Below are 72089 nucleotides of genomic sequence, written 5' to 3'. Positions count from 1 at the left end.
ACACAAAACAAAAGCCCTGGGACATATATAAGTTAATAATAGAGTTTTCATTTTGAAAATAAAATAATACTAGAACAAATATTGTAGGATTAATAGTAGATAGCCGGGCGTGGTAGCCTTCACTTGTAATCCTAGTACTTGGGAGGCTGAGACAGGAGAATCACAGGTTTGCAGCCTGATTCAGCTACTTAGTGAGGCCCTCTGCAACTTAATGAGACTTTGGCTTTAATCCCCATTACCAAGAAATTAAGTCAGTAAAAAAGCAATATGGCTCTGTCAGTATGTCATTCTGATAGAGGCTGAATGTCTACTTTTGTCATCTGGGGGTTTGCACAAATCTCCCTTCAACATTTTTACATTTAAAAATAGCCTCAGAATCTGTCTTCTGAAGGTAAAATATAACCCCAGAGAAAAGATGCTGTTTCAGGTTAGTCTGTTTCTAGAACCCCCAACCTCTGAGCGACATCTCTGGCAGTGTAGGTCTACACCACAGTTCCCAAGCAGAGTGAGTCAGAATCCAAACCCCTGGGTTTTCCAGTCTACTCTAAGGAAGAGGAGACACATGAGCAGGTGAAGAGCGAGCTCAGGAGGAGACCACGGTGCCGGGCCAGTAGTGTGTGATTCATGTAATGAAATAGAATTCCTGAACGCAAAATTAAAAAAACCAGGAGATGCCATCCGAATCACATGCCTTAATGAAAAGTAGGGTATTATGAAGCAGCTTCTTAAGTTATTTGTAAACCTGTTCTTTGGCACATTTGTGCCTGGATGCGCAGTGTTAGTTCAGTGTAAAAATGTTCCTTATCAAAATTGGTTCTGCTGTGATTTCTGGAGAAATTAGTTTTAGAAGAGTGCCCACATTTTTTTTTAGCAATACAGTTTTTGTTACAATACTTATGAATAATAGTAATTGACACACGGAAGGCAGATCATGAAACAATCTCCTTCTTCAATTAGGCCCAATATCTTAAAAATACTCTATTTTCAAATAAAAAGTATCCCCAGTCCACCCTCAGGAACACGAAAATATTCCATCATGCGCATCTTATATCTTGCTGAGCTTTTACAGAAAGGTGCTCCAGTTGGAATTATGTATCAGAATCATCTATGAAACTTTTTATTAATCACAGGTGTCTGGCCACAGCAAGGTTTATTAAATCACAATGTGCAGGTATCAATGGGATGAGCAAGCCTGCGGAGTGACCTGAGTTCACAGTGTGTCTGAGTGGGAGAAATCAATCACTGCTTTGCAAAGATGGTGCAGGAAGGGGGTAGATGGTAGAGTCATGAGCGAAGGGTTGATCTTAACTCAGAATGGACAGGGTTCTTGGCTTATGTGGTGGAAAAGAATGTGCTAATCTGAGACATGCTCAGAGGCTGATTTTAGAAAGTAGGAGATACACATTCAAGGTAAAATGCAGGCCTTTTGAGGAGAGATGACTTTGGGGCTGGGGGCTCTTGTGTTATGGGGGCTTTATGAGGGGTGGGTAAGAGGACCTATGTGAGGATGAACTCGGGCTGGTAGTTTTGAGGCAGTTTCTTGGTGGTCCTGCGGGCTTGGTCATTATTAGGATCCTCAAGCTAAGCGATGTCTCCATGATTTGATCAATAGCTAAGCTGTAGAGTCCCCTAAAGTATAGGTTTCTCAAGATATCTTGTTAACAATGTGCAGAACAATTATAGATTCTTTCAATTAACTTGAGGATCTAGAAATTTCTTTCAATTAACTTGAAGATCTAGAAATTTCTCAGGAATTTTGGAGAGACAGGCCTGGGAAAGAGAACTAGTTTGGGAATAAAAGTTGGGTAGGTTAGCACCCAGTTCTTATATTAAAGTTATATTTTACTGTTCGGTACTGTCTTTCTATTTATTTCTTCTATTCCACATAAGTAGGGGCCAGTCTGAAGTACAGTAAAGGTAGGAGATGGGATACTGGCGGGATCCCCAGTTCGCGGGCACTTGTACATTTTTTTTTTTTTTGGTGGTCCTGGGATTCCTGGAAGCCCTGCTACCTCCGGGCTCCACTCCCAGACCTATTTTTTTATATTTTTGAAACAGGGTCTCTTATGATCGAACCTGCGTGATCCTCCTGTCTCCGCCTGCCAAGCACGGGGATTAAAAGCGTGCGCCCCCACGCCTGGCCACACTTGTACATTATTAACAGTGCTGGGATCGATGTGTGAGACGCCCCGGTGGTGTCTCCAGGGCCCCTCTGCTCAAGTGGTTCACAACCAGACTTTCCTTGATAAAAGTTGGAGATATTGTTTTACTGGTTCTTAATTTTTTACATGCTTTATGCATTGTACTCTCACATCACAGTGTGGTTCCTGGCGGAAGTGACATAACACAAATTTTTATAGTATCACAGTGCAAGTGAAATGCTACATTCCTTCTCAAACCAGTCGTTGTTTTTTCTTTTGCAGTATAGGGATTGAATGCAGGGGGCATTCTAAATCCTAAGGTAGAAGGCAGCTCTGTCTTTTGCACACAGAGGGGAGGGCATGAGGGTTCCTGGGCTCGGGGTCCTCCCAGGTCCTGAGGTCTAGAGACGGCCTGGCCTCTAGAGGCACAGGCTGCACCTGGAGCTGCAGGTAGAGTGAGGAGCCAGTCACCAAGGGCCTTCCATGAAGTCCAAGCCATGTGCTAGGTCAGGAGGATGCCCTGGGCCCAGGCCTCACCTCATCTCTGGCTCCGATGGTCCCCTGATCTCCCTGGGCTTTCCTGATTGTAGAACAAGAGGCCCCTGCCTTGTGAGGGTGGACACAGGGGCTACCAGGCATGGGGGAGGGGACTCAGACACCCCCACAGTTTGCAGGATGGGTCCCACTGCTTGCTGGCTGGGGGGAGGAGGCCATCCCGGGTCTCCCTGGGAACTGAGTGGCCAGCACCACCCTGTAGTAGAACTGAGCGTCAGCTCGGCTCAGCTCAGCCAGCAGCTGCCCACACCCTGATTTCTCATTGTCCTAGGTGGGGTTCCCCACACCTGAGGGCTCCAGATCTTGCTCTGCATGGCAAGCACATGCTTCCCAAAGTAGCTCCCTCTTCAAGGACCTCTCTTTGGGTAAACAGTGGGGATGGGGTGGGGTGTAGATGGGAGAAGAGCCACAGGTTGGGATGAAGATGGGCCAAGTGACACAGGGATTGGAATGGAATTGGACAAGGACATGAGGATGGTAAGTCATTAGGGAATAGACATGGGGTGAGGGATACAGGTAGAGTGATAGATGGGCTGGCTAAGTGATGCAGGGATGGGCGTGGAGTTGTGATGAGGAACATAGGGATGAGGATAGAGACCTAGGAGTGGGGTAACAGATCTAGGTTAGGGGATAGGGTTGTGGGAGGACATTGGGATGGGGAGGGCTGAGCAGCAGAGGGATGGGGTGGGATATAGGATGTGAGTATGTGAGTAAAAGTGGGTTAGGGGACAAAGGGCTGGGATAGAGATGCTTTGAGGGATACCTGGGGTGTGGATGAGGATTGCTAAGTGAAGCATGGATGGGGATGAAGATGTTGTGAGGGCCATGGGGATGGATTGGAAGTGAGACATGGGTGGGGATGGGGATGGGATTGGGGATGGATAAAGTGACACAAGTGGGGATGGCAATGGGATGAGGGATATGGAAATGAGGATGTGTTTGTGGATGGTTAAGGGACACAAGTGGGAATTGAGATGGGATGAGGGACATAGCAATGAGGTTAGAGATGATTAAGGGACATGGTTGGGGATGGAGTTGGGATGAGGGACATGGAACTGGTGTTGGGGATGGTTAAGTACCACCTGTGGTGATGGTGAGGGGTGAGTGGCGATGGGATGGGTTTGGGGGTTGTTAAGAGACACTGGTGGTGATAGAGATGTTGTGAGGAACATGGGGATGGCAATGGGGTTTGGGGAGGTTGAGAAACATGGGTAAGGTAGTGATGGGATGAGGAACAGGGGATGGGGTTGGGTGTGTTTGAGAGACACCTGTGGAGATGGCGTTGGCATGAGGGATACTGAGGTGGGGGTTGTGATGCTTAAGAGACACGGTCGGTGATGGTGATGTTGTGAGGGACATGGAGATGGGGTTGTGGTTGTGGTTGGTTAGGAGACACAGTTGGGGATAGCAGCAGGATGAGGGACACTGGGATGGGGTTGGGGATGGATAAGAGATGTCTGTCTGCCGCTCCTTACTGGAGGCTGGTGGGCTGTTGAGTGCAATAGTCTGGTGCCGTCTGGTGAGCTGGCTGCTGCCGTCGGCAGTATGGTGCTGCTGCTGTGTCCTCGGCCGTGAGGCCAGGCTATCTGTTGGCTCTAAGCTCCGTTCTGAGTTCCCCTCCTCTCTGGGGCCTGGTGCTGCAAGAGAAGATGGTGCCCATGCCATGGCTCCGGGCTGCAGCACTGCGGTCTGGCTTCTTCCTGGTGTCTCATTTTTCCAGCCCTCTTTTTCTCTGTCCCTTGTATTTACATTCGTTTTTTCTCTGCTGATGGTGTTTTCTGGCTATGAAAGGCGCTGATTTTGTGGTAATAGAGATTGGTTGTTAGCGGGGTTCTTAAGTCCTGTTTTTCTCCATCACCATCTTCCCAGAAGTCCTCCCTCTGATGAGGTCTTTAAAATCCAAAACTTACATGTTATTTTTACAGTTAAATTGAAAAAGCCATTGGAGCTCCCCATACATTTTAATTTCTAAACAAGTTAGTTTTCATAGCCCATGGAAGCAAAGAAGCTGCTAGAGTTTGTCCTCATTCTTTTAATTAGAGTAGAAAAGGTCTTGGAGGCCAAAGGTAAGACAGCCCCAGCAGGCTATGCCTCGCCCTGATTGGGCCATGTCTAGCCGTGACATCACAAAGAGCCTCTGTGAGGCGTCAGGCACGGGCTATATAAGGGCCCGGCAGTTGCTGGTCCTTTGTCCGTTGAGTACAGGGAGCTAGTGTGTGGTGACCTGTAGGACTGCGTCTTGGTGCTTGTGCGGATTTGGATTCGGCTTGGCTTTGACATCTGACTTTGGACTCTGGAATTTGGATTTGGTGTTGCACATTTGGACTGTGGACCTTTTGGATTTTTGACTTTGGCTTTGTTTTTGGCTCAGGACTTTGGATTTCGGACTTAGGCTATGTCTTTAAGTATTGGGGACTCTATGGCTGGTAAGCAAGGAGGGAGGGAGGCGGGTCGTGGCGTCTCCACTGACAATCCCTGGGAGGAGGCCCTCAAGGGCCAGTATACCATCATGAGGGAACTCGACAAGGGTTCCTTTGGTAGCATCTACCTGGCCTGCCATATTCTCACTGGGACGGAGGTGGTGATAAAAGTTGTAGAGAAATACGATGATTGGGCCCCCGTAGAGCAGGAGGTAGAGATCATGAAGATGGTGGAACATCCACACGTGGTCCAGCTATTTGAGGTTGTGGAGACACCAAACACACGGTTTTTGATCATGGAGTTCGTGAGCGGGGGCGAGCTGCCCATCGGCCTGTGGGAGATGGAGGCCCGGCCATTATTCAGGCAGATCCTCTGGGCAGTCCACTATCTCCACCATGAAAACATCATTCACAGGGACCTGAAGCCAGAGAACATCCTGCTGGACCAGGAGGGGAACATTAAGCTAATTGATTTCGGGCTGAGCTGTAAAGTCAAGGCTGGGCAGGAGCTCAATACTTTTTGTGGCACTTACGAATTCTGTGCCCCTGAGCTCTACCAGAACCTCCCATATGGCCGTGAGGTGGACATCTGGGCCCTGGGCGTTCTCCTTTACTTTATATTGACAAGCACTCTCCCCTTTAATGGAGACACCTATGAGGAGCTGAAGGAGCAGGTTGTGTGGGAAAGTTATAAGGAGCCCACTAGCCTTTCCACCAAGGCTCAAGATCTCATCAGGCAGCTGCTGGCATTCGACCCAGCCCAGAGGCCGACAGCTGAAGAGATTCTAGGGCACCCATGGCTAGTCCAGGGCGAAGTCATACCACCTCCTCCCAAGCCTCTCCCCATGGAGCCGAATGCCTCGATTTTAAGGGTCATGCGTTGCCTGGGGTATGACCCACACCTCACCTGGATGTCTGTGTCAGACAGACGATTTGACCATCTGAGTGCCACCTACCTCATGGTACACCAGAGGGTGAGCCAGGGTGCAGTCCAGGCGAGGCAGAAACAACATCAGGGCAGCGCGCCACCTCCCACACCAGCACACCCTTCTGCTCTCCCCCCAGTGCGGAGAGCTAGTGAGCCTGCCCATCCCACCAGCCCGTTGCTCTCTGGGCATTCCCTGGACCAGGAGGACTCAGAGTCAGGGCAGAAGGGGGAGAGGAGACACAGCCTCCCAGCCATTCCCCTGGTCAGTGTGGGAGGGAATAGCGCTAGCCTGACGGAGAGTGCCAACAACTTGCCAAGCGAGAGCCAGCTCGGCCCGAAGGGGAGACAGAGCCTGCCCAGAAAGATCCTGCTCAGGGAGAACCTGCCCAGCGTTCACCTGCTGAGCCCGAAGTGGAGAAGGCACAGGCTCCCTACCATTGAGCTCTGGCGCCAGAAAAAAGAAGACAGCTGGGCCCCCTCTCTGCCGACCATCGCAGAGAGAGAGGAGGACGCGTCAGTGCCTGAGGTGTGTCCCCCTGAGCTGAATGAACAGAGCTCGTGCACCATCAGCGAGAAGACCCCCGCTGCCAGCATGGCACCCCCGCACGACCTTGAGGCTGCAGCCCCTGACATCACCCGGGGCTGGAGGCGGGCTGGCAAGAGATTTCTGGGCAGCATCATGAGAGCCTGCTGCTGCTGCCTGATGGCCAAGAAGATTCGCCCTGGATCTGGCCAAGAAGTAACGAGGTGCCCTAAAAGATTCAGAGCTAAGGTGTCTCCATCTAAAGCAGGCCAGTGAGCAACGTCAATGGGCGCAGAAGACACAGTGGCCTTCCCTGAGCATTACAGCCCACCTGCCACCCACTGCCCAGTGTGGAGGAGAGTCCCACAGCCTGCCCAGTAAGAGCTGCCCAGCAACACCAGCCCAGCGACAGCCTGCCCAGCGAGGGCTGCCCAGCAACACTAGCCCAGCAAGAGCCTGCCCAGCGAGAGCCTGCCCAGCAAGAGCTGCCCAGCAAAACCAGCCCGGCGAGAGCCTGCCCAGCGAGAGCTGCCCAGCAACACCAGCCCAGCGAGAGCCTGCCATCAAGAGCAGAGCCCTCCTGCTGCTCCACATGAAAATACAGGGAGCAAAGACACAGCCAAGTCCCCCTTCTGCCGACCATCGCAGAGCAGAGTGAAGAACCTGCTGGTGACTCACAGCAGAGTGGACAGAGCCGGGCTGCTGTTCCTCTGTGTGGTGATTTACCTGCTTATACCAAAGCAGAGTGGACAGAACCGGCTGCTTTTACTCTGTGGTGATTTACCTGCGCACCCCACAGCAGTGTGGACAGAGCCGGCTGCTGTTCCTCTGTGTGGTGATTTACCTGTCCATATCGCAGAAGAGTGGACAGAGCTGGCTGCTGTTCCTCTGTGTGGTGATTACCTGACTGTACCACAGCAGAGTGGACAGAGCCAGCTGCTGTTCCTCTGTGGTGATTACCTGCCCGTACGACAGCAGAGTGGACTGAGCCTGGCTGCTGTTCCTCTGTGGTGATTTACTTGTGCACCCCACAACAGAGTGGACAGAGCCAGCTGCTGTTCCTCTGTCGTGATATATTTGCGTACCCCACAGCAGAGTGGACAGAGCTGGCTGCTGTTCCTCTGTGTGGTGGTTTACCTGCCCGTACCAGAGCAGGGTGGACAGAGCCCGGCTGCTGTTCCTCTGTGTGGTGATTGACCAGCCCGTACCACAGCACAGTGGACACAGCCCGGCTGATGTTCCTCTGTGTGGTGATTTACCTGAACCCCCTTTAGCAGAGTGGACAGAGCTGGCTGCTGTTCCTCTATGTGGTGATTTTCCTGCCTGTACCACAGCACAGTAGACACAGCCCAGCTGCTGTTCCTCTGTGTGGTGATTTACTTGTGCACCCCACAGCAGAGTGGACAGAGGCTGGCTGCTGATCCTCTGTGGAGATTAACTGCTCGTACCCCAGCAGAGTGGACAGAGCCTGGCTGCTGTTCCTCTGTGGTGATTTACCTGCCCGTACCACAGCAGAGTGAACAGAGCCTGGCTGCTGTTCCTCTGTGGTGTTTTACTTGCGCACTCCACAGCAGAGTGGACAGAGCCCAGCTGCTGTTCCTCTGTGTGGTGATTTACCTGCCCATACCACAGCACAGTGGACACAGCCATGCTGCTCTTCCTCTGTGTGGTGATTTACTTGCGCACCCCACAGCAGAGTGGATAGAGCCAGCTCCTGTTCCACTGTGTGGTGATTTACCTGAACCCTTTCAGCAGAGTGGACAGAACCGGCTGCTGTTCCTCTGTGTGGTGATTTAACTGTGCACCCCACAGCAGAGTGTACAGTGCCCGGCTGCTGTTCCTCTGTGTGGTGATTTACCTGCGCACCACACAGCAGTGTGGACAGAGCCGGCTGCTGTTCCTCTGTGTGGTGATTTACCTGCCCATATCACAGAAGAGTGGACAGAGCTGGCTGCTGTTCCTCTGTGTGGTGATTTACCTGCCCCTATCACAGAAGAGTGGACTGAGCCCGGCTGCTGTTCCTCTGTGGTGATTTACTTGCGCACCCCACAACAGAGTGGACAGAGCCAGCTGCTGTTCCTATGTGGTGATTTACTTGCGTACCCCACAGCAGAGTGGACAGAGCCTGCTGCTGTTCCTCTGTGTGGTGATTTACCTGCCTGTACCACAGCAGGGTGGACACAGCCCGGCTGATGTTCCTCTGTGTGGTGATATACCTGAACCCCCTTCAGCAGAGTGGACAGAGCCCGGCTGCTGTTCCTCTGTGTGGTGATTGACCTGCCCGTACCACAGCAGGGTGGACACAGCCCGGCTGATGTTCCTCTGTGTGGTGATATACCTGAACCCCCTTCAGCAGAGTGGACAGAGCTGGCTGCTGTTCCTCTATGTGGTGATTTTCCTGCCTGTACCACAGCACAGTAGACACAGCCAGACTGCTGTTCCTCTGTGTGGTGATTTACTTGCGCACCCCACAGCAGAGTGGACAGAGCCTGGCTGCTGTTCCTCTGTGGTGATTACCTGCCCGTACCCCAGCAGAGTGGACAGACCCTGGCTGTTGTTCCTCTGTGTTGATTTACCTGCCCATACCACAGCAGAGTGAACAGAGCCTGGCTGCTGTTCCTCTGTGGTGTTTTATTTGCGCACCCCACAGCAGAGTGGACAGAGCCCAGCTGCTGTTCCTCTGTGGTGATTTACTTGTGCACCGCACAGCAGAGTGGACAGAGCCCAGCTGCTGTTCCTCTGTGTGGTGATTTACCTGCCCGTACCACAGCACAGTGGACACAGCCATGCTGCTCTTCCTCTGTGTGGTGATTTACTTGTGCACCGCACAGCAGAGTGGACAGAGCCCAGCTGCTGTTCCTCTGTGTGGTGATTTACCTGCCCGTACCACAGCACAGTGGACACAGCCATGCTGCTCTTCCTCTGTGTGGTGATTTACTTGCGTACCCCACAGCAGAGTGGATAGAGCCAGCTCCTGTTCCTCTGTGTGGTGATTTACCTGAACCCTTTCAGCAGAGTGGACAGAACCGGCTGCTGTTCCTCTGTGTGGTGATTTAACTGTGCACCCCACAGCAGAGTGTACAGTGCCCGGCTGCTGTTCCTCTGTGTGGTGATTTACCTGAACCCCTTCAGCAGCGTGGACAGAGCCCGGCTGCTGTTCCTCTGTGCAATAATTTAACTGAACCCCCTTCAGCAAAGTGGACAGAGCCCAGGTGCTGTTCCTCTGTGCAGATCTGGTGAGAGGACACCCACTCCCATCATGGCACCCAGCACAGATTGAGGTGCCGCAGCCCTGCTTGTCCACCCAGTATCTATTGGCAGAGGCAGACACAGCCTCCACCTGGAAGCCCATGTGAGTCTGCAGCCACTGCCCCTGACAACACGTGTGGTGAATAGGGACCAGGGTCACAAGAGCCTCTGCAGTTGCCTGATGCCCCCAAAGGTCCACCCTGGATCCACCCAAGGAGCTGAGGAGAAAGGCCAGCAAACATGCCCCGGACTACTTGGTAATATGGCATCTCCAGCGAAAGCAGGTGGACACCACCCAGCAAGTAGGGCGTGGAGTCAGGGCAGAACGGGGCAGAGGGCACAGGCTGATTGCCATTCCCCTGGGCAGTGTGAGGGTAGTAGTGACAGCTCGCCTGCCTCTCCCTTGCTCAGCCTGGAGGAGGGGGGGGGACTCTGGGAGAAAGACACAGCCAGACTTCTGTCCCCAGCCCCACCCAGAGGAGATGCAGAGAGCAGGCCTGCCATTCTTCCTCACAGCTCAGAGGAGACGAGACACAGCCTGCAAGCTCTTTGTCTGTGAGGCCCTCACTCCCAGCACCGTGGCCTTGAGGTCCACCAAGCCAGCTTGTCCTCTCAGGAGCGACTGACAGAACAAGACATCCACTGCATGCAGCAACCCTACTGGGAACCTGTGGCCACCACCACGGACAGCAGTCACGGCTGGAAACAGGTAACCCAGAGAATTGTGACTCAGATTACAAGAACCGGTTGCTGTTGCCTGCTGGCCCCAAAGATTTGCTCTGGGTCCACCCAAGTAGATCTAGTGAAAGGGGAGCAGAAGTACCCTGTAGTATAGACTTACGAGGTGTCTCCAGTGAAGCAGGCCTCTGTGATGGACTCAACCAAATAGCAAGCACACTACAGTGTTTTCTTTGGCTTATGTTTGTATTTTGTCATTTTGAATTAATAAATCATAATTATATGCATTTGTAGTTTTAGTGTGATGATTAGACAACTATTTACACTGTGAATGACTAACTCTTCATAATTAACATCTCTCTCAGATCATGAACCCTGACTTGGACCACAGTGGACCCCGACAGACAGCAGCTGCAGTGAGATGTTCCAACTCATTGACTTTGGGCTGAGCAGCAAGATCTCTACCGGGCCGCAGCTGCAGTCCTCCTGTGACGTTCTCCATCTCTGCACCCTGACTTCTACCAGGACCATGATATGGCTCTGAGACAGACATCTGGGACCTGGGCATCATCTTCCACTATTTGCTCATGAACTCCCTCTCCTCAAGACACCACCTTGAGGAGCTGACGGAAAAGGCCCTGCAGGAAGCTATGAGCTGCCCCCTCATTTCTCACAGATGTACAAAGCATCATCAATCACATGTTCACTGTAGACACAACCCAGCAGCCATCAGCCCAACCAATCCTGGGTCACCTGTGGTTGAGCCAGGTTGAGCATTCACCAATTTCTCACATGGCACTCCCCAAATCAAATCCAAACCCCTTGATCACAATAGTCATGTGTTGACCCAAACCTGACCTGGCTGTGTCAACCAGAATGTTTGACCTCACAATGGCCACCTACCAGATACTGCAACAGGGTGAGCCAGGGTGCAATCTAGGTTAGGCAGGAGCATCAAGGCGTCGAGAAACCTCCATCACCATAGACACCTCTGCCTTCTCTCTCCCCCAAAGTGGAGATCCAGTGAGCGTTCACTTCCTTTCAACATGACCTGCCTTCCCCTTCTTGCTCTCTGAGCATTCCCTGGTCAGGGAGGACACAGAATCAGAGCTTAGGGGGGGCAGGAGACAGAGCCCATTGCCAAGACATCCTGCTGCCTCGGCATCTATGTGTTGAGAACCCCCACTCCACATAGTTAATCGGCAAGGACGCCCCGAGAAGGAGGTATCGTCTCTGGCTAAAGTACCCCCACTCTTAGATACCCTTCACTATTATTTCTTTTAACTTTCTACACGAATTGCTCCAGTGATGTGAAATTAGGACTATAAAAAGAAACTGAGTCCGTGGAGATAAACTTTCTAATAATTTGTTTAAACGTCCTTGGCTCTGCTCAACAATAATGAGAAACTGGCCAGAATTCGGGTACTGTGATAAGCACCCCAGCTGCAGCAATCACAAATGGCCTCCGACCTTCATCGTTAACTCTGGCAAATCCTGCCAAGAGACAGAGAAAAACCTTGTGTGTGACCTTAAAGAAACAACTTAGCTGCCCAAATACAATAGACCCAAAGAAAAAGACTGTTAACTTTTACCTCAGTGTGAGCACTCCAGGAGACAGAAAAAATGGCCGCATAGTTAGAAATGAATATGACAAAATAAAGGACAGACATTCTAAATATATATATATGTATGAAGAAAAGGAAATACCGTAAGAGTAAGAAAAGCATTTTTGCATGAAAAAGAGCTTATCATAAGAAAGTCCCAACTGGAAAAGAAAGAAATTAGAAGGTTAAAAGCAGGTTGCAGAGAGTTTGTGACAGGGAAGTAAATTATTAAAGATAAGTAGACTTTTAATAGGCTTGTTGTTTAAAAAAGAGTGCTCAGCAGTTAAGAAAATACATCTGACAATTAGAACTAAAAACCTTGTGGTGCTGTTTGTGGTATTTTGTCTGCCAAACTGTGTTGTGAGTATGCTTAAGCTTTCAGATTTAGAAGATACCTGAATTACCAAATCTCCCCACACTTGTTATATGAACTGAGCCCAAAAGATGGAAAGTTCCAGGAAGGGTTAAAAGAAGATTCCCCTGAGAAGCTCCCAAGCCTCGACTATCCTGGGAGGCTGCCACCTGGAGCTGCTTATCTGCAAGTCCTTGGAGAGAAACAGAAGTTAATTCTTCAAAGGCCAACAGCCAGCTGAGAGACACCCGCCCCCCTTTCTCTTAACTTTACTGGTGAAGTGTATAAATTTCTTGGGTTTTTCATAATAAAGTGTCATTGGCTCAAGAAGCCTTTGTCCACTTCAGGTTTCTTTTCCAAAACGTCGTAACTAAAAAACTTGAGGAATTCATAGAGGGAAAGAAACCGCTGCAGATAAGGATCTGCAGAACGCCGCCTGCCTTTTGACCCATCTTTCTGAGGCCCCCCGACCGCTAGTGGACTTGCCCCCCACAGAACTGAGCTAGTCGGTAACAGCCCATCAGCTACTACCCTGCCCAGCCTGGAGGAGAGTAGAGAGAACCTGCTTACTGTTTCCCATTGGAGACCTTGGGAACAAAGACACAGCCAGGCTCGCTATTTTTCCAGCCTAACCCAGAGGAGGCTGCAGAGAGCCAGCCTTAGGGGCCTACGGGCCCCTAACTTTTACCTACATCCATCCAAGAACAACCAGTGAAAAGGAAATGGAACTGACCCACATTATAAAATTATATGGTGTTTCCAGCTAAAGCAGGCTGCTGAGATGGACACAAACAGGTAATACACTCCAGTGTTTTCTCTCATGTATATTTATATTATGTCATTTTCAAATAATAAACACCAACTGAATGTATCTGTGGGTTGTAGTATGATGGTTAGACAACTCTATATACTGTGGGATGACTAACTTTTCCTAATTAATGTATCTCTCAGCTCAATGCGCCCTGACTTTGACCACCATGGACTCTGACAGACCGCAGCTAGAGTGACATGCTCCAACTCATGACTTTGGGCTGAGCTACACGATCACCGCTGGGCAGCAGCTGCCGTCCTCCTGTGGAGCTCTCCACTCTGCACCCTGAGTTCTACCAGGAACAAACATAATGCTCTAAGGTGGACCTCTCGGCCCTGGGCGTCCTCCCCAACTATTTTCTCACAAACTTCCTTTCCTCAAGACACCACCTTGAGGAGCTGAAGGAGCAGGCCCTGCAGAGAGATACAAGGTGTCCACTCACCTTTCCACTGATGCAGAAAACATCATTGATTGGATGTTCACTTTACATGAGATCTGTCTGGGGCGCCACTGACTGAGCCTGGGTGAGTATTCACCAATTCTTCATGAGCCATTCCCGAAACACCTGATCATGCATTGCCGGGGTACAACCCACACCAGATTGGCTACCTAGGTCTAAAAGTATAATTGATACCCAATGGCCACATAGCAGATAGTGCAAATTGGGTGATCCAGGGTGCACTCGAGGTTAGGCAGGGGCATCAGAGCCTTGGGCCACCTCCATCCCCACAGACACTTCTGACTTCACTCTCCCCCCTACCTAGAGAGCCAGTGAGCTTGCCCTTCCCACCTCCCCTTCTTGCTCTCTGAGAATTACCTGGCCAGGAAGGGCACAGAATCAAGGCAAAAAGAGGGCAGGGGACACAGCCTGCCTGCCACTTCCCTAAACAGTCTGTAGGAGGGTAGAGACAGGCTGCCTGTCATTCCCCTGCCCAGCCTGGAGGAGAGTAGAGAGAACCTGCCTGCTGTTACCCAGTAGAGACTTTTGGAGCAAAGCTACAGCCATGCCCCCTCCTTCCTCCAGCCCCACCCAGAGGAGACTGCAGAAAGCCTGCCTGTCATTCTGCTGCACAGCTCTGAGGAGAGGAGACAAAGCCTGCCTGCTATTCCTCTGTGAGGCCGCGATGAAAGCACCATACTCCCAACATGGTCTTGAGTCCCAGATATAGCCTGTTTTTCCAGGAGCTATTGGCACAAAAAGACTCCCCTTCTATCATGCCACCCTACTGTGGACCTGTAGCCACCACCATGGACAACAATCCAGGCTGGAAGCAGGTACAACAGAAAATTGTGACCCAGATCTTCATGTCCTTAAGGACTGGCTTTGGATCCACTCAATTAGCTCCAACGCAAGGGGAGCACAAGTGCCCTGTATTATATACTTACAAGGTGTGTCCAGTAAAGGCAGCAGCCGAGATGGACACCACAGGTAATGCACTCCAGCATTGTATTATACATAGAATTGTATCATGTCATTTCAATTGATCAGTCATAATTGTGTGCATCTCTGGGTTTAGTGTGATGCTTTGATAACTCTGTACACTGTGGGATGACTAACTTCTAATGATCAAAGCTCTCAGCTCCCTGGGCTCTGACTTTGACTACAGTGGACCTGAATGATACCAGCGACAGTGAGATGCTCCAACACATCACTTGGGCAGAGCTCTAAGATGAGCGCTGGGCAGCAGCTGCAGTCCTCCTGTGGGGCTCTCCACTCTGCTCCCTGAGCTCTACCAGAACCAGGCATAATGCTCCAAGATGGACTCCTGGCACCTGGGCTTCCTCCTCCAATGTTGGCTCACAAACTCCCTCCCTGCTGAAGCAGCAAGCTCTGCCGGGAACTATGGGGTGCTCGTTCTCCTTTCCACCAATGCACAAAACATCACTGATCGCATGTTCACTGTAGTAGAGCAGACCCAGAAGCCATCAGCCGAACCCATATGAGCTGAATATTAAGTATTCTGTACTTACAAGGTGTCTCCAGCGAAAGCAAGCTGCTGAGGTGGATACCAAGCATGTAATGCACTCTAGCATTTTCTTTCATATATGCTCTATCATGTCACTTTCAGTGTTAACTCACAATTGGATGCTTTTCTGGGTTGTTGTGTGATGGATAGACAACTCTGTCACTGTGGGATGACTAACTTCTTCTAATTATCCTATTTCTCAGTTCCCTGGGCCCTCCCTTTGACCACAGTGGACTCTGACAGACAGCAGCTAGAGCGAGATTCTCCAACTCATTGACTTTGGGCTGAGTCACAAGATCAGCGCTGGGCAGCAGCTGCAGTCCTCCTGCGGTGCTCTCCACTTTGTATCCCGAGTTCTTCAGCCTAATGCTCTGAGATGGACATCTGGGCCTGGGCATCCACTCCTACAATTTGCTCACAAACTCTCTTTCTTCAAGGCACTACCTTTGTGGAACTGAAGGAGCAGGCCTTCCTTGCAGGGAGCTACGAGGTGCCCGCTCGTCTTTCCCTTTGCACAAACCGTCATCTATCTGATGCTCACTGGAGACCTGAACCAGAGGCCATTGACTAAACCCACCCAGCATGCCTGTGGCTGAGCCAGGGTGAGTATTCCTCAAGTCCTCCTGAGCTGCTTTGACACACCTGAACCATGGGATCTTGAGGGTCATATGTCACCTGGAATACAAACCACACTGGACCTGGCTCTGTGTCCAAAGAATATTTGACCTTGTAATGGCCACTTACCAGATGTTGCCAATGGGGTGACCGAGATGCACTCCAGGTTAGGTGGGAACATCAGGGTGTTGGACCATCTCCCTACCCACAGATACTTCTGCCATCAGTGTCTCCCAAAGTGGAGAGTCAATAAGAATTCCCTTCCTACCTCTCTGTTCTGCTCTGTGAGCATTCTCTGGCCACAGAGTGCACAGAGTCATGGCAGAATGGGGCAGGAGACACAGCCTGTCTACTGTTCCCCTGTGCAGTCTGCAGGAAGGTATAGACAGCCCACCACCCACTCCCCTGCCCAACAGCAAAAAAGAATGCCAGCTTTACTTTTCATGAAATATCACTTTGAACTCACAAGTACCTCAGGAGCTTCATTCTGACACTGTGGGGCGGGCACAACTACTCAGGGCTACATGCTCCCCTGACAGCCTGTTCTACGTGAGTTTCTATGAGTCTTGCCTTCATTTCAGGAGCATTATGTCAAGAATTTGGTCTTTTAGTAACTCTGGCCTCCTTTAGAAATGCATTTTCATAACACCCAAAATTATGAGAGATCATTAAGACAATTTATTTCAAGCCAGACATGGTGGTACATATTTCTTTTTCCAGTACTTGGGGAAACTGAGACAGGAGGATCAAAGGCACCAAGACAGCCTCAGAGAGTAGTAAGACTTTCACCAACCTAGAAAGATCCTGTTTCGAAAGTTAAAAAGGAAAATAAAATAGGGCTGTAAGTGTAGCCCACAGATAGAATGCCCCTAGGTTCCATCCCCGATCAACAAACCAAATAAAACAAAAGTTAATCACAACAATTCTCACAAAACCCATTACAAATGACAGCATAGAAAAATATCTTAGACAGTGTCTCAAAATACAGCTCTACAAGGTACCCTTAAACTGGCAAGAAGTATTTTAAAAGGTCAAATTTGAAACTAAAGAACGTTACATAAGCTGCTATGGTGGCACATGCTTGTAATTTTAGTACTTGGGAGGCTGAGACAGGAGGATCATGGGTTCTTGGCCAGCCTCAGCTATTTAGTGAGGATCTCCAGAACTTAGTGAGACTTTTTTTTTTTTCAAAATAAAGAATAAAAATAGGGCTGTGATTATAGCTCAGAGGTAGAATGTCCCTGGATTCACACGACAGAAAGGAAAGAATCTGTTACACTCACGTCATTAAAAAGGCCATCTTGAGACTCAACATGGAAAGGGCATTGTCAGACACCGTGCAGCCTCATTTGGCAATGTTGGGGCTGGAGTCAAGGCGGGCACGGATAGTTATTGATTAGTAGGGAAAGGCTGGCCTTACAGACAGGCTGGAGCCCACACAGCTAGGCAAAGGCAGAGGGCCAGGCCCTGGGTACCTCTGCCTGAAGAGAATCTGCTAAAGGGTGCCTCAGAGCCTGGAGGGAGCCAAGTGGATCCCAAGCAAAGGGTGGAGCAGCTGGCCAGGGAGCACAAGTGTGGGCTGAAACAGAGAAATACCAGAGGTGGAGAGTGGAGACACATGAGTGTGGGCAATCTATGGTGGGCCCTGGGGCCCAAATGAGCCCAAGTGATGGGTGGGAGAGGCCAATAGGAGGGGCCGGGCTGCAGGGCGGGGCCTACCTCCTGGGAGGCAATAGCTGGTAATAGAAGCCATTTGGGGATGTGGTGGGGCGGGGTAGAGAAGACCAGGTGGAGCCAACTGGACAGAGGAGCCGGTGGGCGGGGCTATAGGGTGGGGCGGAGCCCTTGGGGCTTGAGGTCTCCATAGGGAGGGACTAAGCCAAAGGGAACCAGTTGGAAAGTGAAGTGAGGAGCAGCTGGGGTGGTGATGAGTGGGAGGGGCTAAGTGGAGAGAGTCTCACAGGCAAGTGGTCCTCCCTGGTATGAGGAGCAGTTGAGCGGAGCTGGAGGTGAGGCAGAGCCCAGAGGGGCCAGTAGGAACCAGGGGGAGGGCAGGGCCAATGAGAGACTCACCTGTTGGCAGAGCAGAGGGGTTCTGAGCAGAGCTGGTTTAGTGGCCAATGGCGCCTACTGGTAGGAGGAGCATCTGGTGCAGAGCTGAGGGGGAGGAAGAGTTGAGCAGTGGGCAGGGACTGAGCAATTGGGACTGAGCTAAGTAGTGGGTGGAGCTGAGCAGTGGGCAGGGCTGAGCAATTGGCAGGCCTGAGCTGTTGGGATGGAGATAAGCAGTAGGTGGACCTAAATAGTGGGCGGGGTTAAGCAGTTGGAATGGAGCTCAGTATTTGGTGGGAGCTGAGCAGTGGGCAGAGCTCAGCAGGGGACAGTGCTGAACTGTTGGGGTGGAGTTGGACAGTGGTCAGAGCTATGCAGTTGGTGAAACAAAGCAGGGAGCAGAGCTGAGCAGTGGGCGGGGCTGAGTAGTTGGGAAGGAGTTAAGCAGTGGGCGGGGCTGAGCTGTGCACAGTGCTGAGTGGTTGGGATGGAGTTGGCCAGTGGGCAAAGCTAAGCAGTTGGTGAAGGTGAACAGGGGACGGGGCTGAACTGTTGGGAAGAACCTTAGCAGTGGGCAGAGCTGAGCTGTGGGCAGAGCTGAACAATGGGCAGGACTGAACAATGGCAGGATTGAGTGTTGAGTGGTTGGGACTGAGCTAAGAAGTAATCAGAGCTGAGCTGAATAGAGGGCAGAGCTGAGCAGCAGGCGGGGCTAAGCCATTGGGATAGAGCTCAACATTGGGTGGGAGCTGAGGGGTGGAGCCAAGCTAAACTTTAGACAGAGCTAAGCATAGGATGGCACTGAACTTTGGGCAGAGCTTAGTGGTGGGCAGAGCTGAACACTGGGTGGGGCTGGGACAGCACAGGCTGGAGATCACCCAGGCAGAGGTGGCTTCAGAAACCCTGTCAGACATCTCATGGACCAGGTCCTTTAACACTACAGGACAGCAGGGCCCCTGGGCTCCCCAGGCCCAGATGTAACTTCAAACTTTTTCTCAGGGCTTCAGTTTCCCCATTTACATATGGGGACAGGGGAGGCAGTGGAAGAGGCCTGCTCATGACCTCCATCCACCTCATCACTGAGGTCAAGAAATCTGCTGCTCACCCTTGTAATCCCTGTGCTTGGGAGGCGGAGACAGGAGGATCGTGCAGGTTTGAAGCCAGCCTCGCTGGCTTCAGAGACCCTGTTTCCAAATAAAAGATATATATTAAATAGGTCTGGAAGTGTAGCCCGGAAATAGAAGGGCTTCCAGGAACCCTAGTACTACAAAAAAAGAAAGAAAGAAAGAAAGGAAGAAAAAGAATTCTGCTGCTCTCAGGTGGAGCGGGCACTGGTCCCCCTGAGTCCCCTGGGGGACACTGACCCTGGGACAAGTGCTGAGAATGTTGCTTTGGGGACTTGGCCTTTCCCATGCCCTCTGTAGCCTGCTATGTTGACAATGTCACCTGGGGGCGCAGCGAGGGGACGTGTGTGAGCAGCTGACTCTGCTGGACCTTGGTGGATCCCACTGTCCCCGTATTGATGTCCTGGGGTGGCAGAAGAGGAGCAATGGAGAGGGAACCTCGGGAGCCTCCAGCCCTGGTAAAGGGGGAAACAGACCAGGGACTCTCGGGCTGTCGCGAAGCTAAGTCCACCTGCCTCATTTAGTTGCTGAGGCTGGTCTTGAACCTGTAATTCTCCTATCTCTGCCTCACAAGTACTGGAATTGCAGGCATGTGCTACCATGCCCCACTCCATATAGTGTGCGTGTGCGTGTATGTGCAAAGTACTGGGGATGGAACCCAGTGCCATGCTACTTCCAAGCCACACGTCCAAGGACTTTTTTCTTTTTTTTGTTTTTTTCTTCTGTTTCTTTTTTTCCCCTGTGGCTCTGGAAATTGAACCCAGAGGCATTCTATCTCAGAGCTACACAACCAGACCAATTTTATTTTTATTTGGAAACAGGGTCTTGCTATGTTGGTGAGAGTCTCAGTACTTGCTGAGGCTGTCTTCAATCAGCAATTCTCCTGCCTCTGCCTCCCAAGTACTGAGATTAGTCATGTGCCATAATGCCCCACTTTGTTTAGATTTTTATGAAAAAATATCTCGTGTGTGTGTGTGTGTGTGTGTGTGTGTGTGTGTGTGTTTGTTACTATGAATTAAATCCAGGGGCATTCAACCTCTGAGCTATACCCCCAGGTCGATTTTTTATTCTTTATTTTGAAACACGATCTCACTAAGTTGTAGAGGGCCTCAATTAGTAGCTGACGTTGGCCTTGAGCCTGTGAATCTCCTGTCTTAGCCTCCCAAGTACTGGGATTACAAGGATGCACCACCATGCCTGGCCTTCTCTATGTATTGTGTGTGTGTGTGTGTGTGTGTGTGTGTGTGTGTGTGTGTTGTGTCCATGAACCCAAGTAGATCATTCTGCTTTTGATCTGCACACCCAGCACCTTTCAGTTTTTATTTTGAAACTGTGTCTTGCTCCGTTGCCCAGGCTGGCCTCAAATGTGCACTATTCCTGTCAAATTTTCAACACCTGGCTCCAGACCCTCCCTCTGCTCTAGGTGTGGTTTTAACTTCTTTGAGGTGCTAAGCTCACATTAGACAGCAGAGGGAGCCATAACGCTACTTAAATATTTGCTCCCCCCCATGTGTTCACTGACTTGGTTATTGGAACTTTATAAGCAGCCTGTATTTTCAGATATCATATATATTAGATGACTAATTTCTAGAATATACAAGGAACTTTGAAAACTCCACTAAAAACAATGCAAAATATCCGGCAAGACAGTAAATTGTACTGAACGCACACTGCCTGACTTGAAACACAAATGGCCAATAGATGTGAGTGAATGCTCAACATCATTAACAATTGGGGAAATGCAAACCCAAACCATCTTGAGATTCATTCATCTGGCTGCAGTTAGAAGGCCAATCCTCAAAATACAGACAATAATCAGTTTCTCATTTTCACCAGTCCCAAGGGGTCAGCAGGACCTTCAGCTGGTCTTCATCCAGCTACCTGGTCACCACAGTCACCATCACGCAAGGGATGACCACCAGCAGTGACACCGGGCTCAGTGTGATCCAGGCGTATGATGCCAAAACCCGCAGCATTCTGGTGAGAGGAAGGTGAGAACCCGGGTTGTGAGGCCAGGGCTGCGACTCAGCTGCCCCGGTCACCAGCCCTCAGGCCACACCAGTCTACTTTCTGTGTTCGAGCCTGTGCCCAGGGTTGGGGGCACATGATGAAGAGGGTTTCAGCCCCAGTCCTGGCCTTTAAGACCCCACCGCCCCGATGCAGAGGTGGAGACAGGCCCAGAAGGGCAGCACCCCAGAGCAGAAGGTTCAGGAGGGGTGCCCAGAGCACAAAAGATGCAAGAGAATCATAGAGCAGTTCAGAAAGCCCAGCCTCAGCCCCAGAGATACGATCTTCCAGCTGCAGGGTCACTGAGCGCTGGATTGAATATTCACAGTGAGAGAGGACCCAGGGCTTCCAGAGACCAGCCAGGCTCCTGGGTACACAATAGCAGATGTCTGAGTGCTCCCCTGTTTCCCAGGTTATCACCCTCTGGGTGGGGTGCCAGCCCAGCCTCACCAACCCCTGTTCTGCAATGGAGCCGGCCATGGGGAAGCTCATCTGTATCCACCACCCAGGTTGACCCTAATGCCGGTCTACTCCAGAACCCAGCTCGGCCTGTCCTATTCCTGCTGTAGCAGAGCAAGCTGGTGGTGAGTTTGGGGTGCTCTCAGGGACAGAGGGATGTCGTACCCTTGACAGCCAGCCCTGGGAGTTGCGGCTTTTACTCATCTAACCAAGCCTGGAGAGGAGGGATGGCAAGCCAGAGTGCAGCTAGCGCAGAAGATCCTGACTTACAATGGTCCACTTAACAGTCAACAGAAAGAAAGAAAAAGAGAAATAAAGAAAGAAAGAAAGAAAGAAAGAAAGAAAGAAAGAGGGAAAGAAAGAGATAGAGAGAAAAGTTTGGAGCCCAACCTGAAGGCATACTCATGTAATAATCCCAGTACTTGGGAGGCCAAGACAGGAGGATCATAGATTTGTGGACATCCTCAGCAACATAGTAAGGCATTCAATGGCCCAGTGCAACTCTCTTTTCAAATAGAAAATAAAATAGAGCTGATTGCATATTCCAGAATAAGAAGGACCCTGGGTTCCCTCTCTAACACACACACACACACACACACACACACACACACACACACACACTGAATGAAACTGAGTCTAAGCTACTAATTGCCACACTAAAAATTGCCATGTCTGGTCTCAAACCTTGAACCTCCCACTCACCCTCTCAAGGACCCAGTTAACAGATATGTGCCACCCTCTATGGCTAAAATATCCCTTTTGCATAGGAGAACATTTGTATTAAGAGAACAGAAGTTTACATGTTTCTAGAGTGCCAAAAAAGTGGTACAATTTGATGCATTGACGAGTAATGACTTCTATTAGCACCCTGAAACACCAAGAGAGACCGCAGAAAATATGGCCCTAGTCACCCAACAGTTTCCAAGTTTTGTGGACCACACACCAGTGTATCAGTGAAACAAGTACACGAAGTATCTATGTTTAGTAATTTCATGTAAGTGTCCAAAGCTAAGGTATGTTGCAATTTCTGTGCTACATCATCATCATCATCATCATCATTATTATTATTATTATTAATTATTATTTATTATTATACTGGAGATTGAACCCAGGGGCATTCTACCTCTACACTCCATTCCCAGCCCTATTTGTTTTTTCTGAAATAGGATTTTGCCAAGTTGCTGACAGCATCCCTAAGTTGCTGAGGCTGACTTCAAACCTGCAATCCTCCTGTCTTCAACCTCCCAAGCACTGGTATTATAGGTGTGTGCCACCATACCAAGCCTTCATAAATTTTCTTAGAAGACATATTTTAAGCCAGGCATAGTGTACATACCTATAATTCCAATACTTGGGAAGCTGAGCCAGGAGGATCACAGGTTCCAGGGAAGCCTCAGGAACTTAGCCAGACCCTCAGCAACTTAATAAGGTCCTGTTTCAAAGTAGAATATATAGGACTAGCAGTGTAGTTCAAAACTGGAATGCCACTGGTTCAGTCCCTAGTGCCAAACACACACACACACACACACACACACACACACACACACACACACACACACGGAGAGAGAGAGAAAGAAGAGAGAGAGAGGGAAAAAAAAAAAGAAAGAAATGAATGAAAGGTAAAGTAACATGGATGTGAAACAGGTCCCATTTGCAGAGGCCACCTCAGGACAAAGGAAAGGCCACCTGGGCACATCAGGAAAACAAGACACACAGGGAGGAAAATATGTCATGGAGAAATCTGAGCAATCCTTGATTAGAGGGGAGAGTGGAGGCTGGGACTGTCTGAGGAAGGACATCCCGGTCAAGATGCCCTTATTAGGTGAATCAAGGAGGCAGACACGGAGGATGCCCTGCATTCTGCAATTTCTGAATGGATGGGCAGTCCTGTGACAGAGGGGTCATCAGATGGGACAAGAGATCTGGTGTGGTGGCCACACCTGCAATCCTAGTACTTGGGAAGGTGAGACAGGAGGATCGCATGGTTGAGGCCAGGCTCAGGAAATTAGCAAGACCATGTTGAAATAAAACGTCAAAAGGACTGGGGTGCAGCGCAGAGAAGATGCTCCTGGATTTAGTCCCCATTGACAGAGACATAAGAGAGTATGAAAAAAATGAGAATGGGTATTTTAAAATGAAAGACAATGTAGGGAAAAAGATTAGTGTACAGCAATATTAATATTTCTTCCCCAAAGTATTAGAAATGGTATTTCCAGGTCTTTTTTTTTTTTTTTTTTGGTGGTACTGGGGTTCCTGGAAGCCCTTCTACCTCCGGGCTACACTCCCAGACCTATTTTTACATTTTTATTTGGAAACAGGGTCTACTAAGCCAGCGCGGGTGGCTGGCTTCGAACCTGAGCGATCCTCCTGTCTCTGCCTCCCACGCGCGGGGATTACAAGCGTGCACCACCACGCCCGCCTTTTCCAGGTCTTTTGAAGCCAAGCATGGGACACAACTATCATTCCTTGTTTTTTAAATCATTGAATGTATTCGCAAAGTTATCACTGACTGTTCTTCTCTATCTCTCCTCTCCTCCCTCCCTCCCTCTCTCTCTCTCGCTCTTGCTCTCCCTTTCGCTCTCACTCTTGCTCTCTCTCTCTCTCTCTCTCCCCCCTCCTCTCTTCCCTTTCTCTCATCTCGTGGTACTGAGGATTAAACCCAAGCTGATTTCACTTCTGTAATTCTAGACTTTTTTCTTTTCTTTTGTTTTGTTTGTTTGTTTATTTATTATTTATTTATTTATTTTTGGTAGTACTGGGGGTGGAACACAGGGGCTTTCTACATCTGGGCTATACTCTTAGATCTATTTTATATTTTATTTGGAAAAAGGATCTCACTAAGTTGCTTAGAGCCTCACTAAGTAGCCGAGGCTGGCTTTGAACCTGTGCGATCCTCCTGTCTCTGCCTCCCAAGCGCCTTTATTTATTTATTTATTTATTTATTTATTTATTTATTTATTTATTTTTGGTGGTACTGGGGTTTCTGGAAACCCTTCTACCTCCAGGCTACACTCCCAGACCTCTTTTATATTTGTTTTAAATTTGGAAACAGGGTCTCAAGCCAGCAAGACTGGCTTCCAACCAGCATGATTCTCCTGTCTCTGCCTCCCAAGCGTGTGTCCTCATGCCAAGCGACCATTTATTTTTAAAATGGAACATGGTCTTCCTGAATTAATGCATATCAATACGAGCTCGGTTTGATTAGTGAAGGCAACAAACAAATCTGAGTATGTTTAATAGAACTGTTGGAATGAAATTAATTTATCCATGCTTTGATTATATGCGAAGGTTGATGATGCTTAAAATCTCTAGATAACACCTACATGTGGCCTGAGGACTAATATGGCCAGCCGGTGACAGACATTTAATTCACAACCATAAGTGCACACCTGGAGTCAGGGGATATTTCCTATAAAACATGTACGAATTTTAATATCTGAAAGTTACAGAACTAGATATTCAAAGAAAATGTCCTATATTGAAGAGGAGTGGTGATAGTGGACATCCTTGTCTTGTTCCCAATTTTAGGGGAAATTCTTGCTGTTTTTCCCCATTCAGTATAATGTTGGCTTGGGGTTTGTTGTGTATTGCCTTAATGATGTTGAGGTATGTTCCTTTCATTCCAATTTTCTGTAGTGTTTTTAACATGAATGGGTGTTAAGGATTTTGTCGAAAGCTTTTTCAGCGTCTATTGCTATGATGATATAGTTATTATTCTTGATTCTATTTATGTGGTGGATGACACGTATTGATTTGCATATATTGAACCAATCTTGTTTTTCCGGGATGAAACCAACTTGGTCATGGTGTATTATTCTCTTGATATGGTTTTGAATGCATATGGCTAGTATTTTGTTTAGAATTTTGCATCTATGTTCATTAAAGATATTTGTCTGTAGTTTTCCTTTCTTGAGGTATCTTTATTTGGTTTGGGGATTAATGTGATACTGGCCTCATAGAAGGAATTTGGGAGAGTTCCATCTCTTTTGATTTCCTGGAATAAGTTATGCAGTATTGGTATTAGTTCTTTACTGAAGGTTTTGTAAAATTCATTTGGAAATCCATCTGGGCCTGGGCTTTTCTTTGATGGAAGAATTTTTATTGCCATTCCTATTTCATTGTTTTCTATTGGTTGGTTTAGGCTTGCTATGTCCTCTTGGTTCAGTTTAGGTAGGTTAACTGTGTTTAGGAATCTATCGATTTCTTCCATGTTTTCTTGTCTATTGGAGTATAAATTTTTAAAGTAGTTTCTGATATTCCTTTGAATTTCTTGACTATATGTGGTGATGTCTCCTTTTTCATTTCTGATTTTAGTAATTTGCACTGATTCTCTTTCTTTTGGTTAGGTTGGCCAGGGGTTTATCAATTCTATTAACCTTTTCAACAAAACCTCCAAAGCTCAGGAAATTAAAGCAAGAATCAACAAGTGGGATAGCATCAAACTAAAAAGCTTCTTATCATCAAAGGAAACCATCAAGAACCTAAAGAGGAAGCCTACAGAATGGGAGAAGATCTTTACCAGTCACCACTTCGATAGGGGGCTAATATCCAGAATATACAAAGAGCTCAAAAGACTGTGTACTAGCAAAACAAACAACCCAATCAAGAAATGGGAAATCAAATTGAATAGACACTTTACAAAAGAAGAGATAAAAAAAGGCCAATAGATTCATGAAAAGAGGAACTCCAGATAATGGAAGGGAAATCTCAGCAAAGTTTGAATGGAAAACTAAGAGGAAGGAGGCTGAACTTGATTGATGAGCGGCTATTTCCAAATAGGTGTAAAAGTATGAATAAAGCAAGGTTTGCCTGGGTATTAAGTATCGGCAGGGGGGAAGTGAAATGAGGCGGGGATACAGGGCACCAAATACAGATTAAATGTATAGCATTTACTTTCAATTAAAAAAAAAGTCCTCATTGCCCTAAACAGAATCCAATCCTTTGCACTGGGCACAAACTCTTAGAGCTGGATGTCTCTTCCGCAGCTGCCGAGACCTCACTAATGAGCCCCATCTTCCTCCTTCCTCCGCCCAGGACTCCAGGCTCTTTGTGATGCTGCACCATGGATGCAGAGGCACTCACCCAGACGGATGAGGTGGGAGGACTCTGAGCACCTGAGATGAACCTGCAGATTCACAGAAAGTGTGACTTAAACTCATCTCTCTGCAGGCCTGTGCTTTTATTGTCTGGGAAATGATGAAAAGCCCCCTGGGGAGCCCAGTCCAAAGGGTCCTCAGTGAGCATGTGACCCCCACACAAGGACCATATGAGACTGATAAGCCGGAACCCTGATGTTAAGCAGAGACCCTGACGACTTCCTTATTTCTCAGAATTCTGTCCTTCAAGGATGACTAGCTTGATATTTTCCCTGAATCATGCCATGATTGTTTTGCTGTTTCCTGTGATTAATCATTTCTTACAATGTTTTGGTAAAAACCTTAATATAAAAAAGACACTGGTGGAGTTAGGAGTGATATCTCTTTCCTGCCCACTCCAACTCAGATGCTCTCTTTTTAAATAACAAATTTCTCTAAAATTATTCTGGCTCTGCTATCATTCATTCAAGAAAGAAAGAGACTTCTACCCTTAGTCCCCTTTTTCTGTGGTACTGGGGGTGGAAGCCAGAGACTTTCTACCTCCAGGCTATTCTTCTAGACCTATTTTATACTTTATTTGGAAACAGGGTCTCAATAAGTTGCTGAGAGCCTCACTAAGTAGCTAAGGCTGGATTCGAACTGTGCATTCCCCCTTTCTCAGCCTCCCTAGTCTGGAATTACAAGTTTGCATCACCACGCCTGGCTTATTTGTTATTTTGAAGCAGGATCTCACTAAAGATTAGAGGTCCTAAGTTCCCGAGGCTGGTCATGAACCTGAAATCCTCCTATCTCAGCCTCCAAAATACTGCAATTACAGACATGTGCCACCATGTATAGCCTATTTATTTTTGTTCTATGAAAGATTATCACCAAAGATTTATTGTTACTGTATTAGAGCTATAGACATCCCATTCCACACATACACACACACACACACACACACACAAAGAGAGAGAGAGAGAGAGAGAGAGAGAGAGAGAGAGAGAGAGAGAGAGAGATTGTCCCCAAATTACAGAACTTATATAAGTTGCTACCATCCTTTTTTTGCAGCCTAATTGTTATCTTTGCTTATACCAGCATAAAATATGTGTGTGAAAGCACAATGTTTCTTATGTTTCTTTCCAAGTTCAGTTCTCAAGACTGTGGCCTTCTAAGTTTCAATAGTTTTACTTTTGTTACCAAATTCATCTATAGGCTAGTTTGTTTATATTTAACAAACAATCACTTATTTTTCCATCATTAGAGGAGAAGAGGATTATGATATCTCCTGAAGAATACACAGTATTCTTTATGGTGTTGCCTCTTTTGGAAATGACTGGTTCTTCTCATATTTCAAAAGCCAATACTTTTCTTCAGCAAGTCACTCATTATTAAAATGAACTATAGCCTGGCAGGCTATATTTCCCAAAGATACTTGCAAAAACATCTCCCATCTCCATAGCTGTTCCTATTTCTAAAATTTAACAGACTATTAATAGGATATTTCATTTAAAAAGTCAGATCTTTAAGCATTAGAATTTCTTTGCCTACTAATAAAAGCATCAATTATATTATTTTTTCTTAATGTAAAGTCGAAGTTTAAAGCACTCTATTTTTGCCTTTATACAAAATAATAGGAATGGCCTAGGAAGATTTGAGAAAGCTCTGATTATTAATATATTTCAAAAATAATTGTGTCAAAATGGCGGCAGACCTGGAGAGAGAAAGGCTTGGCTTTGGTCAGGAAGCAAACAGCTATTGAAACTCTTGTTGTGAGCCTTAGTGATGTGGCAATGGATAATTTCATTCAATGCCTTGTCCTAAAGCAGAGAAAGCATTTGAAGGGTTAAACAACAACATTTGCATCACTGTCCTGCTCCACAGGCAGGCAGAAGCTGACTTTTCAGCATAAGACAATTTTAAAATCTCAAAGTTATAGACCCACAGATAAGTAAAAGAATTAACAAAGAACCCTTTACACCTTCTTATGAAGTCATGGGTGATATCAGACCAAAGAAAAGACTAAACAAGCAAAACTAGCCTAATGATGAATTTGGTAACAAAAATAAAAATGTTGAAACTTAGGGAAGTGATCTTGGAAAGAAACATTATTTTTTTACGTGAATGATGACAAAGTGAGCTAAGACTTTTACATAAATGATGACAAAGTGAGCTAAGACAGGCACACACATTTTATGCTTGTATAACCTAGATCGATGTGCAAAGATAGCAACTGGGTGGCCATTGTGTGCACCATAATTCTGTTGGACAGAAGTATCCAGATGCAGTGTGGGTCATGCTACAGGTTTGTGAAGATGATATGGTTTTGGGGAAACTTTCCCCGAGGACCCCGTTTAGGGTTCCAGATATAATTTCCCTCAAAACACATACACAAAAAAAATCTAAAACAGAAAAAAAAAAAACCCACCGGTTCTTGTCCTGAACTAAGGGTAAAGATACATTAGCCCAAACTCTTGCTGAAGATTTAAAGAAGTTTATTAAAAAGATAGAAATACAAAACACATTTACAGCCTCATGTACCCAAGGGTAACACGAGGGGGTGGTTCAAATGAATTCGCCAAAGATATAACATGTGGAGCTTTCTTATAGGCAGCCAGGTCAGATCTGGGCAGGTCCTTTGATATGTAGATGTGCTGCCCTATCTCTAGCCCAGGTATCTGCTCTGTCTGCATCCCAGGCAGATCCTCCCCCTCTGAGTTGGTGTGGGGTAAGCTCTGTCTCTGGCACAACCCCCACACCTTTTGTTACACTCCGAAGTGTGTTAAGTTGCTTCTCTGGAATCTGGAATTTCCTCCCATCCTTGAGGAACTCTGCTTCTCTTTAGAAATGTCAAAAGGCCCTAGGCTTATTCTATTCTTTGCTAATTATCCATGGGGAAATCTGCAAGCCCTCTCCCCACAGGTCCTGGCTTTCTTCACTACCAAAGATATATTTTTAAAATTGGAAATCTTTCCCAATACCGGTACATTAATACCTTTTGAAATGTCTTCCCAATGTTGGTACAGGTCATACTTCATGCAACGCATGACCCTTAAGATACTGGGGTTCAGTTTTTTGGGGGAGCAGCTTGTGAGATGACTAATATTCACCTTGGTTCAGCCAAAGGCCCTACAGATTGGTTTGGCCAACAGCCTCTGCTTTGGTGTTGGCATTTATTTAGTTCACTTACCCATTTTATTATTAGATGATTTGTTTTTAGTGTTGAGTTTCTTGAGTCCTCTTTATATTCTGGATATCAGTCCTCTATCAGAGATGTAGGTGGCAAAAATCTTCTCCCATTATGTTGGCTCTCGGTTGAGGTTCTTGACAGTTTGCTTTGCTGAACAGAAGTTCTTCAGTTCATGCAATCCCATGTATTGATTTGCCTTTTTTTATTTTTATAAATTAATTAATTTATTTTATAAATTGGTGCATTGTAGTCATATATCAATCGCATTGGAGTACAAGACTTGAGAGGATATACAAGCACACATCATCCAATTAGCCCTCCTCCAGCCCCCATCCCACTCCCTCCCTCTCCCTCCATCCCTCGCTTCTTTGGTGATTAACTTTGATACATTTGTTTATGTACCTCCTGCGTTTTAAAGAGGCTCCGTCCTCCACTGTTACATACCCTCTGATTGGTCACATTAGTTGCATCACTATAGGGCCCTTTCTATAGCTCAACCTCTTCCTGTTGCCCCTTTCTTCCTAGTTATTGCTGATTAAGAGAAGCATCTGATTTATATTTTCTGCGATATTTCTCTGTGCATGCTGCGTTGCAAGTACCGATCCGACTCTTGATGGCCCCAATAGTGGCCTGGCTACTCAGTGGACTGATCCAGACCTCGCTGGCTCCAGCACTGGCCATGCCTAATGGCAGGCTCCGATGCCAGCCGCGCTGGCCCCAGCACCGGCCTTAGCCCTCGGCAGGCTCCAATTCCGGCCTTGGAGGCCCCAGCACAGGCCTTGCCTCGCGCTAGGCTCTGATGCCGGCCGAGCTGGTCCCAGCACCAGCCTAACCCCCGGCAGGCTCTTATCCTGGCCTCGGAGCCTCCAGCACCGGCCTTGCCTCATGGCAGGCTCTGATCCTGGCCTTGGTGACCCAGCACCGGCCTTGCCTCACGACAGGCTCCAATGCCGGCCTCACTGGCCCCAGCACCAGCCTAACCCCTCGGCAAGCTCCGGTCCTGTTCTCGGAGGCCCCAGCATCGGCCTTGCCTCATGGCAAGCTCCAGTGTTGGCCTCACTGACCCCAGCACCGGCCTAACCCCTCGGCAGGCTCTTATCCTGGCCTCGGAGGCCCCAGTACCAGCCGTGCCCATGGCAGGCTCCGGTGCTGGCCTCACTGGCCCCAGCACTGGCCAAACCCCTCGGCAGGCTCCAATTCCGGCCACAGAGGCCTCAGTAGTGGCCTTGCCTCACAGTAAGCTCCGATATCGGCCACTGGCCCTGGCGCCCACCTAACCCCTGGGCAGGTTTTGATCACTGTCTCTGTGGTTATTATTTCAAAGGTTCCAGGTGTAATGTATCAGATGCCTCCCCTGAGTACTGGCCTCCCCTGAGTATTGGCCACTGCCATTGCCACTGCCTCCACTATTTCAAATCCTTCCTTCCCAGGTTCTTTTTCCACTCTGAATGTTGTCCAGTGTTCCTAAGCATGCGTGATGGTAGCATTCGACATTTGGTATAATTTCTCAAAAAAATAAGGTTGGTAGGATCCAGTTTCTGCTTCTCCTGAATACAAGTCTCCACCACCATCGCGGAGACCTCTTTCAACACCACCTTTCTCCTTGGTCTCCGCTAAACTCTCTCCTTACAGGTGATGTCCGAGATTCTTAACAATATAGAGAAATAGCTGTCCTCCTTCACAGGGAATTTTTTCGTAAGTTCCAGTGCATTTAGATAAGTTTTGTCTGCATCTCCAGTGTCCTGGCATCCATAAAGGCTTTCTTACCTCCTCTCCGATATTTTTATTTTTTCTGTTCCTTTTTTTTTTTTTAATAAGAGAAGACAGTATATGTGGTTTGAGGAGGTAGTGGGATCAGGCACTCACTCAGTAGCACTGTAACCCGGTCGGTTTCCCCATGGGTCCAGAGTGATCCGCACTACTCCGTCTGGGGCCCAGGGTCCCGTGACCCGGGCCCCGGCTGGTGTGCAGCGCAAACCCTGCCCGGAACCCAGGGTACTGAGACCGTTTTCTCCAGGGGTCTGGCGTGTTACATGTAGTTCGGCCCGGGGCCCAGAGTCTCACGACCCGAGCCCTGGCTGGCGTGCCCCACCTGACCCCCGCCCGGGTCCCAGGGTACTGGGCCCGGTTTCTCTAGGGGTCTGGCGTGCTACGCTTTTAATTTGTTGCACCTTTGGGGTCTTGTTGAGAAAGTGTGCCTATGTGTTGCCTGTTGGACCTATGCCCGCTTCAAGGAGCTGCAGGGTCTCTGGTTTGATTTCCAAGTCTTTGATCTATCTTGAACTGACTCTTGTACAGGGTGAGAAAGTGGGATTAATTTCCAATTTTCTGCATGTGGTTAACCAGTTTTGCCAGCACCATTTGTTGAATAGGCTATCTTTTTTCCAGTGTATGTTTTGGCCCCTTTGTCAACAATCAATTGGCTGAAAGTGTATGGAATTGTTTTTGGGTCTTCTATTCTGCTCCATTGGTCTATATATCTGTTTTTGCGCCAGGACCATGCTGTTTTTATATTTAGTATAGTTTAAAGTCAGGTATTGTGATTCCTCCTGCATTGTTTTTGTTGCTGAAAACTACTTTGGCTATTCAGGGCTTTTTGTTTTCCAGAAAAAATGATTTTTTTTATGTCTGTGGGGAATGATCTTGGTAGTTGAATAGGCATTGTGTTGAATCTGTAGATCACTTTTGGAAGGATGGCCATTTTAATGATATTTATTCTGCCTATCCATGAACAGGGAAGATCTTTCCATCTTCTAAGATCTTCTTTGATTTCTTTTTTCAGTGTTTTATAATTTTCTTTGTAGAGATCTTTTACCTTCTTGTTTAAGTTTATTCATAACTTATTTTTTTGTGAGATCTTCAGTGGAAGTATTTTCTAAATTTCTTTTTCAGTTGCTTTATGGTTGGTGTACAGGAAAGCTTCTGATTTTTTAAGACTGATTTTGTATCCAGACACTTTGCTGAATTTTTTTGGTTGAGTGTGTTGGGCTTTCTAAATTTAGTATCATGTCATCTGCAAATAATGAAAGTTTGAGTTCTTCGTTTCCTATATGTACTCTATTGATTTCCTTTTCTTGCCTTATTGCTCTGGCTAGAGTCTCTAAGACTATATTGAAGAGAAGTGGTGATAGTGGACATCCTTGTGTTGTTCCTGTTTTTAGGGGGAATTCTAGAAATGTTTTCCCCATTTAATATGATGTTGGTGGTGGGCTTATTACAGATTGCCTTTATGATGTTGAGATATGTTCCTTCTATTCCAATTCTCTGCAGTGTTTTTATCATAAATGGATGTTGAATTTTATCAAATGCTTTTGCAGCTTCTATTGAAATGATCATGTGATTTGTCTTTGAGACTGTTTTTATGATGAACTACATGGATGGATTTTCATATGTTGAACCAGCCTTGCATCCCTGGGATGAACCCTACCTGGTCATGATGTGGTTTTGAATGTGTTTTGCATCCAAGTTCATCAGAGATATAGGCCTGTAGTTTTCCTTCCTTAAACTGTTTTTATTTGGTTGGGATATTAGTGTGATATTGGCTTCAAAGAATGTATTTGGGAGAATTTCAGTTTTTTCTATTCCATGAAATAGTTTGAGTAGTGTTGGGGTTAGCTCTTCCATAAAGGTTTTATAGAATTCACTTGGGAAACCATCTGTTCCAGGGCTTTTCTTTGATGGTAAGCTCTTTATTGTTGTTTTAATCTCTTTGATGATTATTGGTTGGTTTAAGTGTTCTATATTTCTTGACTCAGTTTAGGAAGGTTGTATTCATCTATAAAGTTGTCAATTTCCTCCAGATTTTCCATTTTGTTGGAGTATAGTTTTTCAAAGTAATTTCTGATAATCCTCTGGATTTCTACATTATCCCTATTAATGTCTCCTTTTTCATCTCCTATCTTCATAATTTGGGTTGATTCTTTCTTTTTTTAGTTAGGTTGGCTAAATATTGTTGAAAAATAATAGCTATGTGAAAAAGAATAAAATTGGGCCCTTACCTAACACCATACACAAATATTAACTCATGGTTATGCATGGAATGGAGCTTTACCTGGAGAGATCAATTCTTGGGCTTTCAGTGGGGGAAGAAAATGGTCAGGTTTGAGTTTATTTATTTATTTATTTAAATTTATTTTTATTGGTGCAATGTATTCATACATCATAATGGTATAAAGAAAATACTTTTGTAGACATACATGCACACATCGCCCAGTTAGCCCTACCCGATCCCCACCCCGTTCCCTCCCCATCCCTCCTTCCCATGTTTGGCTTACTGGTTGACATCTAGTTTTATTGCAATTTATCAAATATTAATGATGATAATCTCACATAACAGTTTCATTTGTCTGATACCAAGCTTTTGATGACTTAAAGATAACATTTCAATATTTCTTTTTGCTTTCTTTCTTACCAGAGAATATTTTTTTCTTTTTCTATTTTTTAGGTGAAACTATCATACATTTATTTATTTATTTTTCAGAAAAAACCTATCCTGATATGGAATATGGACTCTAGATACCCAAAACAATCTCGAAGAAGAACAAAGCTAGAAGATGTATATTTTCTGATTTCAAACCATTAAAAGCTACAATAATTGAAACAGTGTAGTACTGTTCTAAAGGCAGATATATAAACAATTGGAGTTAAATAAAAGCCTAGAGCTAAATTCTTACATATACTGTCAAGTTATTTTTGACAAGGTTTCCACAAACATTTCCTGGAGGAAGTACTAATCTTTTAACTAAATATTGTTGAAAAATAATAGTTACATAAAAAAGAATAAAATTGGACCCTTACCATATCCCATATACAAATATTAACTCAAAATAGATAAAAGACCTAAATATAAATCTTAAGACTATAAACTTTTAGAAGAAAATCTGGGTCATAAAACCTCACAACATTGAAATTGGCAGTGATTTCTTGGATATGATTTCAATGGCACAGGCAACAAAATGGTAAATAAACTCCCTAAAAAATAAAAATAAAAAAATTGTATATCCAAAGAGTTAAAAGTTACTGATAGAATGGGATAAAATATTTCCAAATGCTTTATCTGAAGGTATATTAATATTCCAACTAGAAATCCTAAAAATTAACAACAATAAAAGCAAACAATACAATTTAGAGATAGGTAAAAGACTAACATAAATAATGAATCTCCACAGATAACCACTCTTAGTTTTCTGTTGAATGGAAAATCTTGTTTCTCTGGTTCTGGTGTGTGTTACTTATTTCTTCTTTGTAGTTAATCTCCTTGAGTATTTTCTCTAGCGCTGGTTTTGAAGACATAAATTCCTTCAGTTTCTGTTTGACATGGAAGATTCTTATTTGATCATCTAATTTGATAGAAAGTTTTGATGGGTAGGAAATTTTTGGCTGGAAGTTGTTTTCTTTCAGAGTTTGGAATATGTTACTCCAAGCCCTTCTGGCTCTCATGACTTGGTTTGGGAAGTCTGGATTGATTCTAATTGGTTTGCCTCTGAATGTCACTTGGCCCTTTGTTGCCTTTAAGATGCTCTGCTTGGCTTCCACATTGGTCATTTTGACAATTATGTGGCATGGGGATCCTCTTCTCTGATCCTCTCTGAAGGGAGTTCTATAAGTTTCCTGGACCTGTGTATCGACCTCTTGCTCTACGTTTGGAAAATTTTCTGCTATTACTTCCTTGAAGAGATTGTTGATCCCTTTGGTTTCACCTTCTTTTCCTTCCTCTATTCCAATTATTCTTAGGTTAGCTCTCTTAAAATGGGCCCATATTTCTTCAATGTCAGATTCCTGCTGTCAGATATTTTTTTTTTCTAAATTGGAAACTGTGCATTCGTTTTTTGAATGATCATCTTCTAGGAGCGAGATTCTATTCTCCATGTGGTCTAATCGGTTGTTTGTACTTTGAATTGAGGCCTTTACTTCATTAATTACATCCTTTATCTCTCTTTGGCTCTCTCTGAATTCTTTTCGAAACACCTCTATTATTTCTACAGTTATTTTCCTGATTTGATCTTCTAGAAATCTCTGAATTTCTGTTTTATCAGGTTCTAATGTTGTGGGGTTGTGGGCATTTATTGCTCCATTGTTATTCCTCTTTCCCATGATTTCAGAAGTTTGTGCCTTCTCTGGGTTCTTCCCTGGGTCACTACGACTTCACTTAAGGGGCTCTGGATCTCGAGTCTGTGGTATCTCAGTCACCACTACTCCTTTACTGGGTTGTATCGCAGAGTCTCAGACTCTGGGAGTCAATTGAGGCTGCTTTAGACCATGGGGTGGTGCCAGATTGGGCATTCTCCTATGGTGTCATATCTCTGCCACCTCCACTCCACCACTGGGTCAAGTCCCTGGGAGTACAGTACTGGGATTTCTCCTCTAGGGGCCACAGTTTGACTCACTGTTGTTGAGTGCACAGACGGAGCTGTTGTGGACTCGGTGAATTTGCTGCTGCTACCGCCGGTAGCAATATGGTGCCGCTGTCACACCCTCGGCCGTGAGGCTTGCTTATATCTTTTCTGTTTTTGAGCTCCGCTCTGAGTCCCTGCAAGGTGTGCTGAGCCCAGCTTCTGGGAGCTTTAGATGCTCCCTGCTCCGAGAAATCTGCCGAATTCCTCCTCACTGATCTGCAGCGGCTCACCTTGGCTTGTTGTCCGCCACTCCTCTCTGGATTCTGGTGGGCTGTTGAGTGTGTTGGTCTGGTGCCTTGTGGTGAATTTCCGCTGCCGCCGGCAGTAAGGCGCTGCTGCCGCGTCCTCGGGCATGAGGCCGTGGTATCTCCTCAGTGGCTCTGAGCTCCGTTATGAGTTCCCTTCCTCTCTGGAGCCTGGTGCTGCAAGGGCAAATGGGGCCCACCGCTTTGCGCCACGGCTCCAGCTGCAGCACTGCGGTCTGGTTTCTGGTGTCTCATTTTTCCAGCCCTCTTTTTCTCTGTCCCTTGAAATTACATTTTTTGTTTCTCTGCTGAAGGTGTTTTCTGGCTATGAAAGGCACTGATTTTGAGGTAATAGAGATTGGTTTTTAGCGGGTCTCTTAAGCCCCGCTTTTCTCCATCGCCATCTTCCCGGATGTTCCCCAGGTTTGAGTTTAGAAAGATGATCGTAGAGGATGTGATGTGGTTGGAAGCTAGACTAAAACAGTACAACAGTATTCTAGGTTAGAAGCTACTGTTGTAGTCTAGCTTCCAACCTCCCAAGGAAAGCCTTATGCTCGATGGGAATGGGGGCGAGAGAGCAATAACAACACGAATACACTGATGTGCAAAGTTTTATTTATTTAGATGCTCACGATGACGTCCAGTTCTTACATAGTGAAAACAAGGCTCTATGGCTTCTCCCAGCTCTTGAAGTAAAGGGTCAGAATGCTAACCCCAACCCTTTGGAAACATTATTGTTTTCTCTGTGTCCACAGGACTACATTTTGTGTTTCTGTGATGAGCCCATCTACAAACGTCAAGAATAACCTCTAACCAGGAAGGTTCTGAAAGGTCAGGACTATGTACTAGCCTAAGTAACCCTTATTACTACAAGCAAGAACCTTTAGAAACTCAGAATATATGTCTGGTGTGGTGGTGCACACTTGTAATCCCTGTGTTTGGGAGGCGAAGACAGGAGCATTGTGCAGGTTTGAGCCAGCCATGCTGTCTTAAGAGACCCTGTTTCCAAATAAAAATATAAACTAGGTCTGGGAGTGTAGTCTGGAAGAAGAAGGGTTTCCAGGAACCCCAGTAACACCAAAAAAAAAAAAAAAGTAAAGAAAGAAACTCAGAATAGAAAAGCTCTCACGTTGCTCTAATTAAAATTAATTTAAAAAATTAAATAATTTGATTTATAAGTAATAGGGAAAAGTCACCAAGTCTCTCTTGCTTTTTGGAAATAATGAACTGAGATCCAATTTATTGAGCACAGAGACTCTGCCAAGTTAAAGACCTCTCTCAACACTGACATCATAACAGGACATGATTATCCCATTTCACTAGAGGAAAACAGGCAAGTGTAGCCAAATTCTTTCTTCACTGGTACCCTTCCTTTGTAGTCCCATTTAGGGCACCAATATGATATGGGTGTCTCCTCTTATTGGGTTCCTGTCCAGTGGGTTAAATGAATAAAGTTTAAGATTAATGAAGAGTAAGAAATATTAAAGCTTAAGTCAAAGGCAGAAAAACAGCTTTCCCTACACAAGGGATGGGGAGAGCTCCACAAAAGTGTGACCACTGAAGTTCTTGGGAGGTGAGATTTTATACCTACTTACAGCTCCCCATCTGCTGTTTTGTGACTGGTCAAACTTGATTTTTGAGGAGCCAATGTCTTTTAACCCATTGCAATCATCAGTTTAAATCTTTACCTCATGGGCTGGTTGATTCTCATCTTCTGGTGCTATTTGCTGCTCACTTTCTCCCATCCTTGTTTACACAGGTTGTCATGATAATGCAGGCACAGAAGGTGACACAGATGGCCTCTCCTAACCCCTTCTGATCCCCAGGCCTTCTTACATTCCTCATTGGAGATTTCGGTTCATTTGCCCAAGTTCACTAAAAAGTAACAGCAGTTCCATTTATTTATTTACTTATAATATTTATTGTTGTTGTTATTATTGTTGTTGTTATTATTATTATTATTATTATTATTATTATTATTATTATTATTTGGTGGTACTGGGGTTCCTGGAAACCCTTCTACTTCTGGGCTACATTCCCAGACCTATTTTTATACTTTTTTATTTGGAAAGAGGGTCTCTTAAGCCAGCGCGGCTGGCTTCGAACCTGCACAATCCTCCTGTCTCCGCCTCCCAAGCCTGGGAATTACAAGTGTGCGCCACCATACCCAGCTTATTTATTTGTTTTAATGTAGTGCTAGAGACTAAACCCAGGGCCGTTGTATACCAGGCATGTACAGAACTACATCTTCAGTCCCCACGGTAAGGAGAGTTCTACATGTAGAAATTTGTCTAGAGTCCTTAACCATCCTGGCATGTTGCCTAAAGCCTGGTAAGAGCCAGGAAGGGGGGACTATTCCTATAATCCCAGTACTTAGGTGGTTGAGACGGGATTGTAGGTTCAAGACCAGTCTCAGCAATTTAGAGTGAGACCCTATTTAAAACCAAAACATAAAACAGGTCTGGGTGGTATGGTTCAGAAATGGAATGTCTCTGAGTTCAATCCCCAGTATTAAAAAAAAAGAGGTAAATGAAACATGAAAGAAGGTCAGTATAAAAGTAACCTTCCAGTGGTTTACAAAATGACTTATAAAACAAGTTCTTAATCTTTCACCATCACTTGTGTTCACTCATACACATTATACTGTAGGGGAAATAAAGATTATTTAAGATTCTAGGAGCTGGGTGTGGTGGCTTGTAATCCCCGCGCTTGGGAGGCAGAGACAGGAAGATCGCGCAGATTCAAAGCCATCCGTGCTGGCTTAAGAGACCCTGTTTGAAAAAAAAAAATTGGTCTGTGATTGTAGTCCGGAGGTAGAAGGGCTTCTAGGAATCCCAGTACCACAAAAAAAAAAAAAAAAAAAAAAAAGAAGGAAAAGAAAAAGAAAAAAAAAAAAGATCCTAGGAAATCATGTATATCATTCTAGAGAATTTCTTGGTCAGTTCAAAGTTCAGATGCAAAATGTTTCTTTCCACCACAGATAACTCCCGATAAAGCAGATTTTAGATGGTGCTAAGCTACAGCAGAGTGGTCTCCCTCCCCTCTGGATATATATATATATATATATGCAACTGCTTTCAGAACTAGGGGAGAAGCATTTTCATTATGAACCCCATTCTCCCTCCAGTTTCACTTGGCTTCGTGATCTGATACAAAATTATAACAGGAAACTTTTGAGCCAGTCTGTATCCTTCAGAAAGTTTTGCAAACAGGGAAATTCTCCTAAAATGCAATTGTACAGTGTTCTGGATTTGTCTGCTATGGGGAATTCCTCACTACTTACTTATTATCTTTATTTTCAAGAGTCTAAAATACTTAGAGTTACTTAATTTTAGAAATAAAATGTGTCCAAAGCCAAATGTGGTGGTGCACACTTGTAATCACAGTACTTGGGAGGCCGAGGCAGAGGATCACAGGTTCAGAGCCTGCCTCAGCAACTTAGCAAGTCCCTGCTTCAAAATAGAAACTAAAATAGCTGAGGATATGACTCATAGATAGAACACCCCTGGGTTCAATTACGAGTATGAAGAAAGGAAGGAAGGAAGGAACGAAGGAAGGGGTCTTAGTTACAATCCTCAAATATGCCTCACTTCTAGTGCTGGACCTCAGTGATTGTGCCTTGTCAACTAAAGTTTGAGGTTTGGTAGGATTCTGAGGATCAGGCTAGGTTCAGCAACAAAGTTGCCATTATTAATTTCTACTATCATGGCAAGGTATGCAGAAATGTGTGAGAACCACAGTGACAGAAACTGCTGCCACCCTGGCTCTAGACGAATCTCCTTGTTTACAGATGGCAAAACTAACTCCCAGAAAGGGGGCATGCCTTGACACAGTTACTCTAGAGCTCAAGAGCAGAAGAGGAGGCAGAATCTAAGTACAGGTCTGAATTCTTCACACCAGCCACACTGAGGACTTCAGATAGGATGACTCTTGAGTCCTTTCAGCTAACCAATCCCAGTCTCTATCTGCTCATTTCAGCCAGCCCTCCCCTGGTGCCTCCTGCATACCAATTATACCCTAGCTTCCACATATGAGAGAAAGCACATGACCCCTTTACTCTTGGTGACTGGCTAATCTCACTTAGCTGCTGCTCCTCAGGTCCATCCATTTTTTTCCTTCAAATTACATGATTTTGCTCTTCTTAATTGCTGAGTAGAATAACATTGTGTATATCCCATAAATAGATCATTCATTTGCACTTCACCTTTCTAAAAAATTAAATACCTTCTTTCCTCTCCTGTTCCTAGATTGTGGGATGAGCACAGTGTGCTTTGTACATGACTTATTTCTCAGAGATAAAACAATATCAGGCACACAGAAAGTCTGTAAAATCATTTGCTGGATTAAATTATTTGAAACTATATGTTTATATGGATCTGTATTCCAGTTTTGGACACTGCATTTGGCTGCAGCTCACAGATACATGCAGAAAACTATATGTCAGTTATGTCAGTTTATGTCAGCTCTTATGTCAGTTATGTCAGTTAATGGCTCACTACCAGTTCCTTAGATAGCATAAGGCCCACCTCTCAGTTCTGGCCTTTGTTCCTCTCGGCTCCCCATTGGCTGGAGCTGCTGTGGCCCCGCCTCCTCAGATGCTGGGAGCCTCCTGAGAGGGGGTGTAGACATTGTGATGCATGCCTTGACATCAAGGGGTTATAAAAGCCGCTCTCAGGTCAAAACTTTTACTGGAGCAGCCAGCAAAGGGGCAATCAGGAAGATTTTTTTGTGCCTGAAAGAGAAAGTTGGGGCAACTGTGCCCCAGAGACAGGCAGTTAGGCCGTTGGGGCAGGGAGAAGAACCAAGTCTCAAGTTTTGGGGAAGAGGGTTCCCAGAGGGGGAGGGGCAGTCCCACCCCAGCAGGGCAGCAACTCTGCCAGCCCCTGGGGGCTGCGCCGGGGCCTAGGCCAGTGTCCGCCTGCTGCTCCTGGCCTAGTTGTCGGGAGCCCCAAAGTCGGTTCACAGTCCTCTTCCCCAAATGTAAAGGAAAGGCCAGAAAAGCCTGGCTTTATTTTTTGCTTTGAAACAGAGGCTCGCAGGGTTGTTGAAGCTGGCTGTGAATCTGTGGTCCTTCTGTCACAGCCTCCCAAGTACTAGGATTACAGGCATGTGCCACCACACCCTGCCCAATATCTGTATTTTTGACTGTTTTGTATATTTTTCAAGTTACTCGGGTCTTTTATACAGAACTGCCTTGTAGGAAATTGAGGTGCTCTGTCTCCACATGTTCCCAGAAGAGGGTGGGGGTGTGTCCCGCCCAAGGTGAGAACTAGCAGCACCTGGGCCAATATGCGCAGTTGGTCGGGCTGCTAATGCCCAAAGAAAGTGTTTTGTCCCTCCATCTGCCTGCTGGTAGACCCTTTGAAAACGACTTCCTCACCTGAGGCTGTCTAAAAGTTATGTGTAAAACATGTATGTGAATGTATTACATGTATCATACATTACCACTGCCTTTGGCCTTTATCATTTAGCATGTAGGCTTGCCAAAGCTGCACTGTTTTTGAAAAGGTGATTTAATTTAGCCAAGCTCCTGAGGAGTTTTTTTCTTATGTGATTGAATACACTTGCTTATATTCTTAAATGCTTCATGTTGACTGTACAGATTCATTTTATCCTGACCTGTGAGGAGATGAAATGTGCTTTTAAATATTCAGCTTTTTTCTGACACATCCATTGCCTTTTATTACAAGTTGGTCCCTTGTATAATGCTGGCAACTAAACCGTGCCACTTAGCTTCATGAAACCCGTTACTCTGTACTGAGGGGTGTTGTTAAGGTCATGGTTCTTTATGTCAAAATGTTCTGCTCTTTACTGGGACCCATGGGAGATATTTCTCCTGGGTCTCAGTGTCTAAAAGAGCTGTGATCTCCCCCAAGAAGCTGATTTTTTTTAAAAAAAGCTTTAGGAAACCTAAATTTACTCACTTCCTATTTTGTGTATGCTGCTTGGTCCCTCAAGACCATCCGATACCCACCTCTATCAAAGTGACGGACCTAAGCATGGCTTGCATTCGGGTGCTAACCTCACTTGAAACTTCATCCTGCTTTTCCTATCATAAATTTTCCCTTAACCACTGAACAGTATTTCCACTTTGAGTATTTATAAGCTTTCAAAAATATATTTTTAGAATGAGACAGAAAACACACACACTGATACACAGTTTAGGATTGACAATCTCTGCCACCTTTGAGGGTTATAGATTAGACCATGCAATACCCTTGGTACTTAGCAGCCAGAAAGGCAGGAGAAGGGACGATGGAGAAATTAGGGTAGAAGGCGAGGGAGGTGTGAGAGAAAGGTGTGTGGCATAATGCCACAGATAACGTGTACCTATTCTCCCTGTTAGATGCAAGATTAAAATTAAAGCAAAAGCAAAAAAAAAAAAAAAAAAAAAAAAAAAAAGTACTCAAAAATGAGCAGTGTGTTGGGGATATATTTAGAAAAGCGAAGAAGTCTTTTTCTTATAGCAACACAGTTTTGTAATACTCTTTAAATATCCAGAAAAACCAGTGCCTGTGTGAGCATTGTTTGGAAACAGATACATGGGCCTAATTTATCTTTTTTGAATATTAATTTGCAGAATATTCCCTACGTTTTAAAGAAATATGTTTTGCTTGGTTGTTTTTATTGTTAATATCACTCTGGGAGTCTTGGCAGAGCTTTTCCTATGGATTTTTCTAATAGTGTAGGTAACTCATAGGCACATAGTAAGATATGTAGTGGTTAACCTGGACAACCATTGGTGGGAGGGGGGAAGGGAAAACAGAGGCGGGGGGAGGGCACCAAGTATAGTTTAAATGTATACTATTTATGTTCAATAAAAAAATTGTTAAAAATAAAATAAAAATAAAAAAAGTGCTGGGTATGTAGATCAGTGGTAGAATAGCCCTGGGTTCAACCTCCATGATCACAAAACAACCACACACATTTTACTAGAATGCCTGGAAACTAGAACTAAAGCTAATAGGAGATTTATTTGTTCTTGGAAACCATAGTTAACTCAAATAAAAAACTAATATGCTACGTGTAAGACTTTGTTTTTCTTCATTACGGTTGCGATTATCCTGCCTAAATGATTCCTTCAAAGCCCAGATTTGACGTACCCTATGACCTCGAGACACGTTTTGAAGGACTTAGCAGAGCCAAGTTCCAAAACAGACCAGCAGACATCACCCAATTTGCAGCAATTTATTTTAAAGAACTTCGTGTGTTTAGAGAAGGTTTGTTAATGCTTTTGATCACATATTTTCTGCTTTGAAAAAGCATTTTAAGTTGGGAGTTTTATGTACCGATATTTGATTTCCTGTATTTATTTCTCCAGAAAAGAAGTCTGGATATAAAAGATCTGGTTAAACAGTTTCATCAGAATAAAGGTAAGTGCCACAAATAGTGATAGTTTTAATAATGTTGGTTATAAGTCACTGCACGGTTGCTAGCATACATTTAGTTTAAGAATGGTGTCATCTGATATTTCTGTTTAATCTTATTAATGTTTCATTTATAAATAATCACACTCATGCTGTGTGACTGTGTGTGTGTGAGGTACGGGGAATTAAACCCAGAGGCCATTCTCTGAGCTATACCCCCAGTCCTATTTTATTTTTATTTTTATATTATTATTATTGTTGTTATTGTTATTATTATTATTATTATTATTATTATTATTATTGTGGTACTGGGGTTCCTGGAAGCCCTTCCGCCTCTGGGCTGGGCTACACTCCCATACCTATATTATGCTTTTTTATTTGGAATCAGGGTCTCTTAAGCCAGCGAGTCCAGCCTCGAACCTGCGCAATCCTCCTGTCTCCACCTCCTAAGCACGGGGATCAAAAGTGCGAACCACCGTGCCCGGCTCATTTTTATTTTTGGAAACAGGATCTTGCTAGGTTGATGAGTCTCACTACTTGCTGTGGCTGTCCTTGAACCTGTGATCCACTTGTCTCAGCCTCCCAAGTACTGGGATTACAGGCATGTGCCACTGAACCCAGCACTTTGTCTTATTTTTATGCTTATACATATTGGCAACTATCCAACCATAGCTCAACAAATAATACATTTTAGGCAAATCCCTACTGAAGTTTATAAGGCTTTGGCACTGTTCTGCAACTTTACTAGGCTTTTTTTTTTTTTTTTTTTGTACTGGTGCTCAAACCCAGGAGCATTCTACTTTTGAGCTACATCCCCGGCTCTATTTATTTTTTATTTTGAAACAGAGTCTCTTAAATTGCTGAGGCTAATCTCAAACCTCCAATCCTCCCGCCTCCAGCTCCCAAGTGCTGGGATTACAGGAGTGTGCCACTCACCTGAATGCCGAGGCGCTTCCCCACAAGCATCGCTACCCTAATTCCCTAAACAGGAATGGTACTGTGCCAATATTACCCTTTTTTTCTAGAGTCTGGTATTGGCCTAGGGCAGGATGGTGATCATTGCACCAAGATAAGTGTTTCATTAGGCTTAGAAAAAGTCCTATCCCTCAATGGTGATGGTGCATGTGTCCTTTATGCTTGTCCATTGTGGTAAAAATAATCAGCTGAGGATAAGACCAAGTACATCATTGAGCAAATGAGTCAAGAATTGAGTGTCAGACTGGGGACTAGAAATATGGTGTGCCCTGGGTTAGGAAGCAGATGTAGCCAGTCAGATAAGCTGGGACAGGAAACCAGGTTGCTGAGGTGAGGCTGGGAGTACTAACGCCAGAGCCAGGACACAAGAGAAGAATGTCTTAGTGTTTAGATTTACAGGCTTGATATACAGTTCCATGACCCAGAGCCTTTGAAGGCTCCCTGTTATCCCTACTCTTCAGCATGAGAAGAATACTTTTCAAAAGTATTCATATACCTGGGTGTGGTGGCACACGTTTGTAATCCTAGCCTTTGGGAGCTTGAGACAGGAGGATTGTGGCTCAACGACAGCCTCAGCTACTTAGTGAGGTCCTTTGCAACTCAGTGAGACCCTGTTTCAAAATAAAGAATAAAAAATAGGGCTGGGGGTATCACTTGGAGGTAGAATGCCCCTGGGTTCCATCCCCAGTACTGCAAAAAAAAAAAAAAAAACCGGGCCGGGCATGGGGGCGCACGCTTGTAATCCCAGCATTGGGGAGGCTGAGACTGGAGGATCGCGGTTTGCAGATAGCCTCAGCTACTTAGTGAGGCCCTCCACAACTCAGTTGAGATCATATTTCAAAATAAAGAATAAAAAAAATTGGGCAGGGAGTGTAGCTCAGAGGTCAAATACCTCTGGGTTTCATCCTGAGACCCACAAAAAAAAATATTCCTATATTTTGATTTCAGGTACTTCCTAATTCCTGTTGTGTTGATATTTACCCACTGAAGCATTCACTTGCTTTAAAGGAAAGGTAAATACAACTTGTACTGTGAATGGAATCCAGGGGCATTCTACCTCTGAAGTACACCCCAGCCCTAATTTTTAATCTTTATTTTGAAACAGGGTCTCACTGAGTTGCAAATGGCATAAGTAGCTGAGGCTGTCCTCAAACTGCGATCTTCCTGTCTCAGCCTCCCAAATGCTGGGATTCCAAGCGTGTGCCACCATGGAGAAATTTGTTTAAGTGACCAAGATTATGATATCTAGTGCCTGAATTTAGGGGAGTAAAGAATCACTATGCAGAGCAATAACACCTTCTCCAGTGGCCTAAAGTCAGTTGATCAGTCTTGTTGACTGTCCATTTCCTCCTGAGAAGCCTGTGGAAGCCATGCCTAAAGCTTCAGCACCTGGAAACAGCGAGGGTCTGTTCTGCTTCTTGAGCCATAGCACTGGTGTGCCTGCCACTTGCTTTCATGACCTCGCTGTTCTCCTTCGCAGCTGTACAGATGTGCTCTCTTCTTTCACATTACCACACGCCATTTATTTAGTTCTCTTGCTTTATGGCACATATTACTACAGGTATTTGGTTTTTATTTTTTAAAAAACAGATTGTGTACAAAGACATTACTATGTATAGTGCCTGATACAGAGACCAAACCTTTAATGCCTGAAAAAAAATTTTTTTTTGGTAACACTAGACACAAGCGAAGCAGGACAACCACCACCATATTCTAACAGGTGGAGCCTTTATTCTCTAACTGATATGAATCAACAGTCGCCCATCACCGCCACCTGGGCCTTTCCCCCAAGCAACCCTCTATTTCTCTAATCCTGAGGGTCCTCAGTTTCTGCAGAATCCACTGTAGGTTACTTCTCCAGCTGATTCAAAATTTAAAAATAGATGTGGGCGTGTTGCCTCAAGCTTGTAATCCAGCATTTGAGAGGCTGAGGCAGGAGGACTGGCTTGGCCGACAGCCCCAGCTACTGAGTAGCTGATACTTTGTAATAAACTAAAGACCGTAGTGTACATTAGGGTCCTCTCCATTGTTTATTCTACGGATTTTGTTGGATTATTTTGGTAGTGGGCATTGAACACAAGGGATTCTATTTTCAAGCCACACCCGTGCCTCTGTTTTATTTATTTATTATTTATTTTGTTAATTAATTTATTTTGCAGTACGAGGGGAATTTACCTTCAAGCTAGACTCCCTGACCTACTTTTTATTCTTTATTTTGAAACGGTCTCATTGAGTCGCAAAGGGCCTCACTAAGTAGCTGAGGCTGTTCACGAACTGGGATCCTCCTGTCTCAGCCTCCCAAATGCTGAGATTACAAGTGTGTGCCACCAAGCCCAGCAGAATAACTCTTAAAATATGATAAAAAGTCAATCTAGAAGGAATCTTAGAATTCTAAATGGGCGGGAGGGGCATCTTCAGCAACCAAAGCATAAATAGAAAATTCCAGAGAAACACGATTTGACAGATTCTGTTTCAAGGAGACCCACACTAAAAGAAGCTTTTTACTATTATTATTTTTTTTTCCACAGTGAAGGAAAAACCCAGGCCCAGCAAGTTCCAGCACTGAAGTAAAAATACTTGATTTGCTGGCTAGGGCAAATCCCAGCTCTCTAGGCAACCCAGGATTTGGTACCTAGGCAAGTCCTGATTCCTGATGCCCAATAGCTTGGCAAAGAAAAGCTTCGGGCTGTCCCCGGGCAAGCTATCTCTGCAGGGACTGGGCTCATAATTGCATCCACCTGCCTGAGCCAGGGCGCAGGGCACGAGGCTCCTTCCAGGCCTGGCATGAGGTGCAGGCTGGGGCCTCACCTTAGCCCAGCAGGTGCAGTAGACTGTCTCCACCAGGTGGCTCAGTGCGCATGCCCAGCTTGGCTGCTAGCTGGCTCCAGCCCCTGGGTCTCTCCAGTCTGGAAATGCCAGGATTGCAGAACTCAGTGGCGCTGGGTTTTTGCAGCTGCTGCAAGCGCTAGGAGGGCGGGGAGGGCAATCACAGGCAGGGCACTCATGGGGCTCCACACAGGGATTGGTCGTAAGTAGGGAGCCTAGGCTGCCACCCTGGAGGCTCAAACTTCTGGGTTTCCTCTCTCCCTGCCTCCTGCAGTATATCTTTTTACTCCCAAGGGGAGGTCAGCTTTAGTGAGATCTTCACCAGCCTAGCAAGGCCTTATTTGAGAACAAAAGTAATAATAAAAAGGGTCTGGGGAGTAAATCAAAGGTAGCCCCTGGGTTCAATCCCTAATACTATGAAAAAATAAAACCCAAAACCAGCCCACCAAACAAAAACACCCTCCACACAATAAGAAACTAAAGGGCAAATAAAGAAACATAGCCAGGAAGTTCTAATATTTCTACATATCCCAGTGGATTGTTGTGCGATGCCCCTGGATGAACACCCCAGCTTAGCTCTCGGCTGGTTCAGTATTATTTCTTGTTTTTGTTCTCTCCTCATCTCTGCTCTGCACTTGGTATCTGTGCACCGTGGCCATTGATCTGCCCCTCCTGATCAGGGGGCAAAGACCCCTCACGTCCTGTCCGACTCCTCTGGTAAAGAGACCCCCGTGCTTGGAGGGAGCATCCTCCTTCCCTCGAAGGGGAGAGAGACTGCAACGATGACGTTTAGACTCATGCCCTGTTGTAGGCCCATGAGTGAGGGAAGGAAGAGCATCTTGCACATCTCAGCAGAGAGCCCCTGGCCTGGGAGAAGATGCACGCAGAGCCAGACACTGCCCATTCATTGCAGCCAGACTATCAGGCAAGATAATTCCATAAATTCTGTGAGCCCTGCATTCTTAGCTATAATGTTGGGATAACACCTACTCCTTTTTATTTTCTTATTTATTTATTTATTTATTTATTTATTCACTCATTCATTCATTTATAATGGGCCTTGAATACTAAGGTGCATTCTATCTTTGAGCAACATCCCGAGCCAATTTTATGTTTTATTTTGAAACAGAATCTAAGTCCATGAGGGTCTATCCCAGATATTTAGGCTGGCCTCCTGTCTCAGCCTCCTAAGTTCTGGGGTTACTGGCATAGGCTACTGTATCAGCTATAATATCTATTTCATTGCCTTGTGATAAAAGTTAAATGTTAGAAACTAGGTAAAGAGCATGGCTATATTGGGTTAGAGGGGTTTGTATGTGTGTTTGTGTGTTTGTGTGTGTGCGTGTGTGTGTGCGTGTGTGTGTGTGTGTGTGTGTGTGTGTTTGTGTGTTACTGGGCATTGAATCTTCAGTCATTCTACCATTCCAAAAGTTCCCTTAACCCTACTGCTCTTTTTTAATTTATTTTTTATTTTGAAACAGATTCTCACTAAGTTGCTGAGACAGGCTGCAAACCTGTGATCCTCTTGCCTTCGCCTCCCAAGTACTGGGATGAAATGTGTGCCTGCCACAACTTGCTCTCAGATTGTGGTTTTATAGCTACACCAAATGAGTTCAGAAAGCACGTCACCTCGTGTGTGAAATAACTGCATTTCTCGTTCTCGTCAAGTCCCACGTGGGTGACTGTCACAGCGTCCTGCAAGGTGAGGTCCAGAGACCCCATCAAACCTGCCTGCGCCTGCGTCATCACGGTGTGATTTCCCTGCCCATCCACCTCACACCTCAGGAAGTAGAGGGCGTGGAGGGTGTGGCTTGCCCTGACCTAGCATGGGGCGTCGCTGTGGCCAGCCTTCTGTCTGTGGACTAGAGCCCAGATCCACGTGGGTAGCACACTCTGAGGGCGGCTGGGCACCGAGTCCAGCTGGGGGGGTGTAGATCCAGGAAGGGAGAATTGGGTGCCATACACGCTGAGTCCTCTTACTGGACTCTTATCTAACGATGCCAAAGAATGAAGTCCAAGGACCAATGGAGGATGTAGGAATATGATGTTGGTTGTCCAAGGAAAGCTAGAAAATAGAAACAATAGCTCCTGCAAGACAGAGGGTCTCTAAGCAGGGCAGCCTCTGCAGGTGTGCTTTTATTCTTTCTTGTGGTTCCCACATCTCCTTTGTGATTGGTCAGAGTTGGGCAGTTCCCATCTCTGTTTTGTGATTGGTCAGAGCTGGGTGGTTCCTATCGCTGCTTGGTGATTGGTCAAAGCTGGGTGGTTCCCATCTCTATTTTGTGATTAGTCAGAGTTGGGAGGTTCCCATTTCTCTTTTGTGAATGGTCAGAGTTGGGCAGTTCCCCATCTCTCCTTTGTGATTGGTCAGAGTTGGGTGGTTCCCATCTCTCTTTTGTGATTGGTCAGAACTGGGTCTTGAGAGCCCCCCTGTCTGGTGCCCAGTTTCCATCCTTAATTTGAATCTGTATTTTGCTGGTGAGTGGACTTTAACCCCTGGGTGGCTGGGGGGCTCTGTTCTCCTGGGGACACTTGTCTGCCTCCTTACTGTGATCAGCCTGGGAATTTATCTGCATCAATTCTCCTCAGGATGTGGCTCATGGGAGGGGCTACCGTTTTGTTTGATTTCCATAGCCTTTGCCTGGTCATTATATCTTACCAACTGTCCTTCATTGTGGAAGTATTTTTATATGAATATTTGTATAAGTATGGTTCTTACACTTATGGTTTCTTTTAAACCTTGCTGTTTCCAGACCTCTGCCCTGCCTCTGCGGGGAATTGCCAGTGATCTCCGACATTCTGTGTTCTCCCTACTCAATAAATGTAACTTCTTTCGACCTCTGGTAAAATCACAAAAACACAAAACAAAAGCCCTGGGACATATATAAGTTAATAATAGAGTTTTCATTTTGAAAATAAAATAATACTAGAACAAATATTGTAGGATTAATAGTAGATAGCCGGATGTGGTAGCCTTCACTTGTAATCCTAGTACTTGGGAGGCCGAGACAGGAGAATCACAGGTTTGCAGCCTGATTCAGCTACTTAGTGAGGCCCTCTGCAACTTAATGAGACTTTGGCTTTAATCCCCATTACCAAGAAATTAAGTCAGTAAAAAAGCAATATGGCTCTGTCAGTATGTCATTCTGATAGAGGCTGAATGTCTACTTTTGTCATCTGGGGGTTTGCACAAATCTCCCTTCAACATTTTTACATTTAAAAATAGCCTCAGAATCTGTCTTCTGAAGGTAAAATATAACCCCAGAGAAAAGATGCTGTTTCAGGTTAGTCTGTTTCTAGAACCCCCAACCTCTGAGCGACATCTCTGGCAGTGTAGGTCTACACCACAGTTCCCAAGCAGAGTGAGTCAGAATCCAAACCCCTGGGTTTTCCAGTCTACTCTAGGGAAGAGGAGACACATGAGCAGGTGAAGAGCGAGCTCGGGAGGAGACCACGGTGCCGGGCCAGTAGTGTGTGATTCATGTAATGAAATAGAATTCCTGAACGCAAAATTAAAAAAACCAGGAGATGCCATCCTAATTACATGCCTTAATGAGAAGTAGGGTATTATGAAGCAGCTTCTTAAGTTATTTGTAAACCTGTTCTTTGGCACATTTGTGCCTGGATGAGCAGTGTTAGTTCAGTGTAAAAATGTTCCTTATCAAAATTGGTTCTGCTGTGATTTCTGGAGAAATTAGTTTTAGAGGAGTGCCCACATTTTTTTTAGCAATACAGTTTCTGTTACAATACTTATGAATAATAGTAATTGACACATGGAAGGCAGATCATGAAACAATCTCCTTCTTCAATTAGGCCCAATTCCTTAAAAATACTCTATTTTCAAATAAAAAGTATCCCCAGTCCACCCTCAGGAACACGAAAATATTCCATCATGCGCATCTTATATCTTGCTGAGCTTTTACAGAAAGGTGCTCCAGTTGGAATTATGTATCAGAATCATCTATGAAACATTTTATTAATCACAGGTGTCTGGCCACAGCAAGGTTTATTAAATCACAATGTGCAGGTATCAATGGGGTGAGCAAGCCTGCGGAGTGACCTGAGTTCACAGTGTGTCTGAGTGGGAGAAATCAATGACTGCTTTGCAAAGATGGGGCAGGAAGGGGTAGATGGTAGAGTCATGAGCGAAGGGTTGATCTTAACTCAGAATGGACAGAGTCCTTGGCTTATGTGGTGGAAAAGATTGTGCTAATCTGAGACATGTTCAGAGGCTGATTTTGGAAAGTAGGAGATACACGTTCAAGGTAAAATGCAGGCCTTTTGAGGAGAGATGCCTTTGGGGCTGGGGGCTCTTGTGTTATGGGGGCTTAATGAGGGGTGGGTAAGAGGACCTATGTGAGGATGAACCTCGGGCTGGTAGTTTTGAGGCAGTTTCTTGGTGGTCCTGCGGGCTTGGTCATTCTTAGGATCCTCAAGCTAAGCGATGTCTCCATGATTTGATCAATAGATAAGCTGTAGAGTCCCCTAAAGTATAGGTTTCTCAAGATATCTTGTTAACAATGTGCAGAACAATTATAGATTCTTTCAATTAACTTGAGGATCTAGAAATTTCTTTCAATTAACTTGAAGATCTAGAAATTTCTCAGGAATTTTGGAGAGACAGGCCTGGGAAAGAGAACTAGTTTGGGAATAAAAGTTGGGTAGGTTAGCACCCAGTTCTTATATTAAAGTTATATTTTACTGTTCGGTACTGTCTTTCTATTTAATTCTTCTATTCCACATAAGTAGGGGCCAGTCTGAAGTACAGTAAAGGTAGGAGATGGGATACTGGCGGGATCCCCAGTTCGCGGGCACTTGTACATTTTTTTTTTTTTTGGTGGTCCTGGGATTCCTGGAAGCCCTGCTACCTCCGGGCTCCACTCCCAGACCTATTTTTTTATATTTTTGAAACAGGGTCTCTTACGATCGAATCTGCGTGATCCTCCTGTCTCCGCCTGCCAAGCACGGGGATTTAAAGCATGCGCCCCCACGCCTGGCCACACTTGTACATTATTAACAGTGCTGGGATCGATGTGTGAGACGCCCCGGTGGCGTATGCAGGGCCCCTCTGCTCACGTGGTTCACAACCAGACTTTCCTTGATAAAAGTTGGAGATATTGTTTTACTGGTTCTTAATTTTTTACATGCTTTATGCATTGTACTCTCACATCACAGTGTGGTTCCTGGCGGTAGTGACATAAACACAAATTTTTATAGTATCACAGTGCAAGTGAAGTGCTACATTCCTTCTCAAACCAGTCATTGGTTTTTCTTTTGCAGTATAGGGATTGAATGCAGGGGGCATTCTAAATCCTAAGGTAGAAGGCAGCTCTGTCTTTTGCACACAGAGGGGAGGGCATGAGGGTTCCTGGGCTCGGGGTCCTCCCAGGTCCTGAGGTCTAGAGACGGCCTGGCCTCTAGAGGCACAGGCTGCACCTGGAGCTGCAGGTAGAGTGAGGAGCCAGTCACCAAGGGCCTTCCATGAAGTCCAAGCTGTGTGCTAGGTCAGGAGGATGCCCTGGGCCCAGGCCTCACCTCGTCTCTGGCTCCGATGGTCCCCTGATCTCCCTGGGCTTTCCTGATTGTAGAACAAGAGGCCCCTGCCTTGTGAGGGTGGACACAGGGGCTACCAGGCATGGGGGAGGGGACTCAGACACCCCTACAGTTTGCAGGATGGGTCCCACTGCTTGCTGGCTGGGGGGAGGAGGCCATCCCGGGTCTCCCTGGGAACTGAGTGGCCAGCACCACCCTGTAGTAGAACTGAGCATCAGCTCGGCTCAGCTCAGAAGCAGCTGCCCACACCCTGATTTCTCATTGTCCTAGGCGGGGTTCCCCACACCTGGGGGCTCCAGATCTTGCTCTGCATGGCAAGCACATGCTTCCCAAAGTAGCTCCCTCTTCAAGGACCTCTCTTTTCTAACACACCACTTGTTAGAGTTGCAGTGTTCCTTTGTCATATGCACCTTCTTTAATCACAGTGAGGAATTAAAAAAATATATATATAATCTATCCAGGTGCATGTCTGTTATTCCATCACTTGGGAGGCAGAGACAGGAGGATTGCTGCAGGTTCACAGCCAGCCTCAGCAACTCAGGCCCTCTGCGACTTATGAGACCCTGTCTCCAATGAAAATATAAAATGAGACTGGAAGTATGGCTTAGAGATAGAACGTCCCTGCAACATTGTCCCCAGGGCTCATCCGGCCCTGCTGCCTCACCTAGCCCTGAGGAGGGGTACCAGCACGGGGCCTGCCAGGACACTACTGCTTGGCCTCTGTGGCCTCTGTCAGAAGTGGAAGTGGAGGCTGTCGTCCTCCTCAGATGTTGAGAAGTAGCAGACCTAGGACGTCTAAAAGTGAGTCTTGTGCTCATTATGTATGGATATTTTCAGGTACCTGCAGAGGCATGCTGCAGGCACAGAGACAGAGTGAGGGCCCAAACAGGGATGCTATTGAGCAGTGCAGGGGTGGGGATGGGGTGAGGGACAGTGGGATGGAGATTTGGTAAGGGACACTGAGATGGAGGTATGGTAAGGGATAGTAGAGATGAGGATGGGGTTAGGGACACATGGGGATGGGGATGGGGATGGAGTAAGGAACACGGGATGGGGTAAACAGTGGGGATGGGGTGGGGTGTAGATGGGAGAAGAGCCACAGGTTGGGAAGAAGATGGGCCAAGTGACACAGCGATTGGAATGGGATTGGACAAGGACATGAGGATGGTAAGTCATTAGGGAATAGATATGGGGTGAGGTATACAGGTAGAGTGATGGATGGGCTGGCTAAGTGATGCAGGGATGGGCGTGGAGTTGTGTTGAGGAACATAGGGATGAGGATAGAGACCTAGGAGTGGGGTAACAGATCTAGGTTAGGGGATAGGGTTGTGGGAGGACATTGGGATGGGGAGGGCTGAGCAGCAGAGGGATGGGGTGGGATATAGGATGTGAGTATGTGAGTAAAAGTGGGTTAGGGGACAAAGGGCTGGGATAGAGATGCTTTGAGGGTTACCTGGGGTGTGGATGAGGATTGCTAAGTGAAGCATGGATGGGGATGAAGATGTTGTGAGGGCCATGGGGATGGATTGGAAGTGAGACATGGGTGGGGATGGGGATGGGATTGGGGATGGATAAAGTGACACAAGTGGGGATTGCAATGGGATGAGGGATATGGAAATGAGGATGTGTTTGTGGATGGTTAAGGGACACAAGTGGGAATTGAGACGGGATGAGGGACATAGCAATGAGGTTAGAGATGATTAAGGGACATGGTTGGGGATGGAGTTGGGATGAGGGACATGGAACTGGTGTTGGGGATAGTTAAGTACCACCTGTGGTGATGGTGAGGGGTGAGGGGCGATGGGATGGGTTTGGGGGTTGTTAAGAGACACTGGTGGTGATAGAGATGTTGTGAGGAACATGGGGATGGCAATGGGGTTTGGGGAGGTTGAGAAACATGGGTAAGGTAGTGATGGGATGAGGAACAGGGGATGGGGTTGGGTGTGTTTGAGAGACACCTGTGGAGATGGCGTTGGCATGAGGGATACTGAGATGGGGGTTGTGATGCTTAAGAGACACGGTCGGTGATGGTGATGTTGTGAGGGACATGGAGATGGGGTTGTGGTTGTGGTTGGTTAGGAGACACAGGTGGGGATAGCAGCAGGATGAGGGACACTGGGATGGGGTTGGGGATGGATAAGAGATGTCTGTCTGCCGCTCCTTTTTGGAGCCTGGTGGGCTGTTGAGTGCAATAGTCTGGTGCCGTCTGGTGAGCTGGCTGCTGCCGTCGGCAGTATGGTGCTGCTGCTGTGTCCTCGGCCGTGAGGCCAGGCTATCTGTTGGCTCTAAGCTCTGTTCTGAGTTCCCCTCCTCTCTGGGGCCTGGTGCTGCAAGAGAAGATGGTGCCTGTGCTATGGCTCCGGGCTGCAGCACTGCGGTCTGGCTTCTTCCTGGTGTCTCATTTTTCCAGCCCTCTTTTTCTCTGTCCCTTGTATTTACATTCGTTTTTTCTCTGCTGATGGTGTTTTCTGGCTATGAAAGGCGCTGATTTTGTGGTAATAGAGATTGGTTGTTAGCGGGGTTCTTAAGTCCTGTTTTTCTCCATCACCATCTTCCCGGAAGTCCTCCCTCTGATGAGGTCTTTAAAAGCCAAAACTTACATGTTATTTTTACAGTTAAATTGAAAAAGCCATTGGAGCTCCCTATACATTTTAATTTCTAAACCAGTTAGTTTTCATAGCCCATGGAAGCAAAGAAGCTGCTAGAGTTTGTCCTCATTCTTTTAATTAGAGTAGAAAAGGTCTTGGAGGCCAAAGGTAAGACAGCCCCAGCAGGCTATGCCTCGCCCTGATTGGGCCATGTCTAGCCGTGACATCACAAAGAGCCTCTGTGAGGCGTCAGGCACGGGCTATATAAGGGCCCGGCAGTTGCTGGTCCTTTGTCCGTTGAGTACAGGGAGCTAGTGTGTGGTGACCTGTAGGACTGCGTCTTGGTGCTTGTGTGGATTTGGATTCGGCTTGGCTTTGACATCTGACTTTGGACTCTGGAATTTGGATTTGGTGTTGCACATTTGGACTGTGGACCTTTTGGATTTTTGACTTTGGCTTCGTTTTTGGCTCAGGACTTTGGATTTTGGACTTAGGCTATGTCTTTAAGTGTTGGGGACTCTATGGCTGGTAAGCAAGGAGGGAGGGAGGCGGGTCGTGGCGTCTCCACTGACAATCCCTGGGAGGAGGCCCTCAAGGGCCAGTATACCATCATGAGGGAACTCGACAAGGGTTCCTTTGGCAGCATCTACCTGGCCTGCCATATTCTCACTGGGACGGAGGTGGTGATAAAAGTTGTAGAGAAATACGATGATTGGGCCCCCGTAGAGCAGGAGGTAGAGATCATGAAGATGGTGGAACATCCACACGTGGTCCAGCTATTTGAGGTGGTGGAGACACCAAACACACGGTTTTTGATCATGGAGTTCGTGAGCGGGGGCGAGCTGCCCATCGGCCTGTGGGAGATGGAGGCCCGGCCATTATTCAGGCAGATCCTCTGGGCAGTCCACTATCTCCACCATGAAAACATCATTCACAGGGACCTGAAGCCAGAGAACATCCTGCTGGACCAGGAGGGGAACATTAAGCTAATTGATTTCGGGCTGAGCTGTAAAGTCAAGGCTGGGCAGGAGCTCATCACTTTTTGTGGCACTTACGAATTCTGTGCCCCTGAGCTCTACCAGAACCTCCCATATGGCCGTGAGGTGGACATCTGGGCCCTGGGCGTTCTCCTTTACTTTATATTGACAAGCACTCTCCCCTTTAATGGAGACACCTATGAGGAGCTGAAGGAGCAGGTTGTGTGGGAAAGTTATAAGGAGCCCACTAGCCTTTCCACCAAGGCTCAAGATCTCATCAGGCAGCTGCTGGCATTCGACCCAGCCCAGAGGCCGACAGCTGAAGAGATTCTAGGGCACCCATGGCTAGTCCAGGGCGAAGTCATACCACCTCCTCCCAAGCCTCTCCCCATGGAGCCGAATGCCTCGATTTTAAGGGTCATGCGTTGCCTGGGGTATGACCCACACCTCACCTGGATGTCTGTGTCAGACAGACGATTTGACCATCTGTGTGCCACGTACCTCATGGTACAACAGAGGGTGAGCCAGGGTGCAGTCCAGGCGAGGCAGAAACAACATCAGGGCAGCGCGCCACCTCCCACACCAGCACACCCTTCTGCTCTTTCCCCAGTGCGGAGAGCTAGTGAGCCTGCCCATCCCACCAGCCCGTTGCTCTCTGGGCATTCCCTGGACCAGGAGGACTCAGAGTCAGGGCAGAAGGGGGAGAGGAGACACAGCCTCCCAGCCATTCCCCTGGTCAGTGTGGGAGGGAATAGCGCTAGCCTGACGGAGAGTGCCAACAACTTGCCAAGCGAGAGCCAGCTCGGCCCGAAGGGGAGACAGAGCCTGCCCAGAAAGATCCTGCTCAGGGAGAACCTGCCCAGCGTTCACCTGCTGAGCCCGAAGTGGAGAAGGCACAGGCTCCCTACCATTGAGCTCTGGCGCCAGAAAAAAGAAGACAGCTGGGCCCCCTCTCTGCCGACCATCTCAGAGAGAGAGGAGGACACGTCAGTGCCTGAGGTGTGTCCCCCTGAGCTGAATGAACAGAGCTCGTGCACCATCAGCGAGAAGACCCCCGCTGCCAGCATGGCACCCCCGCACGACCTTGAGGCTGCAGCGCCTGACATCACCCGGGGCTGGAGGCGGGCTGGCAAGAGATTTCTGGGCAGCATCATGAGAGCCTGCTGCTGCTGCCTGATGGCCAAGAAGATTCGCCCTGGATCTGGCCAAGAAGTAACGAGGTGCCCTAAAAGATTCAGAGCTAAGGTGTCTCCATCTAAAGCAGGCCAGTGAGCAACGTCAATGGGCGCAGAAGACACAGTGGCCTTCCCTGAGCATTAAAGCCCACCTGCCACCCACTGCCCAGTGTGGAGGAGAGTCCCACAGCCTGCCCAGTAAGAGCTGCCCAGCAACACCAGCCCAGCGACAGCCTGCCCAGCGAGGGCTGCCCAGCAACACTAGCCCAGCAAGAGCCTGCCCAGCGAGAGCCTGCCCAGCAAGAGCTGCCCAGTAAAATCAGCCCGGCGAGAGCCTGCCCAGCGAGAGCTGCCCAGCAACACCAGCCCAGCGAGAGCCTACCAGCAAGAGCAGAGCCCTCCTGCTGCTCCACATGAAAATACAGGGAGCAAAGACACAGCCAAGTCCCCCTTCTGCCGACCATCGCAGAGCAGAGTGAAGAACCTGCTGGTGACTCACAGCAGAGTGGACAGAGCCCGGCTGCTGTTCCTCTGTGTGGTGATTTACCTGCTTATACCAAAGCAGAGTGGACAGAACCGGCTGCTTTTACTCTGTGTGGTGATTTACCTGCGCACCCCACAGCAGTGTGGACAGAGCCGGCTGCTGTTCCTCTGTTTGGTGATTTCCTGCCCATATCGCAGAAGAGTGGACAGAGCTGGCTGCTGTTCCTCTGTGTGGTGATTACCTGACTGTACCACAGCAGAGTGGACAGAGCCAGCTGCTGTTCCTCTGTGGTGATTACCTGCCCGTACGACAGCAGAGTGGACTGAGCCTGGCTGCTGTTCCTCTGTGTGGTGATTTACTTGTGCACCCCACAACAGAGTGGACAGAGCCAGCTGCTGTTCCTCTGTGGTGATATACTTGTGTACCCCACAGCAGAATGGACAGAGCTGGCTGCTGTTCCTCTGTGTGGTGGTTTACCTGCCTGTACCAGAGCAGGGTGGACAGAGCCCGGCTGCTGTTCCTCTGTGTGGTGATTGACCAGCCCGTACCACAGCACAGTGGACACAGCCCGGCTGATGTTCCTCTGTGTGGTGATTTACCTGAACCCCCTTTAGCAGAGTGGACAGAGCTGGCTGCTGTTCCTCTATGTGGTGATTTTCCTGCCTGTACCACAGCAGAGTAGACACAGCCCAGCTGCTGTTCCTCTGTGTGGTGATTTACCTGTGCACCCCACAGCAGAGTGTACAGTGCCCGGCTGCTATTCCTCTGTGTGGTGATTTACCTGAACCCCTTCAGCAGAGTAGACAGAGCCCGGCTGCTGTTCCTAGGTGCAATAATTTACCTGAACCTCCTTCAGCAAAGTGGACAGAGCCCAGGTGCTGTTCCTCTGTGCAGATCTGGTGAGAGGACACCAACTCCCATCATGGCACCCAGCACAGATTGAGGTGCCGCAGCCCAGCTTGTCCACCCAGGATCTATTGGCAGAGGCAGACACAGCCTCCACCTGGAAGCCCATGTGAGTCTGCAGCCACTGCCCCTGACAACACGTGTGGTGAGTGAGCTGCAGAATTGGGACCAGGATCACAAGAGCCTCTGCAGTTGCCTGATCCCCCAAAGGTCCACCCTGGTTCCCCCCAAGGAGCTGAGGAGAAAGGCCAGCAGACATGCCCCGGACTACTTGGTAATATGGCATCTCCAGAGAAAGCAGGTGGACACCACCCAGCAAGTAGGGCGTGGAGTCAGGGCAGAACGGGGCAGGGGGCACAGGCTGATTGCCATTCCCCTGGGCAGTGTGAAGGTAGTAGTGACAGCTCGCCTGCCTCTCCCTTGCTCAGCCTGGAGGAGGGGAGGGACTCTGGGAGAAAGACACAGCCAGACTTCTGTCCCCAGCCCCACCCAGAGGAGATGCAGAGAGCAGACCTGCCATTCTTCCTCACAGCTCAGAGGAGACGAGACACAGCCTGCAAGCTCTTTGTCTGTGAGGCCCTCACTCCCAGCACCGTGGCCTTGAGGTCCACCAAGCCAGCTTGTCCTCTCAGGAGCGACTGACAGAACAAGACATCCACTGCATGCAGCAACCCTACTGGGAACCTGTGGCCACCACCATGGACAGCAGTCACGGCTGGAAACAGGTAACCCAGAGAATTGTGACTCAGATCACAAGAACCGGTTGCTGTTGCCTGCTGGCCCCAAAGATTTGCTCTGGGTCCACCCAAGTAGATCTAGTGAAAGGGGAGCAGAAGTGCCCTGTAGTATAGACTTACGAGGTGTCTCCAGTGAAACAGGCCTCTGTGATGGACTCAACCAAGTAGCAAGCACACTACAGTGTTTTCTTTGGCTTATGTTTGTATTTTGTCATTTTGAATTAATAAATCATAATTATATGCATTTGTAGTTTTAGTGTGATGATTAGACAACTATTTACACTGTGAATGACTAACTCTTCATAATTAACATCTCTCTCAGATCATGAACCCTGACTTGGACCACAGTGGACCCCGACAGACAGCAGCTGCAGTGAGATGTTAAAACTCATTGCCTTTGGGCTGAGCAGCAAGATCTCTACCGGGCCGAGCTGCAGTCCTCCTGTGACGTTCTCCATCTCTGCACCCTGACTTCTACCAGGACCATGATATGGCTCTGAGACAGACATCTGGGACCTGGGCATCATCTTCCACTATTTGCTCATGAACTCCCTCTCCTCAAGACACCACCTTGAGGAGCTGACGGAGAAGGCCCTTGCAGGAAGCTATGAGCTGCCCCCTCATTTCTCACAGATGTACAAAACATCATCAATCACATGTTCACTGTAGATACAACCCAGAGGCCGTCAGCCCAACCAATCCTGGGTCATCTGTGGTTGAGCCAGGGTGAGCATTCACCAATTTCTCACATGGCAATCCCCAAATCAAATCCAAACCCCTTGATCACAAGAGTCATGTGTTGACCCAAACCTGACCTGGCTGTGTCAACCAGAATGTTTGACCTCACAATGGCCACCTACCAGATACTGCAACAGGGTGAGCCCGGGTACAATCTAGGTTAGGCAGGAGCATCAAGGCGTCCAGAAACCTCCATCACCATAGACACCTCTGCCTTCTCTCTCCCCCAAAGTGGAAATCCAGTGAGCGTTCACTTCCTTTCAGCATGACCTGCCTCCCCCTTCTTGCTCTCTGAGCATTCCCTGGTCACGGAGGACACAGAATCAGAGCTTAGGGGGGCAGGAGACAGAGCCCATCACCTACTACCCTGCCCAGCCTGGAGGAGAGTAGAAGAGAACCTGCTTACTGTTTCCCATTGGAGACCTTGGGAACAAAGACACAGCCAGGCTCGCTATTTTTCCAGCCTAACCCAGAGGAGGCTGCAGAGAGCCAGCCTTAGGGGCCTGCGGGCCCCTAACTTTTACCTACATCCATCCAAGAACAACCAGTAAAAAGGAAATGGAACTGACCCACATTATAAAATTATATGGTGTTTCCAGCTAAAGCAGGCTGCTGAGATGGACACAAACAGGTAATACACTCCAGTGTTTTCTCTCATGTATATTTATATTATGTCATTTTCAAATAATAAACACCAACTGAATGTATCTGTGGGTTGTAGTATGATGGTTAGACAACTCTATATACTGTGGGATGACTAACTTTTCCTAATTAATGTATCTCTCAGCTCAATGCGCCCTGACTTTGACCACCGTGGACTCTGACAGACCGCAGCTAGAGTGAGATGCTCCAACTCATGACTTTGGGCTGAGCTACACGATCACCGCTGGGCAGCAGCTGCCGTCCTCCTGTGGAGCTCTCCACTCTGCACCCTGAGTTCTACCAGGAACAAACATAATGCTCTAAGGTGGACTTCTCGGGCCTGGGCGTCCTCCCCAACTATTTTCTCACAAACTTCCTTTCCTCAAGACACCACCTTGAGGAGCTGAAGGAGCAGGCCCTGCAGAGAGATACAAGGTGTCCACTCACCTTTCCACTGATGCAGAAAACATCATTGATTGGATGTTCACTTTACATGAGATCTGTCTGGGGCGCCACTGGCTGAGCCTGGGTGAGTATTCACCAATTCTTCATGAGCCATTCCCCAAACACCTGATTATGCATTGCCGGGGTACAACCCACACCAGATTGGCTACCTAGGTCTAAAGAATAATTGATACCCAATGGCCAAATAGCAGATAGTGCAAATTGGGTGATCCAGGGTGCACTCCAGGTTAGGCAGGAGCATCAGAGCGTTGGGCCACCTCCATACCCACAGACACTTCTGACTTCACTCTCCCCCCTACCTAGAGAGCCAGTGAGCTTGCCCTTCCCACCTCCCCTTCTTGCTCTCTGAGAATTACCTGGCCAGGAAGGGCACAGAATCAAGGCAAAAAGAGGGCAGGGGACACAGCCTGCCTGCCACTTCCCTGAACAGTCTGTAGGAGGGTAGAGACAGGCTGCCTGTCATTCCCATGCCCAGCCTGGAGGAGAGTAGAGAGAACCTGCCTGCTGTTACCCAGTAGAGACTTTTGGAGCAAAGCTACAGCCATGCCCCCTCCTTCCTCCAGCCCCACCCAGAGGAGACTGCAAAAAGCCTGCCTGTCATTCTGCTGCACAGCTCTGAGGAGAGGAGACAAAGCCTGCCTGCTATTCCTCTGTGAGGCCGCGATGAAAGCACTGCACTCCCAACATGGACTTGAGTCCCAGATATAGCCTGTTTTTCCAGGAGCTATTGGCACAAAAAGACTCCCCTTCTAACATGCCACCCTATTGTGGACCTGTAGCCACCACCATGGACAACAATCCAGGCTGGAAGCAGGTAACACAGAAAATTGTGACCCAGATCTTCGTGTCCTTAAGGACTGGCTTTGGATCCACTCAAGTAGCTCCAACACAAGGGGAGCACAAGTGCCCTGTATTATATACTTACAAGGTGTGTCCAGTAAAGGCAGCAGCCGAGATGGACACCACAGGTAATGCACTCCAGCATTGTATTACACATAGAATTGTATCATGTCATTTCAATTGATCAGTCATAATTGTGTGCATCTCTGGGTTTAGTGTGATGCTTTGATAACCCTGTACACTGTGGGATGACTAACTTCTAATGATCAAAGCTCTCAGCTCCCTGGGCCCTGGCTTTGACTACAGTGGACCTGAATGATACCAGCGACAGTGAGATGCTCCCACACATCACTTGGGCAGAGCCCTAAGATGAGCGCTGGGCAGCAGCTGCAGTCCTCCTGTGGGGCTCTCCACTCTGCTCCCTGAGCTCTACCAGAACCAGGCATAATGCTCCAAGATGGACTCCTGGCACCTGGGCTTCCTCCTCCAATGTTTGCTCACAAACTCCCTCCCTGCTGAAGGAGCAGGCTCTGCCGGGAGCTATGGGGTGCTCGTTCTCCTTTCCACCAATGCACAAAACATCACTGATCGCATGTTTCCTGTAGTAGAGCAGACCCCGAAGCCATCAGCCGAACCCATATGAGCTGAATATTAAGTATTCTGTACTTACAAGGTGTCTCCAGTGAAAGCAAGCTGCTGAGGTGGACACCAAGCATGTAATGCACTCTAGCATTTTCTTTCATATATGCTCTATTATGTCACTTTCAGTGTTAACTCACAATTGGATGCTTTTCTGGGTTGTTGTGTGATGGATAGATAACTCTGTCACTGTGGGATGACTAACTTCTTCTAATTATCCTATTTCTCAGTTCCCTGGGCCCTCCTTTGACCACAGTGGACTCTGACAGACAGCAGCTAGAGCGAGATTCTCCAACTCATTGACTTTGGGCTGAGTCACAAGATCAGCGCTGGGCAGCAGCTGCAGTCCTCCTGCGGTGCTCTCCACTTTGTATCCCGAGTTCTTCAGCCTAATGCTCTGAGATGGACATCTGGGCCTGGGCATCCACTCCTACTATTTGCTCACAAACTCTCTTTCCTCAAGGCACTACCTTTGTGGAACTGAAGGATCAGGCCTTCCTTGCAGGGAGCTACGAGGTGCCCGCTCGCCTTTCCCTTTGCACAAACTGTCATCTATCTGATGCTCACTGGAGACCCGAACCAGAGGCCATTGACTAAACCCACCCAGCATGCCTGTGGCTGAGCCAGGGTGAGTATTCCTCAAGTCCTCCTGAGCTGCTTTGACACACCTGAACCATGGGATCTTGAGGGTCATATGTCACCTGGAATACAACCCACACTGGACCTGGCTCTGTGTCCAAAGAATATTTGACCTTGCAATGGCCACTTACCAGATGTTGCCAATGGGGTGACCGAGATGCACTCCAGGTTAGGTGGGAACATCAGGGTGTTGGACCATCTCCCTACCCACAGATACTTCTGCCATCATTGTTTCCCAAAGTGGAGAGTCAATAAGAATTCCCTTCCTACCTCTCTGTTCTGCTCTGTGAGCATTCTCTGGCCACAGAGGGCACAGAGTCATGGCAGAATGGGGCAGGAGACACAGCCTGTCTACTGTTCCCCTGTGCAGTCTGCAGGAGGGTAAAGACAGCCCACCTCACACTCCCCTGCCCAACAGCAAAAAAGAATGTCAGCTTTATTTTTCATGAAATATCACTTTGAACTCACAAGTACCTCAGGAGCTTCATTCTGACACTCTGGGTTGGGCACAACTACTCAGGGCTACATGCTCCCCTGACAGCCTGTTCTACTTGAGTTTCTATGAGTCTTGCCTTCATTTCAGGAGCATTATGTCAAGAATTTGGTCTTTTAGCAACTCTGGCCTCCTTTAGAAATGCATTTTCATAACACCCAAAATTATGAGAGATCATTAAGACAATTTATTTCAAGCCAGACATGGTGGTACATATTTCTTTTTCCAGTACTTGGGGAAACTGAGACAGGAGGATCATAGGCACCAAGACAGCCTCAGAGAGTAGTAAGACTTTCACCAACCTAGAAAGATCCTGTTTCGAAATTTAAAAAGGAAAATAAAATAGGGCTGTAAGTGTAGCCCACAGGTAGAATGCCCCTAGGTTCCATCCCTGATCAACAAACCAAATAAAACAAAAGTTAATCACAACGATTCTCACAAAACCCATTACAAATGACAGCATAGAAAAATATCTTGGACAGTGTCTCAAAATACAGCTCTACAAGGTACCTTTAAACTGGCAAGAAGTATTTTAAAAGATCAAATTTGAAACTAAAGAATGTTACATAAGCTGCTATGGTGGCATATGCTTGTAATTTTAGTACTTGGGAGGCTGAGACAGGAGGATCATGGGTTCTTGGCCAGCCTCAGCTATTTAGTGAGGATCTCCAGAACTTAGTGAGACTTTTTTTTTTTTCAAAATAAAGAATAAAAATAGGGCTGTGATTATAGCTCAGAGGTAGAATGTCCCTGGATTCACACAACAGAAAGGAAAGAATCTGTTACACTCACGTCAGTAAAAAGGCCATCTTGAGACTCAACATGGAGAGGGCATGGTCAGACACCGTGCAGCCTCATTTGGCAATATTGGGGCTGGAGTCAAGGCGGGCATGGATAGTTATTGATTAGCAGGGAAATGCTGGCCTTACAGACAGGCTGGAGCCCACGCAGCTAGGCAAAGGCAGAGGGCCAGGCCCTGGGTACCTCTGCCTGAAGAGAATCTGCTAAAGGGTGCCTCAGAGCCTGGAGGGAGCCAAGTGGATCCCAAGCAAAGGGTGGAGCAGCTGACAAGGGAGGACAAGTGTGGGCTGAAACAGAGAAATAGCAGAGGTGGAGAGTGGAGACACATGAGTGTGGGCAATCTATGGTGGGCCCTGGGGCCCAAATGAGCCCAAGTGATGGGTGGGCAAGGCCAATAGGAGGGGCCGGGCTGCAGGGCGGGGCCTACCTCCTGGGAGGCAATAGCTGGTAATAGAAGCCATGTGGGGATGTGGAGGGGCGGGGTAGAGAAGACCAGGTGGAGCCAACTGGACAGAGGAGCCAGTGGGCGGGGCTATAGGGTGGGGCGGAGCCCTTGGGGCTTGAGGTCTCCATAGGGAGGGACTAAGCCAAAGGGAACCAGTTGGAAAGTGAAGTGAGGAGCAGCTGGGGTGGTGATGAGTGGGAGGGGCTAAGTGGAGAGAGTCTCACAGGCAAGTGGTCCTCCCTGGTATGAGGAGCTGTTGAGCGGAGCTGGAGGTGAGGCAGAGCCCAGAGGGGCCAGTAGGAACCAGGGGGAGGGCAGGGCCAATGAGAGTCTCACCTGTAGGGAGAGCAGAGGGGTTCTGAGCAGAGCTTGTTTAGTGGCCAATGGCACCTACTGGTAGGAGGAGCATCTGGTGCAGAGCTGAGGGGGTGGAAGAGCTGAGCAGTGGGCAGGGACTGAGCAATTGGGACTAAGCTAAGTAGTGGTGGGTTAAGCAGTTGGAATGGAGCTCAGTATTTGGTGGGAGCTGAGCAGTGGCAGAGCTCAGCAGGGGACAGTGCTGAACTGTTGGCGTGGAGTTGGCCAGTGGTCAGAGCTATGCAGTTGGTGAAACAAAGCAGGGAGCAGAGCTGAGCAGTGGGCGGGGCTGAGTAGTTGGGATGGAGTTAAGCGGTGGGCGGGGCTGAGCTGTGCACAGTGCTGAGTGGTTGGGATGGAGTTGGCCAGTGGGCAAAGCTAAGCAGTTGGTGAAGCTGAACAGGGGACGGGGCTGAACTGTTGGGAAGAACCTTAGCAGTGGGCAGAGCTGAGCTGTGGGCAGAGCTGAACAATGGGCAGGACTGAACAATGGCAGGATTGAGTGTTGAGTGGTTGGGACTGAGCTAAGAAGTAATCAGAGCTGAGCTGAATAGAGGGCAGAGCTGAGCAGCAGGCGGGGCTAAGCCATTGGGATAGAGCTCAACATTGGGTGGGAGCTGAGGGGTTGGGCCAAGCTAAACTTTAGACAGAGTTAAGCATAGGATGGCACTGAACTTTGGGCAGAGCTTAGTGGTGGGTGGAGTTGAACACTGGGCGGGGCTGGGACAGCACAGGCTGGAGATCACCCAGGCAGAGGTGGCTTCAGAAACCCTGTCAGACATCTCATGGACCAGGTCCTTTAACACTACAGTGTCGCCGACTAATCTCAGTAGGGTCGTTATTGTCAGCTCCCAGTCAAATCCTCAGAAAGATGGGACAAAAGGCAGGTGGAGTTCTGCAGAAACTTATCTGCAGCAATTCCTTCCCCTCTATGAATTCCCTAAGTTTTTAGGTACGGTGCTTGGGAAAGAATTTGAGGTGGACAAAGGCTTCTTGAGCCAATGACACTTTATTACAAAAACTCCAAGAAATTTATACCTTTCACCAGTAAAGTTAATAGTAAGAGGAGAGGATGGTGGGTGTAATCATTGTGAAGTAATAATGAATGACATGTAAACAAAGGTAATAAAACTAGTCCTTCAGCTGAATGTTGATCTTCGAGAGACTCCTGACTCCTGATTCTTTTCCAAGGTCTTTGCAGATAAGCAGTCCCAGGGGGCCACTTCCCAAAATAAACAAGCATGGCCAAGGCTTGGGGGTTTCTCGGGGAATCTTCTTTGGCTTTCTTGGTACTTTCCATCTTTTGGGCTCAGTTCATATAGCAAGTGTGGGGAGACGTGGTGATTCAGGTGGATGTGATAAAGTTTCCCCAGGTGTTGGCATTTTATCTCCTAAATCTGAAAGCTTAAGCAAACTCACAACACAGTTTTGCAGACAAAATACCACAAACAACACCACAAAGTTCTTGGTTTTAATTGTCAGATATATTTCCTTAACTGCTGAACACTCTTCTTTAGACAATAAGCCTATTAAAAGTCTAACCATCTTTAATAATCCATTTCTCTGTCACAAACCCTCTGCAACTTGCTTCTAACTTTCTAATTCCTTTCTTTCCCAGTTGGGACTTTCTTATGATAAGCTCTTCTTCATGCAAAAATGCTTTTCTTACTCTTACACGGTATTTCCTTTCCTTCATACATATATATTTAGAACGTCTGTCCTTTATTTTGTCATATTCATTAACCATGCGATCAGCCTCTCTGCCTTCAGGAATATTTACACTGGGCGTAAAAGTCACCAATCTTTCTCCTTGAGTCTATTGTATTTGGGCAACTAAGTTATTTATCAACTAAATTGCTTTAAGGTCACACACAAGGTTTTTATCTTCTCTGTCTCTAGGCAGGATCTCAAGGGTAAACAAAGTTTCCTTAAACTGAACTACCTTACCTGAGTTAATAGCTTAACCTAAGTTAGTGATAGTGAGGGTCAGAGACCCTTTGTAATTGCTGCAGCTGGAATGCTTATCACAGCATCTGAATTCTGGCCAGTTTTTATTATTATTGAACAAAGCCAAGGACGTTTATTTCCACGGACTCAGTTTCTATTTATAGTCCTAATTTCACATCACTGGAGCAATTCGTGTAGAAAGTTAAAGGAAATATTAATAGTCATGAAGGGTATAAGTGGGGGATATTTTGGCCAGAGACGATACCTCTTTCTCGGGGCGTTCTGCCGATAAACTATGTGGAGTGGGGGTCTCAACACAGAGATGCCGAGGCAGCAGGATGTCTTGGCACTACAGGACAGCAGGGCCCCTGGGCTCCCCAGGCCCAGATGTAACTTCAAACTTTTTCTCAGGGCTTCAGTTTCCCCATTTACATATGGGGACAGGGGAGGCAGTGGAAGAGGCCTGCTCATGACCTCTATCCACCTCATCACTGAAGTCAAGAAATCTGCTGCTCACCCTTGTAATCCCTGTGCTTGGGAGGCGGGGACAGGAGGATTGTGCAGGTTTGAAGCCAGCCTCGCTGGCTTCAGAGACCCTGTTTCCAAATAAAAGATATATATTAAATAGGTCTGGAAGTGTAGCCCGGAAATAGAAGGGCTTCCAGGAACCCTAGTACTACAAAAAAAGAAAAAAGAAAGAAAAAGAAATCTGCTGCTCTCAGGTGGAGCGGGCGCTGTTTCCCCTGAGGCCCCTGGGGGACACTGACCCTGGGACAAGTGCTGAGAATGTTGCTTTGGGGACTTGGCCTTTCCCATGCCCTCTGCAGCCTGCTATGTTGACAATGTCACCTGGGGGCGCAGCGAGGGGACGTGTGTGAGCAGCTGACTCTGCTGGACCCTGGTGAGTCCCACTGTCCTCGTATTGATGTCCTGGGGTGGCAGAAGAGGAGCAATGGAGAGGGAACCTCGGGAGCCTCCAGCCCTGGTAAATGAGGAAACAGACCAGGGACTCCAGGCTCTCGGGCTGTTGTGAAGCTAAGTCCACCTGCCTCATTTAGTTGCTGAGGCTGGTCTTGAACCTGTAATTCTCCTATCTCTGCCTCTCAAGTACTGGAATTGCAGGCATGTGCTACCATGCCCCACTCCATATAGTGTGCGTGTGCGTGTATGTGCAAAGTACTGGGGATGGAACCCAGTGCCATGCTACTTCCAAGCCACACCTCCAAGGACTTTTTTCTTTTTTTTGTTTTTTTCTTCTGTTTCTTTTTTTCCCCTGTGGCACTGCAAATTGAACCCAGAGGCATTCTATGTCAGAGCTACACAACCAGATCAATTTTATTTTTACTTGGAAACAGGGTCTTGCTATGTTGGTGAGAGTCTCAGTACTTGCTGAGGCTGTCTTCAATCAGCAATTCTCCTGCCTCTGCCTCCCAAGTACTGAGATTAGTCATGTGCCATAATGCCCCACTTTGTTTAGATTTTTATGAAAAAGTATCTCGTGTGTGTGTGTGTGTGTGTGTGTGTGTGTGTGTGTGTGTTACTATGGATTAAATCCAGGGGCATTCAACCTCTGAGCTATACCCCCAGGTTGATTTTTTATTCTTTATTTTCAAACACGATCTCACTAAGTTGTAGAGGGCCTCAATTAGTAGCTGACGTTGGCCTTGAGCCTGTGAATCTCCTGTCTTAGCCTTCCAAGTACTGGGATTACAAGGATGCACCACCATGCCTGGCCTTCTCTATGTATTGTGTGTGTGTGTGTGTGTGTGTGTGTGTGTGTGTGTGTGTGTTGTGTCCATGAACCCAAGTAGACCATTCTGCTTTTGATCTGCACACCCAGCACCTTTCAGTTTTTATTTGGAAACTGTTTCTTGCTCCTTTGCCCAGGCTGGCCTCAAACGTGCACTATTCCTGTCAAATTTTCAACACCTGGCTCCAGACCCTCCCCCTGCTCTAAGTGTGGTTTTAACTTCTTTGAGGTGCTAAGCTCACATTAAACAGCAGAGGAAGCCATAACGCTACTTCAAAATTTGCTCCCCGCCCCATGTGTTCACTGACTTGGTTATTGGAACTTTATGAGTAGCCTGTATTTTCAGATATCATATATATTAGATGACTAATTTCTAGAATATACAAGGAACTTTGAAAACTCCACTAAAAACAATGCAAAATATGCGGCAAGACAGTAAATTGTACTGAACGAACACTGCCTGACTTGAAACACAAATGGCCAATAGATGTGAGTGAATGCTCAACATCATTAACAATTGGGGAAATGCAAACCCAAACCATCTTGAGATTCATTCATCTGGCTGCAGTTAGAAGGCCAATCCTCAAAATACAGACAATAATCAGTATCTCATTTTCTCCAGTTCCAAGGGGGCAGCATGACCTTCAGCTGGTCTTCATCCAGCTACCTGGTCAACACAGTCGCCATCACGCAAGGGATGACCACCAGCATTGACACCGGGCTCAGTGTGATCCAGGCGTATGATGCCAAAACCCGCCCCATTCTGGTGAGAGGAAGGTGAGAACCCGGGCTGTGAGGCCAGGACTGCGACTCAGCTGCCCCGGTCACCAGCCCTCAGGCCTCTCCAGTCAGCTTTCTGTGTTCGAGCCTGTACCCAGGGTTGGGGGCACATGATGAAGAGGGTTTCAGCCCCAGTCCTGGCCTTTAAGACCCCACAGCCCCGATGCAGAGGTGGAGACAGGCCCAGAAGGGCAGCACCCCAGAGCAGAAGGTTCTGGAGGGGTGCACAGAGCACAAAAGATGCAACAGAATCATAGAGCAGTTCAGAAAGCCCAGCTTCAGCCCCAGAGATACGATCTTCCAGCTGCAGGGTCACTGAGCGCTGGATTGAATATTCACAGTGAGAGAGGACCCAGGGCTTCCAGAGACCAGCCAGGCTCCTGGGTACACAATAGCAGATGTCTGAGTGCTCCCCTTTTTCCCAGATCATCACCCTCTGGGTGGGGTGCCAGCCCAGCCCCACCAACCCCTGTTCTGCAGTGGAGCCGGCCATGTGGAAGCTCATCTGTATCTACCACCCAGTTTGACCCTAATGCCGGTCTACTCCAGAACACAGCTCGGCCTGTCCTATTCCTGCTGTAGTAGAGCAAGCTGGTGGTGAGTGTGGGGTGCTCTCAGGGACAGAGGGACATCGTACCCTTGACAGCCAGCCCTGGGAGTTGCGGCTTTTACTCGTCTAACCAGGCCTGGAGAGGAGGGATGGCTAGCCAGAGTGCAGCTAGTGCAGAAGGTCCTCACTTACAGTGGTCCACTTAAAAGTCAACTTTACAGTGGTGTGAAAGTGGTGTGCAGTCATGGGGAACCACACTTTGAGTTTTGCGTTATTTTTCCTGGCTTGTGATATGTTGTAGGATGCCCCTGATGCTGGAGCCTGGCTGCACATCTCAGCTCCACTCGGCCCATACCATGAGGGGCAACTAATGCTCTACACTTGGTCACCCTTCAGTAACCAACAGACTTTGGATTCAGTGCTTTCCTAGCTCTAGGCTCTAGGCTATCAGCTATAGGCTGATGTCAGTGCCGGGGCCTCTTTAGGTGGGCGAGGCTGAGCTGTGCTGTTGGGTTGCTTGGATATAGGGAATCCGTTTAGGCCAAGTGCAGTAGAATATTCCTTTAATCCCAGCCACTTGGGAAGCGAAGGCTCAGGCATTTGGGGGCAGCCTGGGTAAATTAGAAAGATGTTTTCTCAAAATAAAAATTAAAAGAGTTGGGGATGTACCTTAGTGGTACATTATCTTAGAGCGCTCCAGGTTAGATCTCCAGGATCCGCCACCAACACATAGCAAAGAGCCAGTGCAGCGGGGCATTGATAGTGCAGGCCGTGGCACAGGGTCTGATTTCACTCTTCCACATGTGGGTTTCCATTATCCTCAGCACCTCTTGTTGAAGCAACTGTTTCTTACCCATTACACGTTCTTAACTCCCTTGTCAAAGATCAGCACACTGTGCATGTCTGCAAGAATCCTGGCTATCTTTTCTGTGTTGTTAGGCTGCCTGTTTCTTATTATTTCAAGACTACAGTGCTTTAAGTACTATCACTTTAGAATATTTTTTGTGTGGGGCTGGTACTGGAAC

Source organism: Muscardinus avellanarius (assembly GCF_963383645.1).
Source record: "Muscardinus avellanarius genome assembly, contig: SCAFFOLD_42, whole genome shotgun sequence".
Taxonomy (NCBI): domain Eukaryota; kingdom Metazoa; phylum Chordata; class Mammalia; order Rodentia; family Gliridae; genus Muscardinus; species Muscardinus avellanarius.
The sequence above is the reverse complement of the archived record's forward strand: the minus strand, read 5'-3'. Positions refer to the sequence as shown.